We start from the raw sequence: 72,089 nt of genomic DNA, 5'->3' as shown, positions 1-72,089 counted from the left end.
ACAATCATCATCTTCCTGCCCTGTTCCCAAGTCATTTGGGGTCGGCGCAACATGTCTTTTTCTTCCATTCCTCTCTGTCAGACGTCATACTTACATCCACTCCTTTTTGCTTCATGTCTTCCTTCAGGCAATCAATCCATCTTTTCCTCGGTCTACCTCTGCCTCTCCATCCCTCCACATTCATACTTAGCACACTCTTTGTAGCATGCGTTTCACACCGTCTCATCACATGCCCATACCAGGACAAACGCTGACCTCTCATTTTCTCTGTCACTGGCGCTACTTTCAGGCTTCCTCTGATATACTCATTCCTCACTTTGTCCATTCTGGTAACACCACACATCCATCTCAACATTCTCATCTCTGCTACATGCACTCTTTTCTCATCCTTCTTTTTCAATGCCCAACACTCTGATCCATACAGGACGACAGGTCTTATGACGGTTTTGTAGATTTTGCCCTTCAGTTTGAGAGGCATCCGTGGGTCACAGATAGTGCTAGTTACCTGTCGCCACTTCATCCATCCAGAATTGATCCGATGCGTAACGTCCCTCACTCACATCACACACAAGTGAAATAAAATTTCAATGAACCACCATTAAAGCCCAAAAAGTTTTAATTAGCGAGTTCCAAAGCTAGTTTAATCCGAGTTCAACAAAAACCGACAACTATTACGAACTTGTTACGAAATAAATGCGCTAACGACTTTGTTACGTTTTAACTGAAAGGTAACAAAGCCTCGCAAATTAATGAAAAACTTTTGTTTCAATGTTCGTTAAATGTTAGACAAGACAATGAATGGAAGTTGTTATGTACCTATAATCCTATATATTGTGAGACTAACTTTAACATGAAATTGTAGGTTAATTTATTAGCGGTTTCAGCCACATCCAGTGGTGCTACTCCGGGCACCTGGATAAAAAGTAGCCTATATATAGCCTTTTTCAATAAATTGCTTGACTAACACATAAATTGTTATTCAAATAAGTCTATTAATCAGTTTAATTTAGATAAGCGTTCAAACTAACAAACTCTTCAGCTTCATAATATAATTATAGATTTCTTGATAGCTTGAGTCATTTCTTTGGTTACTTTTACAACCGAAATAAATAAAAATAAATAAATATTTCTATACCAAGAATTAAATATTGCACAACTTATAAGAAGCCTAGACTTGAGTCATCCCCTAAAAGATATGACTAATATATTCACAAGAACCACGCTTGCATTACTCATTGTTCAAAGAAACCCTTATATAAGCTAATAAACTTTCACAACCCTGCTATTAGGGGTAACAAATAATGATCCGAATTATTATCAAGATGGCCTTGTATGCCTCCTTCTACACACTATAACATTATGTGTGATTTCAGGCTCTCACGCAATACCGAGTTTTGTATTAATTGTACGTGACACGACTGCCTACTAAATTATTCATCTGTGTATGTATACATATTACGTAAATGAAGACAAAATATAGGTAGCAACTCACTAATTATTGGTTTTGTTCTTCTTACATGGCAACTGTGAAATTTTGTATTACCTAATGTTTTCGTTTACAAGCGATGAAAGTAACTGACAATTTTTAATAGCCAACTGCCCTACTGAACAGATAAAAATATCTGCAACACAGCTATGGTAATTTAGACTCTAATGGACATACTCAGATACATTTAACGGTTGCTTAAGCCGTTCCTTAGTGCAGAATTTCTATGAGAATTTGTCACTAAGGAGTGACTTAAGTAATCATTAGGGTGCGTCCACATCTGGCGAATGCGCCGCGAATGCGCAGCACGCGAGCCGATCGCGAGCTGTCCGCGAGCTGCGCGCGTGCATTTTTGTTCGTGCGCCGCTTCTGCGCCGCCCGCGCGCAGCTCGCGCGCGACCTAAGCGCCGCACGCGAGCGGCGCGCAGGCGGCGCGCGACGTCTGCCATCTTCGATAGTACTAAGCCAATATACGGAACTGTAAGGGCGAGAACTGATTGCGCGCAGATCGCGCGCCGCTCGCGCGCTCTATACGAGCCTTGCGTAAGTTGCGCTAAAGAGGCGCACCGAACTATTGCAGTGACTGCACGCGCGCAGCTCGCGGACACCTCGCGATCGGCTCGCGTGCTGCGCATTCGCGGCGCATTCGCCAGATACGAACGCACCCTTAAATGTCTCTGAGTGCGGGAGTAAGAAATATAGGCTACATTTTATCCGGGTGCAGGCAGAAGTTCCCTCGGTCTACCAGGTGGCACCGGAGAAATAAACTTAATGCATATTTTACATAAATGTTGCTCAAACCGCATATTAACATACCAATGAAAGCATTAGAATCTGAATAAATATTTAGTATAAACGCTATATTCTCCTAAACGAACAGAACTGATTGTTGCTCGGATTCCATGAAAGAATATTCCAGAACTGATCAATACTACCAGAGAATCTTTCTACGAACAATGTAAATATGAGCCGATACCACATTTTTCCTGCTACTATTCCAACGAAGTTATTTCTCACTCGCCCACAAGTACCCATGTGAGAAATAAACATAAAATAAATTCAAGTATTACTTTCAGTGCTGCCTAGTAATTGCTCATAAACATAAGTTTAAAATCCCTGAACAGCTTTTCACGAAAATCCTTTTATAAAGAAAAACTGTTATTCTTGTTAGGGTATGAGGAGAATCTACTCATTCCATTGTATTGTTGACAAAGAATGAGTAGCCTTTCTGAGCCCTTGAAAAATGTCTCATTGTGATAAAGCCTACAATAAAATAAAGTCTGAAATTATTTCAAGCTATGTCAAAAATGTTGTTTCACTGTAGATTTAGAGTACCCATACATTGCAAACTTTTAGTCAGCCGATAGTTTGTTCAGGCTCATATATCAATATAGAGGTGAATGTTAGTACACACCTTACAACGATCGCGGATTTACCCATCATCAGACGGACTGAAAATATGTCTGGATACACGATTTTCCTTGAAAAAAATGTTGCCAACCAACCAACCAACCAACCAACCAACCAACCAACAATCGGGTCAATTGTCGGCCGACTGTCGCCGAACTGAATACAGTTCACCAACTTATATATATCGTGTAAAGTTCTACTCGTATGTATAAAATCCAAATCGATATTCCTTCACAATCAAGCTTGAGTCCTTTGATTAACTTGACTGGCAGAATAAGGGTATCTTATTGACATGGTTTCTTTCAATTACTTTGCCGACTCACGAAAAAATATGTTCCGATCTTTCCACGTTATATTATGTGGATTTCTTTATCTTACGGATAATAATGATTAAGTACACTTTCCAATCTCTTTTTATTCCAACCCTCTTTTTACTTTGAAGACTTTATTTCAATTCTATGGTGGTGTAATACGCGTTACTTCCGCTAACGACATAGTTTATCTTACTCAAGAACTATCAAACACACTTGAAAACTAAACTTTTCTCCTTAGTTCTAGAAATGCGCACTTAGTCTCAACTTTAAAGGAAAATAATAGTTTGAAACTAAAGGTCTGTGTGTAGGGGGAAATCTCAGCCAATCGCAGATACTCCAATCTACTTTTATGTAGGTGTACGAAATACTAGGTATAATATAATAGGTAGTAAAACCGATTCAGACTGGTGGACTAATAAAAAATAACCCCATAGGAATGATATTAATATTAGAATGTCTTAAAATTAATATTAGAGATAAGTGTATATAGAGATAAGTGTATAGTGTTAATACAAAAAATAACTTTTAATATTTTGTTAAATTCTTAATCGCGACTTTAAATTACAATGATTCAACCGCAATTCCACCTGCAATCGTTTCTTCTATTTTACTCGCTTTAGTAAAACTAACAAATTGCGTACAAACATTTCTAAAATACCTCTACAAAATTTATGCTAGCAGTGGACTCGTGCCAACTCATACACACTTTTGGTTCACTAAACAAATGTATACGAACTAATATGCTACAAAGCACAAAGACCACTAATGATTTCCTTTAAAATAAATGACTATCCTGTCTAGAAAAACCAATGCATAAAGGATCCTTCGTCTCTAGAGACCCAGCTTTTACCCATCTTCCAGTTCAAGTGACAAAGCAAAATGTTCTCACATACATCAGCCGGGATGAATATAACTTTACTGAGTTACTCTCAGAGGCTGCGGCGGTCAGTAATTGGCAATTAACTGTAACTGCAACTGCAATTAACTTGAGGCAGTAGTATTAACTACAGGCTTTAGTATATTACTTTAAGTTAAACGTTAATGTCTCGGATTGTGAGATGCGTTTATTCTTGTCACGATTTTGGATCTTTCTTTGTTGAATTTCAGAGTTAAGGTTATGGCACATTATAGCGGCACCGCAACAGCACGGCTCCACACCAGCATTTAAGTTGTCATTCAATTTAGAGCATTAAATCGTGCATATTATAATATATTTCGTAATGTCAATATGAAAAAGCCCACGGCGAGCAGTCAGCGTGCTTGCCGCTTCCACACAACTCGACTCGCCGCCCGCGTGCTGCAAGCGAGCGGTCCTCATGCGTACAGCGCGCCGACGGCGTGCTAATTGCGCGCCGACTCCGAGCCGGCAGCGAAACAACGTCATTACGTCGTGTTCAATCATAACATCAATCATAATCGTCTTATAATAATATTGAGTTTGCTGTGACAGCAAGCTTACACCTCGCGGCCGAGCGGACAGCGAGTGGTTGGCGCGCTGTCCGCTCGCCGTAGTCTTAATTCGAGGCGACGCCGTGCTGCCGCCGTGCTGTTGCGGTGCTGCTATAATGTGCCACAAGCTTTAATGTGTCTGGTCATTTAAAATGGGTATAATCTAGATGGAGTTGTCAAAAGTACATATAGATAAGTGGATATACCCGTAAGTGATACATAAACTTGTGTAACATGAGGAGCAACATAATCTGCCTAGCCTTTGTTAAATTTTAGTATGTTTGTTACTCTGTCTAACAATACATGTATTGGAAGGGATGAAACTAGAGCAAAGAAAAAGCTTACAAGTTGGTAAAATATTAGACTACTTTTTATCGGAATGCAGGAAATTATTAACCATTAGAACTGCGACCATCAGCTGGTCATAATACACAGAGCTACCACGTATTCTTCTTCTTCCCCTGTTCCCAAGTTATTTGGGATCAGTGCTAATGTTTTCCGCTACCATTTTTCTATGCCAGCCATCATACCACTCACTTCTTATTGTTTTAGGCAGTAAACCCATCTTTACCTTGGTCTACCTCTGCCTCTTCATTAAGGTAAGTAAATACATAGTAACGGAATCAAACAAGATAACTGAATGTACTCATCAAATTATTGAACTATTCAATATTATTACATCAGGATAAGAATCAAAGGAAAATTTTGTCAGAATATAATATTAGTATGGCAAGTACAATAATATAGCTTGGTATTTAACCAGCAATCAACTATCAATTAAGTTTTAAATACAGGTGCCCATATCGTCCCACACACAGATTTTACGGCAACCACATATAACGTGGATATAAATTGTATACCAAACCAACAAGCTTTAACAAAATAAAGGTTTCACAATATAACGGCAACCTTTAATTGAATATAACCGCAGTATATTTTTCCATATTCTTCGTATATACGATGCAACTATATGCATTCAAGTTACTACATGACAGGATATGTTTTCAGTGCAATATTTGGTTCGCTCGTTTTATGAAAAATGCTTTGTGTTGTAACTTTTGGACAGCCTTTTGAAGTTACAAAATTTAAAATAGCGTTCCCAAAAAATGTTTCGAAAATATTTTTGCTGGATTTTTCTTGACTAAAAACACAATAATGTTAAGTGTGAAAGACAAAATATTTTAATGATTTTTGATATTTTTATTAGCTTTAAGCTGTATATATAGTGCGGTCACATTTAGACATAATACTAGTGGTAAAATAACATAATTTCCGGAAATGCTTAGGCTTAATATATGATTAAGTTAAGGACTAAAAATGTGTGTTTATTGAGAAATAAAAGTCTCTGGAAATATTCTTAAGCTAAGTAATTATATTTAAAAATGTATATACTTTAGCGAAGGCTTCTAAAGAGGCTTCGAGGTCCCAATTAAATATAGAACCTGTTGAAATTTGTATCACGTCTCTCAGAGTAGCGTTATGTACTCTGCCTGACGGGATCATTGACCCACTTCGCAGCCTCCTGAACTTCATGATCACACCTCTGCTTTTATTGACGGGAATTAATTAGAAGAGAATTATTTTTTTTTTATTTTATAAGGTAGTAGGAAGTTCTGTAAATATAGTTACTAAAACTTTTTATTGTTCTTAATTTTTGGTGCTAAAAATACTTAAAATTATTTTATTTGGATGTCTAAACCTTGTTAAGATATTATTAATTTAAATAACCAAACCTTATTATAAGTAGAAAAGGTGATTAAAGAAAGAATTAATTATTCATACAGCTTAAAAGTTAAACTGCCACAAGAGAAACGACAATCTTATTACCACACAAAACTAAAATAAAACAACCAACTGAATCTAAGAACTAAGTAAAACTTAACTAAAACTTACATGTAAGTTACAAAACTCCCGTAAACTCACTTCCACATTCACAATACAACACTTGTTTATAAAATGTAGTACGTACGTCACGTTCGCAGCGGTGCTACGGCGCTACGGCGCTACGAGCGTAGCTGGCTACGGGCGCGGCGCGACTGGCTCGCTCACGTACAAAGCAGGGCCTACGAAGGCTTCGACGGAATTCCTTGGTGATCGATGAGACGCCTAAGCCTCAAGGGTGTGCTATGTTTGTCTTTTCCATCATTTATACTTATATTCATACTGAGATGTATTTTCTTTGCAAACTTAGATTTTATTAAGGTTCAAAAAGTTTGTAATATAAGTTTATTTTGAAGCTCTTTGAGGTTGAAACTTATTACTCTATGGCAGTCTAAGCCTTTCTGTTTCAATTTATTTTATTAGAAGTTTTTTGTCAGCAACAAATAAATTAATAAAGTTGACGACGTTAAATCAAAAATTTGCAAGCATCCAATAAATCCGATTGAAATAAATATGAAATATATCAAACTATAAACTTATTACTATCTCCGATAAAAAATATAGGTATATAATTTGAAAAAGTAGAAAACTTTGAGACCACGCAAAAGTTGTTATGAATGTATTTTTCCATGAAACATTGTTGACTATTTCAAGGCAAGGGTTCGTAAAAAGTATTTATATTTTTCGGTCTTATTTTATTTTTCATTGAGTGTTGTTTTTTAGAGTATATTATTTGAGATCTCCTTGCTTATAACCCATATTTTTTATAGCTTGTAACATTGGTAAAAAACCCAAGGTTATTTTATTTTTCCGTTTCGTTTTACTGAGTTTTAAAATATGTTTAGATCGATACAGAAAATTATACCTGGTCTTGTTAACTTAGTTTGAAAGTTTTAGAGAGTCACGATTGTAAAGGGTTTGGGAGTTTAGTGAGACATCGACTTTAGATTAGTTTGAGTATTTGGGAGTATCTGATGTCATGAAATAATTAATTTTTATGGTGCATGTTAGTTGTATGTCTACTTGTAAAAACTTTCAAACATAGTAGATTTTATTTTGACTTTAATAACACAAAATATATTTCTTTGAAGTACTAATTACATAGCATACTGCAGATTAAACACTTGACCGACAGTTGACCCGATGTTTGTAATTTTTTGCTTTTTTTTTTCAAAGAAAATTTTGATTTCAGCCAAAGCTTTCAGTCAGTCTGATACTGGCTAAATACCAGATCTTTGTAATATGCGTATCCATTCATCTTCGTACTGATTTCTGTTGTGAGTTTTCAGTGGGCGGGTATTCTTTCCGGGGTATATAGAAAGTATCCGTGGTGCTTTCCCTGTATATGAAACAAACTTTTCTTCTTCCGAAAACTCAAAGTAATAAACAAGAAATCACATAAAAAGTAACGCATCATATATTATCTGTTTTCTACCTGTAAGTATGGCCATTTGAATTCACTTACAAAGTTATTTTCTTTCATAGGTTAACGTAACGGCTGTGTTACCTGTAATAAATATTTATCGTCTACCTATAGTCGTTTTGGGGTTAAGCTTGTGGAATGTATAATTTATGAGGAAAAGTTTAATGTTTCTTGGTAAAAATGATTTTTCGTGGTGTTTTTGTATAAGTTGCCGCGGCCCTGGTACATAAAGGGCTTAAGAAGGAACATAGTGCGTTTTAGTAAGTAAGAGTCTGACACTCCCTCACGCTGCACCTATAGCGGGAGGGTCATATGAGGATTTCTCATCAAAAACAAGGGTGTTTGTTTGTAAATATGGATGTAAAAATACTAGAGTACCACATATTTTGATGGACGGAATGAAAAGTAAAATGGATTTAGTGACTCAGACTTTTGTAGGTAATGTTTTTGAGTCAAACCTACTTTGACTTAAGTAGTTATCTTCATCGCCACTGCTCTATAATTGTAAATGTATTTTATGACTATGCGATACCAGCTGTGCTGGTGAATTCTAGAGGCAGCCTATGATATTTGTAATCTCGCGTCCTTTAATTTAATAACTTCATTTCTTAGCTTCAAAATTCTGCAAAATCTTAATCATACCTCGTTTACAACTCGCATCAAACTGTAGAGCTTTATTTTATTGTCATTAATAAAAAGTGTCATGGCTGCCGTAACCCAATGTATGTATTTCACCTGAGCCGCATCACTCGACAATATGTCCGTGATTTATTGCGTATTTTGTCAAAATTGTGTTTGCGAGACCAAAAAAAAGTAAATTAATGGTAGCCATCTGTTATGGAGTCATGGTTCTTTGCTATCCGAATATTTTTGGTTGTTTGTGTAGGATTTGATGCTGTTTTTCTTATGTTTGGTAACTCATAGATGCTGCTAGTGAAATAACTAAGCATATACATATGTTCTACATGCATTTTGGTTCCTTTAAAAATTATAACAATGACGAAAATCGTTTTTCTATTCTAGCATTCTGTTGAATAAAAAAATACGATCAGAATTTTGAGATAACAAGCTTTTTGTATAAAAATAACTTGTATTGTAACTAATCATTATGGACCAAAGTAATCCGGAATTAATGAATAAATGAAATTAAACTATTCCCTATATTGTTAAAAGGTATTTTGCCACAAAACACTTTTCCCGTATTTAACACTAGTCCTGTACTGAATACCGGCGCGGTTGACCACTAACCTGAAAAGGTTTCAGCTAGGATTTTAATTAATCATACTAATGGCTTGCTATCGCCGATATGGGTCACACATCTATAGGGGTAGCTCTAAATAGGTAAGTGGATATATTGTGCCCTTTCTGGGGAACTTTACAAGATCATTAAAATTTGTTATGGTAACATTGTAAATAAATAAAATAAAAATAAAAATAGCCTTTATTCAACCACAAAAACATGCTCACAACATTACAATTATATTCTAATCAGTATTTATTTAATTAGTTTAATTTCATATATTTATCTATATATATATTTCATTTAATTATTTATTCATTTTAAATATTATCTCTAAAATAGGCAACTAATCTTTTGTGGATGTCGCCTCTTTGGCGTAGGCCTCCCCCAGCTTCCTCCATTCGTCTCTATCTCGTGCTTTCCTTCTCCAGTCTGGACCTCCTCTCTCTCTGAATATATCTTCCCATCGCTTTCTCGGTCTACCTCTTCCTCTTTGTGTTCCCCTCGGTGTCCATTCTGTTAATTTCCTAGTCCATCTGTTGTCTGCCATTCTACATACGTTACCTGCCCATGTCCATTTGATAGTTCTTATCTTTTGAAGTATGTCGGTTACTTGCGTTATTTTCCTTACTGTTTCATTTTTGATTTTGTCTGATATTTTGATACCCAACATACTTCTCTCCATTTTCCTTTGATATATGGCTAATTTATGTTCATCTTTTTTGCGCAGTGACCATGTTTGACAACCGTATGTAAGGCAGGGCAGTATAACTATGTCGTGCAGCTTACTCTTAATTTTTATGTCAATATCTTTGTTTTTCATTATTTCCTTTAACATCCAATATTTTTTCCAAGCTATTGCAATTCGTCTATTTATTTCTTTTTCGGTATGATCACTGAATGAAATAGATTGGCCTAGGTAGATATACTCTGACACGTACTCAATGGCTTCTCCGTGTACCTTAACAACTTCGTTTTTTTTCCATTTGTAATTATTTTTGTTTTGGAAGTATTCAGCGACAACCCAACCTTTTTACTTTCCCTCGCCAGGTAACATTGTAGTTTGTCATAATTTTTTGTAGATAAGAGAGAGTTGAGAGCGTTTGTTTGGTATATTGGATTATGGTCTGAATATATTCATTAGTTATATTTTAGTGTTCACTTGTTTTAATCATTTTAGAATCAATCCTTTAAAAGGCTTTACTTATGTTCTTATTACTAGCCTTGCTGGTATGAAAATAAACAAATGATCAACACATTTTTAAGAAATTTTTGTACGGAGAATTTTCTTATTCAATTTATTTATTAAAACCATTCAGGTTTAATATTCAGTACAATACAGTTGAATTATTTTTCCTACGGGTTCCAGTGTTTTAAGAACTTGTATACAAACTTTTAAATCACAACATATTATCCACTGTGATTAAACCGTTAACTGAAACATAATATAGCTGAACACATTAGTGCACGGTAACTCAACTATATGCCTCGTTGGTCTAGCTGTCGCAAGTGCGGCTGCTAAGCACGAGGTCTCGGGTTCGATTCCCGAGTCGGGCCGAAATCGCCTTGTGGGTTTTAGAAGACTTTCACACAGCAGCCCGGAGCCTGGAAGCTGGTGATTGATACACCCGTGCATCGGAGAGCACGTAAATGTCGGTCCTGCGCCTGATCTCTCTCCGGTCGTGTCGGATTACCGTCCCATCGGGCTATGAGAGTTAAGGAATAGTGAGTGCACCTGTGTCTGCGCAAATGCTCGTGCACTATAATATGTCCTGCGTAGTTGGCTAATCTCCTTACATGAGAACAGCCGCCGTAGCCGATAATCGGCTAGGAGGACATCATCATCATCATCATCATCATCATATTCAGACACACGTTCGTCACCATCGGTGCAAAGTTCCTCCGCATCTGCACCGCTTGTGTACAAATGTTAGCAGTAGTACACAACTGTTGGATAAACTAGACTGCATTCAGTTTGTAGGAAATCTTGGTACGCTGGTTCAGTAAGGAGTATTATATTTGGGATTCTAGGATATCGCAGCATTATGCTGAGCGAGAGCCGTTTTACGTGAATACGCCAGTATTTTATATTAGCCGTTTTCCTGCGGTTTCCCCGCGTCTCATGCCGTGATAAAATGTGCCATAATAACATGTTACTTGGGAAGAATGTTACTTTTTAACTGTGAAAGATTTTTTTAAATCGAGTCCTTAGTTTTGGAGCCTTTAGGGAAATGTTTCGTCCTCATTATATTAGTAAAGATTAGAGCGAGTAGAGAAGAAACGTCATAGTACACACCTCTGAAATCATGCCTGTAAGTTAACCAGAAACCGAAAAAAGGCTTGCAAAGCAAAAGAAAACCCTGCAATATTAAAAACCAAATCATTACCTTACCCCATTATACTAAGCTTCCTACGGATTTATTTAGCAGTGTTTGTCTTCATATATTCACGGTCGTTTCAGAGGTAATCCCGCGAAGAGAACCCAAAGTAGCCATCAATATATTAGCGGTACTCTGGCAAATGAGTTGCTACCTACTGCTCTATTTCAAGATTAGGCTTGAGTAGGCTGAAGACATAGGAATTATAACTTCCTGTCTGTAGCATTCAAGATAAATTAAATTCTCAAAGTGTTTTTTGTTCTGTGCAAAAGCTTGATCTTCCAAATTTAAAACCAAAACCTAAAACTATGGACGGACCAACAAAGGTTCAAACATTTAGCTTGTAGATTAAAAATAGTTTTTGTAATTAACATCAAGTTATATTAAACAGAAACATGAAAACTATTTCTCTTAGTATAAAAGACCAGGTAACTATTTATTTTGCCATATCATCATTAGAAAAGACTATGAACTAATTTTTTATTCTGCCCACTAGCGTAATACTCAATATTTAAGCCAGCCATGGCCTTTGATTCATTCCTTTTGAAAGCATGAAGTAAACTTAATTATCAATCATTAACCAACTTCAAATAAAAGAGTTCTTCAATGTGACCTGTATGTATGTTTGTGCGTGATTATCTCAGAATTGGGTGTACCATCAGGTGATTTTCAGCATAGTATCTACAAGACTGGGAGAAGGTTTTAGATATATTATTGAAGTAGTTTTTATATTTTTTGTAAAACAATTTTTACTTAAGTTATAATATATTTGTTTCTTGTAAGTACTTACAAGGCTTGGCAGATGTCTCAACATAAGAATACTTGGTTATACCACCAGATAAATAGATAAACCTTACAAACAAGTAAAGCAAATGGAGCAAATTAAGTTTGCCTACTCCGTGGAAGTAAACCGAAGAACTTTAGCTTTTGTTTTAGTTTTTACTGATCTTCTTGTTTTTGGTAGGGATTTATTTCTTCGTTAACGGCCTTGCCAAAAAAAGCTTTATTTTGTGAAAACTCCGTTTGAATAATATTGATATGTCTATATATCGGGAGTGTCGTTCACAATCACATTAAATCATATCACATATACTTTATGATATTCTATGACGAATTGTAAAAAAAATAACCTAATCCAATCAGTGGTTTAACCACAGGAGTCATTTTTCGTTTTTATAATTTACAACATCATGTGTAAAGCAGAGATAAAGTTAGGAGTATCGTATGTTTTGATCAGTTGACAGCTGTCAGTTTTCAAGGGAGAATTTCAGTTGTTTGTAATGACTGACTTTTATATGGTGTTCTAATTTTAGCACATTTTTATTCCATTTACTTTGTTTCAAAAAATCATTTTTTTATTTTTACGTATTTTTCTTTTATCTTTGTGTTAATCGACATATATTAACCAGTATATTAACGCATTTCATTTAATGTGATTATGAGCGACACACCCGATATATTAATATTTTCGTGCGTAAGTTGAATCCGATCTGTCCCAAACAACGTTATAATTTGTTATTACAGAGCCTTTAGAATACAAGCAAACTAATATATAAATAAAAAAAAAACAAGAAATGTTTCTTCTATACAATATCAGTGTACACTGAATAGATATACAAATGTTAACTCATCATAAAAACAATTATTTACTAGAGCACTGCTAGAGACAGTAATAACGCTGAGCTTAATTTTGTACGTACCCAACCGTACAATGTTCAAAGGTTCTTAGCAAGGATACAAGAAATACCTCCCTAAGGAATTACGGTCAAACATGTTTTGCTCTCAAACGTCGTATTATGTAGAAGAAAATTATCCCCAAAAGTCGTTTTTCGTAACAAAGAATCCATTGTTTCACCTTTGAACCCGATAAACAACGTTTTGGGTCGGCAACTGGGTTTTTTGTTTGTACGTTGCTTATTACGCACTCTTTTGTGAAGCGATTTGGCTGTCCGCCAGTCTGATAGGCTAGGAGTTTGTTACACAAGTTTACGCTGTTTTTTACGGAATATAGGGTATTTTAGGGGTAAACTATTGCGATTTTTATAAGGTTTAAAACCCTCCTCTGGCTGGTTTTCAAACTGCAGACAAATCTGTGTTTTTTTTTTGGATAAATTTCGAAAATCCGAGCTATAGCCGAATAAAATGAGATACTGTAAAAAAACCCCTAGATTGATATATTACTTAATTATGCTAAGAATTCAATAAGCACATGGAATTTCCACCTAAGTTTCTCAAATAGCGTTGGCTTATCTATACTAATATAATAACGAGGAAACATTTTTTCATTTGTCTACTTGTACTTTAAAGGCTCTGAAGCTACTGAACTACTTTGAACAAAATATTTATCTGTTGGAAAACACACTATCCCCGAGTACCATAGGCTATATCTTATTCCAGTACGGGAAGAAGTTCCCCCGACACGCGGGTAAAACTAAGTGAACACCGTCAGTTACAAAACAAAAAACTATTATGTCGTTATCACTTGTAACTCCTTGACTATAAAAACAAAAAACTTGACTCTCTTCAAAGGTCTTGAGTAATGACACTTTGTGATTATTAACTTGTTTTCTTTATTATATTTCGTTCGGAAGTCATTATACTTCACTCGAACCAACTTCAGATTTGATTGTTTAAGTTTCCAAATAATAGTAAGTTATGGCTTCGGACTTTGTTGTTCAAAATTATTTGTTTTGTTAACAGATAATGCTCAGTACATAAATTCGTGTCTTGACTATTTTTGTAATAACCAAAAATACAGCACTGTATCGATATCTAACTGCCTCGTTGGTCTAGCTGTCATAGTGTGTATAGCGTGGCAGCCGTGCACAAGGTCTCGGTTTCGATTCACGGTTCGGGAAGAAATTGCTTACGGTGACAAAAACTTAATTGAAATGTGGCAAAAATGAGAACAAATGCCAAACATGACATAACGTGTAAAAATCATATTTCTTACTTTCATTTTTTTTAATTTCAAATGCAATTTTAGCAAATTAAGTAGCTATTCAGTGAACCGATTGCTCGATTTCCTAGTTAAATAACATCATTGAATAAAGCTTAGTAAACAGTATGACATTCAATAGCAATACTTCCTCGTGGCGTTCGTTAGAAGTATTATAAACACGTGCTAGTTTCGCTCCTGAAGCGCGTGCAAGTTGTTAAGATAAAAAATAGAAGAAGTATCATAGGGCCCGTCAAAACACATCCATACTTCAATTCTGATGAATGTATAAGATATTTTCTTAAATATCGTAGAAATTTTTAAGAATTATTTAATATTAAACCATCCCTAATCGGCCACAGTTCGATCACCAATTCGTGATAATTAAGCTCTTTACTTAACTTTTATGCAATAAAAAAAAATACAATACCTCTTCAATATAACTCGGAGAAGGAGTTTCAAACCAAACTCACTTTTTGAAGACCTACCTAATTGGTACAATGGTCACTATACCAGACTGCCGAACTGATGGTCCCGGGTTCGTTTCCCTGTACCGTCAACATTTTATGTGATGAACATCTTTGATGATTTTCACGGTTTAGCTGTAAATATGTGCAGTCCGTCACATAAGTAAACACTTATAATCAATAGCTTACTTCCTTGCTTACCCACTTTAGCAAACAAACAATTGAACATCATTTTCTAACCCACCTAATCTTAATAAAAATAGTTCAACAAAACTAAAAAACATGCTTTTTATAATGACGTTCCTTATCTACTTAGTCATGTATTGTCATCAGAACACAGAGCGTGTGCAAAATTTCTTCCTAAACGAAGCCCGGGAAGTGTCCAGCGGGGCCCAACAGGGCCAATTTTCGAAAGAGTTACCGATGCCCTGGTACATAAAAGGTCTACGACGGAACACGACGGTTTTTAGTCAGTAAGAGTCTGACACTCCCTCACCGCTGCTAATCCACAGCGGAAGGGGTCATTTGATGATTTATGATGTCGTTAAAAAAACTGGTACTTAAGTGTGTCTCATTAATATTCCAAGATTTTCTTACATACATACAAAGTTACAAGTGAAGCTAATATAAGCGTGTTAAAAACATGTGGTTCTTAAGTAACCTTTTCCCTATTACTGTAAAAGAGAGCGTATGTGGGATAGAACACGTGGCCATTAGCACACGGCTCACGTGTCCGTGATCTATCGTCAGTAATCCTGGACGTCTGGTCTCGTATTAAGGTCTTATGCTGATGGAAAATAATCAGGATTTTCCTTTTAACCTGATACTTTTTATTGCTACTGGGTAGGGAAAGAAAATTGTATTTTAGTAGGCTTTTTTGAGATGGAATTAGGTTTAGGTTTTATATCTACTGAATATAACTACTTAATTTTATACGATTGATGCCTTTTTCTTATCTTATACTCTACAGTCTGGACTATTCGCGATGCATTTTAATTCGTTCAGTAGTTTTTTTTATGAAAACGCAACAAACAAACAAAGCTACTTACGCATTTATAATGTGAAGTAAAAAAAAACTACATTTTATATAATACTTTAAATTATGATGAAGAAGACTTTAAGAATTTCGGATTTAGTTATATTAGGTAACTAAATAAAATACAAAGAAAAACTAATTTCCAACGCAAGTATTACCTCAAAACATCTACTTCAACTTTTAAACTAGAACCAATCTGAATCCATCACCGTGTGTTTCTTTTTCTACCTTCCCGAGGTCGATCCGAAAGCTGTGATCGAACGAATGTGGCCTAGATTATCCTGAAATTGAGTTTCACACAAATTCCTTTTCAGTTTCAGATGATGGATCGTTTTCAAATGACGCTTTAACGTAAAATGAAACTTTGACGGGGATTGCAATCTCCAGGCGGAGATTTTGTATTTCATACACTTTATTTCTTTTATCTAATACAACTGGAACTTTATGAATGTTTGGACCGTTTCTAATTTAAATAGTTGTTCGCGCCCCACACTAAAACTTACTAAAACCGGCCGGATGTGTGCCCGGCTCTATGGGACGCGAGGGGGTGGAGAGAGGGACGCGGGCGCAAGACGCGCGCGCTGGAGCCACGCGCCGCCATATTGCTAATATTACGCCGCTAGAGCATTGTCGATAAAACATAAAAATTAATATTAAGCGAAGCCAGTGTCGCGTTGTCCTTGTAAACCTGTAATTATTTATCTTAATTAAAATACTTTTCATTACCTATCAAGAAGAAGTATTATTTTGTCTCCGACAATAGTCAAACCGAGGGTTTTCGATACTTTTTCTGCCGCCAGGCGGCGCTTCGTATGCGTCAGGTCCAAACAGCTGTCAAATAGTATGGAATTGTAGGGTCCGAACTTATTGTTTATTGAAATTCTGTTATATTGGAAGTGTTATTGATTTTATTATGGACTACGGTCAGAATAAGGTTTCCGAACTAAAAATTGAGCTAAGAGAGAGGGTGCAAAAGTCACTGGTACTAAGGAAAAGCTTGTTGAAAAATTTGTTAACACAATATGATTTAGTTTTTTTTATTTACTCAACCTCAATAGTAAAACAATAATGCAGTGCTTTAATTATAAAATAAAAAAAACACTAAAATCGTTCACTATTCATAGTAAAGATAAGCACTTTGACAGTTACCTGGACCTGACGACTCGGTGCTGCCACCTGGTGGACGCCATTTTAGAAAACCCTCATTGACTTCCTTGAACATTCAGATTAAGTAGATAGCTGATTCTAGTGATTTTATTCTTACGCTGGAGTATCCAGAAACTACTCAAATAAACAAGGCGTTTTTCGTTTGTAAAGGCATATTTCATTTATTTTTAGTTTAGCGGCTCCGCTCATAACATGTTATATTGCTGATGGCATAATTTATGTAATGTTGGAGACATAGTAAAATGGATATGATAATATTCTACGTTACAATCATAAATCCATTAAGTAGGCACATTGGTATTGATCTATACCTTAATCTTTTAGCCCAAGAGCCAGCGAGAAGAGTTATTTTTAAGATTACATCAATACCGACCACTATTTATATGCTATTTACTATCTCGAAACATTTAGCTGTAAGTTATAAAAGTGTTCTAAATTAACTTCTACTCACAAAATGACAATTGAAATGGTTTTCGGAGTTGTGCGTGGAAAGCGCGGTTGGAATTAATTCGGCGGCTGTCTCCGCGTGACAGCTTGTCAGTCTGTCTATCAACTCTGTGGAGAGTTCGCTAATCTGTCACTGGATTTCAGTGTAGCGTTAACATACATATTACAGCTGTATGTGTACCTAGTGAGGTTATGCAGAGTCTAAAGTAGATTAACTGATGTTAAGATCAAATTAACAGACATAAAAAAGAAAAGCTTGGAAAACATCTTCTAAAACCTTGGCATGGAGGTACTATCAAGAATGCCTGAATGTATCTTTGAAATGAATTTAGTCCAATCTACGCACTGCTATATAAATAAATAATTTATAATCCACACCTAGCTTATAAACTTATATCTCACAGTCAACCAAAACAAGGAAAAGTCAAGAGAAATAATCACAGTTGCCTCAAAAAGATAAGTTTCATATTTCGGAAACCTGATACTTATCGAAATGTCTATTTCCTGCGCAACTTTTTCTAGTTACTCTAGAAAGAAAATTCATCATTGTATGTACACCACAATAATTCTCTCATAAAAAGCTAAAACCGATTTCTGTAAGGAAAATGCAATTTCCCCACCTTTCTTTCAATCAGAAAATTGATTACACAGTTAGAACATCAAGCCATTTCCTTTAGAACTTTCCTATTACAGTAATGAGCTTATTTTCCACAGTCTAAATGGAATTTTCTAGAAGCTTACCTGAAAGTTTTCCATACCTACATATTCCCCGCGTTGCAGTTTTGCAGCTACGACTGGGTATAACAGACAATGCTTGCAACAAGGGCGTATTGTGAGAAAATTGAAACTTTCAACGTTGTTATGCCAGTAAAATGCTAAGGGTTAGGAATCGGTCTAGACGTGGCGAATAACTATAGCACGCTTAGGGTTAGTGGTATAAGATCTCTAAAGATCTCATTAAAACTAAGTATATGCTGCAGGTTATTTTTGCTAATACGTTTTAAAAAAGGAAGTTTTGTACCAGTTACTGTATAATAGTTTCGACAGGTGTACCTAATTGATCAAGTGTGTCACTGTTTTTTTTACTCTAAATATTGTACTTAAATAGATGAAATCTTTCAATTACCCCTCAAATCGTGTAAATAACGTTTACAAACTATCAAAGCGATTGCATCAAATCTAACATTTGCACTTTAAGGCGTCTACACAGTAATGTGGCATCCCTGTTTTTGTTTGCATTGTAATAGCATATTTTGCTAACAATACATTTTACCTACTCTCGCGGTAACGTTGTTAAATACGTAGGTACCTAAGTACATATTGTATTTATATTCTATTTTTAAACCAAACCCTTAATGAATGAATGTATCTCAAATATATCAAAAGATCTGATAAGTGTCATAATCAAAATTAAAATCATAAGTGTGTATTAGGTACTACGGATAAACAAAACCTGTATATTAGTCCAAAAAATCGTAACGATGATAATAGTCCTCGAAATATTTTCCTTTCTCAATACTAAAAAAAGACAGCTAGAAATATCATACGATCGAGTTTCCAAATATAACGAAACATTTTAACCTTTTTTCTATCCTTTATTTATATCGTACAACATTGAAATAAGCTAAAACTCGTTGTGTTAACAGAACAATGTTACCTCAACGGGTTCAACTGAAATGGGATTTCAATTGAAATGTCAGAACCAGTTGGCGGAACTATTTATTTAGATAACCTTTACGCTTGTTCTGAACCTAGACATCACAGTTATATCACGTGGGTAGTTTTAGATTAGTTGCAGTAAAATGCATTTTTCTCGGAATGCAGATATTCTTTGTGTCATTCCATTCTCATCTTATATTCTGATGCCTTTTTATATGTGTTTCTAAAGATGTATGGAAATACGTTTGTTACTGCTTCACGCAAAAACTATTGAACAGATAAAGCTTATATACCCTTATACCATCATGGGCAATAATTAACTCGGGCTGGAAGGGAGATGAAGAATGGCATCCCTCCTTTTCAATATACTTTCTAATCCTGAAAGTTGTTTGAAACTGATAATTTAACCGAAACTTTCCTGTAGGTACTTCACTTGCACTACTGGACCGAACAAACTTTCTTTCTACTTAACTCCCTTTTTACTTCTCTAAGTACTTCGATCCACTTGAAGACAAAAATGATATACAGGTAAATAAACTTTATAATGTAGATTGGTCTATCCGCGAACACGAGACTGGCAGACCGCCCAACTGCGTCGTATCATCTCGATAAAGCTTAACTGAACATCGAGCGAGAATCACTGACGCAATTTACGCAACTGATGACGCGGAAAATATAGCACGAGGATATTTTCATAATTATTGTAACATAAATACATTTTTTGTGTGTAGATGCTATAGGGATAGATTTTTGGACAAAATCATTTCATGTTTTGTACAATATTAGAGGAATTCGAAAAAATCAAATTATTCGCTCTTCACCAAAATATATCACGTGTTTTTTTCGACAGACGGTTACGAAAACGATTAACGAAAAGGCATTTATTTTAACTTATAATTAAACTTAAATATATATATACAACTTAAAACTAATACAGTGCATCAAAAAATTGCTCCTCATCGCTGTCACTGGGTAATGTACCCAAAAGACTGGCAGCATTGCCACGTTGGATGGCAATGCTCAACCTCTGTGCGAAATAAAAGCCAGCCTTTGGGTCCCGGGAAGTGTCAATGTGTTTTTATTTTATTTTATTTTCAATTAATGTTAATTTTCAGTGTAATTATTTTAATTCGAGTGCTTAATATAGTGTGTTATAGAGTCTTGATGTTACTTATAATTGGTACAGTTAACATAGCAATTATAGTTATTTATGTATAATCCAAAATAAAGAGGGATTTTCCTTAATACGGTTACAGTGCACATTTTGCACATAATCCCACGAATAATACATATATCCAAAACACAACTTTCTTAACTGAATATAGAACACAAATTAACAGGATAAGTCAATACAATCAGGATGAAATAAACATGCAGACAGACAAAAGACTACAGTAAGAATTCACGGCAAATAAGAGCTTGACCCGAACGTGTCGTGAATATCTACATCACTGTGATAGAGGTCAACGCACTACACTTGAGGACGCAGAATCTAACGCGGTGTCCTGCGTGAGCGACGAACGCGACGCGACGCGACGCAACACGACGCGACGTAATGCGACGCGATGCTATACGCGACAGATGTCCTACGTGATTTTGGTCATTACTTCTCAAATCATGGAGAAGTTGTGTTACAATTTTGCTTGAAAGTTCATATTTAAAGTACAGACAGCAACAATCTTCCAACTTGTTTGTACTAATAAACGATTTCTTTAATATTTATGTTTTTTTTGTCCCACAACAATCAACGCTTCTGAATAGTTCGCGGTGTCGCGTCTGGTCGCCCTCAAAACAAGTACGCGTTACGTCGCGTCTCGCCGCAGACTGTCACATAGGCCGCATGTAGGGAATTCCTTTGAGTTGATCGCGTTCGTCGCGTTCGCAGCGTCGCGTCGCGTCGCGTTCGTCGCTCACGCAGGACACCGCGTAACTGATCAGAATCTGCCGATTTGCTGATCACTCACACTCAAACTCGAGCTAAAATGTGTCATTCCATGACAAAAGGTACCTTTATGGACTTTGGCGCTTAAGTCATTTGGAGATACAAATTCTACAATCTTGCTTAGACTAAAAAAACATAATGTCGTAAGTGCCAACACCCATATGGTACCTTTTACCGCGAACTGACACAAATATCCATTTGTTTTTAAAGTTTATTATACGTTCTAATCTAACGCATTGACCTGTCCGTGGCGTGTGTACTCCTCTTATGAACTCTCTCACGTACTCTCTTACGAACTCTCTTATGTACTCCTCTTATGTACTCTCTTATGAACTCCCCTTATGTACTCCTCTTATGTACTCTCTTATATACTCTCTTATGTGCTCTCTTATGTACTCTCTTATGTACTCTCTTATGTACTCCTCTGATGTACTCCTCTTATGTACTCTCTTATCTACTCTCTTATGTACTCTCTTATGTACTCTCTTATGTACTCCTCTTATGTACTCTCTTATGTACTCCCCTTATGTACTCTCTTATGTACTCTGTTATATACTGTCTTATGTACTCTCTTATGTACTCCCTTATGTACTCTCTTATATACTCTCTTATGTGCTCTCTTATGTACTCTCTTATGTACTCTCTTATATACTCCTCTGATGTACTCCTCTTATGTACTCTCTTATGTACTCTCTTATGTACTCCTCTGATGTACTCTCTTATGTACTCCCCTTATGTACTCTCTTATGTACTCTGTTATATACTGTCTTATGTACTCTCTTATGTACTTCCTTATGTACTCTCTTATGTACTCTCTTATGTACTCTCTTATGTACTATCTTATGTACTCTCTTATGTACTCTCTTATGTACTCCTCTTATGTACTCTTATATACTCCTCTTATGAACTCTTTTGTACTCCTCTTATGTACTCTCTTATGTACTCCTCTTATGTACTCTCTTATGTACTCTCTTATGTACTCCTCTTATGTACTCTCTTATGTACTCCTCTTATGTACTATCTTATGTACTCTCTTATGTACTCCTCTTATGTACTCCTCTTATATACACTTATGTACTCCTCTTATATACACTTATGTACTCCTCTTATGTACTCTCTTATGTGCTCCTCTTATGTACTATCTTATGTACTCTCTTATGTACTCTTTTGTACTCCTCTTATGTACACATCTCCTCCTCCTGGATTAGATAACAGAGTGCATAAGACAGTTCATAAGAGAATACATAAGAGGTGCTCAATATAAATAAAATGTTTTTGTTGCTGTTTGTATCCTACAGACTCAAAAACAGGCTACAGAACCAATTTGAAAAAGTTCTTCCTCTATAGCAGAGGACGTAGATTAATCCGGATCCGGAAAGTAATTTCACGAGACGCGGGTGAAACCTCTGGAAACAGTTAGTTAATTATAATTGTATGCAATGTTTAAGAAAACATACACATAAGAATAAAATAGATATTTCAGCTTTATTTATCTACCACATCATGCCAGTAATATATTTTCCGAACTGTCCCGAATTCATTGTCTTTAAGTGTACAATAAATCATACTAGACATAGGTTTTAGGACATTTCCCTGTTCACATTTGACTTGGCAAAAGAAATGGGACCACAAAATAAATGTATGAAAGTATTTACTGTGATTCGGGCGAATCTTGTTCTTTCGAGCTTTTTCTGCAGTTTTCTTTTTCCAGTTGAGATAAGCGTGTGAGATTTTCAACAATTTCTAGTAAGTATACCCTTGATAACTGTCTATCTCATGTACCGATCAATCATGTCATGCTTGGTCCTTTAATGCTTAAGTATAGCTTTTCCTTACATCTCTTTTTGAAGCTTCCCCACTGGTAGTGCCATCTATATTTTTTATAACGGACTAAATCCACGCATCAATAATAAATAGTACTGCGTTTGACCACATTCAAACGATTGATGCTACCCCCACCCCCAACTTCCCACTCCTGTTCTTTCGCACGCCTCGCGCGAGTGGCACGCGCTCAGGCCGTATACAGAAAGAAAGCTGGAAGACGCTGGAAATACATTTTCCTGCGTGGGTTACCAGTGCTAACAAGCACCGATAAGCGCTTATAAGTTTCCAGCTTCTTCCAGCTTTCTGTATACGGCCTTACGCTCCATTGCTAAACCGCTGGATGTAAACGCATCGCCTAGAGGAAGTGCTCGTGCTTCTCCAGTGACGCAACCTCGCCCCTGCTGTAGGATAGCGAACTGTTGTGATAATCCGCCCGGGGGTGTGAACGTGACTATTGTGTTGTGATCGGGAAGACCGCTGCCAGCCGTCATCTTGTGAAGCCCAACGCTGGAGAGCTAGTTACGTGTGCTTTTCCCTGATTGCCTACACATCGCTCGTTCGCTTCTTGGCGATAACCAGCCATCCTCCAACTAAATACAGTCCACTTAAAATACTTATCTACCTTTTTTGCGTTTATTTCCAAATCACCTTGCTTACAAAAATAGTGGTTATAATCAAATGGATGTGGAAATCATCAAATGACCCCTTCTGCTGTCGGTTAGCGTGAAGAAATGTCAGACTCTTATTTTGTTTTATTACATAACCAATACATTCGTTTCTAGTCATGATTCTATGTTCGATTTTATCAGTTCCATTCTGATGAAAGATATCCTATATTTCAATTTGCGGATTAATATTTACACAACACGACAAGACTATTTATTCTAAGACCTTGTCCAGAAGAAGCGAATTCGTCGCGAAACGTTTCGCGCGAATTCACTCGCGCGCTATTGAGATACTAGGCACGAATACATCGCGTCCACAAGCATCGCGCGAATTCAAAATACGCGCGTAAATCGCGTGCATAACGCCAGACCCTCGACTCGCGCGTGATTCGCGCGTATTGCGCCCTTTCTGGACAAGCCCTAAATATTTATTTGCGACAAATTCCATGAATTCATATAATTTCTTAATATTTTTTGTCTAAGTAGGTAATCTACTGCGACCTTAATTTTGGTCTAGATTTATTCTAAACTCCAGTATAGGCATCAACTATCATTGCTCAAACGCTAGCATACATGAATAAATAAAAATATTATTCCAATTAAAATTCAATCACGCAAGTAATTGAATTTATTTCCATTGAACAAGAACAGAGGGCTTGTAAACTAGCTGTAAGGAAATTAATTCGAACTTAGTCTACCTTTGTGTAAGATCCGATCCCTTTTCTGTAGTACTCATATTAAAGTTTGAAGGTCTCACAATGTACAAGAGCCTCCCACTAATTTGCATTATGGTCCAAAAAGTTTAAACAGGATTGTTAATGAGTAATGGATAAAATATAATTGGTGGTGCTGTAACCCGACTTCAGTCCAATTTTCTTTTAATGTATAGTGACGGTAATATGGATTTTGGGTTGTACTTATTCTTTGAGAGTAAGTACTGTTAAATTAAAGTTAGTTAAAACCTTCACAATAACTTTTCACAATGACCAAGATGGTACTCAAGTATGAGGCCGCGGGTTTGATCCCAGGTCAGGCATGTACCAATGCAACTTTTCTAAAGAGCAATGTCAGGTTTCGGCCCACCCAATCAACTTTTAAAACTAAATTCTCACGGACACAAAGTTCTTTACTACAAAAATTTAAATATAAAATACTAACTTCTTATAAAATATTTAATTGTTATCTAGAACTTTTCCAAAAAAAAAATCATATTATTTTGTTTATCGAGTTCAGGTTTTTCGTTTTAATAATTTGGAATAATTTGGTTTTGAGAAGTTCAATGCAAAAGTGGAAAACATAGAAAAGCTTCTGACATTAAACTACACAAAAACCTGTAAGAATTTTCACTGTACATGAAATATTTTTATTGAGCCTAAGTTACTATGGACGTCTGACATTGTTCTTTTATGTACTTTCTAAGTACATACTATATTTTAGACACCATTGGCTGTGTTTCGGATGGCACGTTAAACTATAGGTCCCGGCTGTCATTAAACATCCTTGGCAGTCATTACAGGTAATCAGAAGCCGGTAAGTCTGACACCAGTCTAACCAAGGGGTTGCCCGGGTAACTGGGTTGAGGAGGTCAGATAGGCAGTCGTCAGACTGGAAGCCGACCTCAACATAGTTGGGAAAAGGCTCAGAGGATGATGAATTACCAAGATGGTATATATTCACTTAGGTTCTAAACTTTACGCATGTTTTTCTTCTCACGACCCACTTCCAAATTTTTCCTTAGTTTTATTTTGTGCATACTTTGTTATCTGGGCCCTACAATGATAGAACATCAAACAACAGAAATAAATGTCGCTATTTCACTGTACGGAACCCTTTGAACAGACACGGCAGTGTATAGTGCTCACAAACAACGCCTAAGGCATGAATCCCAAAATATTAAGCACCAATACCTGAACAAAAGGATTTTGTGTGGTTACAAGTTACTACCTGTTCTCTCTCAAAAAACTCTGGATATACATATGTGAAGGTAGCAACTAAAACAAGGCCGATGCTAATATATTAAATCTACTTGAGGAATTTTAATGAAATCCTACGTCTTCATCATCATCATCATCTCAGCCATAGGACGTCCACTGCTGAACACCCTTTGATCTACGTCTTAATTAGGAAAAAATACAGTCTATCAATCTACCTAGACTTAGTCCAAGAAACCTTTGAGCATATTTTAATAGAACCTCAAATAAATAATGTAAGATCTTCATGAATATCTCAAGACAAAATTAGGCCCTGAAAAGCAAATTAGTAGGTAGCTATGTACTTAATTATTACTAAGCTTGGTTTTCGTTTCTACCCCAAAATCGTAGTAAAGTTTTGCTTCGGTTAGAGGAAAAGGTTTTCTTACTGGAAACAACAACAAAGTAAGTGTGAGTGTGGTCTGAACATGAAGAACAAAATTACTAGTGGAGGTGATATAACGGAAAATCGCCTAATTGCGTGCCAAAATGCGGGTGAGCGGAGGCGAGGAAAGTTACTGTTTTCGCCCTTAATCGCCTTCTTTGGACCCGAAAATTTGTCGTAATACCAAAAATCGTTCACATATGTCTCAAAGAACCCGAACGCTTCGTTAATTCACTCGTAACTGATAGTTTTGGTCATACCCACAGAACGAATTTGACTTAGAGGAACCCTGCATTATGGCATCTCCGCTCATATTTCCTTACTCCGTGGGTCTGAGTAATATAATTTCTGAGAGCGCGCCCTTTCAAAGTCAACAAGAAGTTTTCTATTCAGTTATCGTCATGAACCGTGTGCCAAATACACGCGATTCTCGGAAAATAATTACTGTGGAGTCGTGTAACACATTGGTTATGAGAACAATGTAATAATACGCTTGGTAGCCCCTTAGAATATTTTTTGTACTTACGTACGAAATAAAAATATTTTATGTATGACACACTTTTAAAAAAAATATAAAAATCCTTTTCCCACATGCCCTTGCATTCAGCCATTATCATCATTAATTAAAAGAAAAGCATTTCCCTCAAAATAAGTAATATAAGAAAATGATGGCCCGAGTCGGCGTTCAGGTTAGGCAAAACCATAATTGGGTATTTACTTTAACCTCATTCATAGTACCTACTACAGTAACTGTCTAATATAGAAAATGCTGATTATACTAACAAAAACTGTACAATAATCATCTCAGCCTTCAAACAAACCGCTAAAGAGGCTAACACTATCAAACTCAATTATATTAGTGTCGTATAATAAACAAAACATCGAAACTTTGTTATCCTAACTAATATTATAAATGTGAAAGTAACTCTATCTGTCTGTCTGTCTGTCTGTCTGTCTTTTCTTCACGCCTAAACTACTGAACCGATTTGTGTGAAATTTGGTACAGACATAGTTTGGAACTTGAGAAAGGACATAGGATAGTTTTTATTAAAAAAAATATATATAAAAATAAAAAATAAAATTTATTCCGGACATATAGCGCCATCTATTGGTCAAACCAAAAATATGCAGGAAGTCATTATTCCATGCGAACGAAGTCGCGGGCAAAAGCTAGTCGTTTTATATTCCAATTTAAACTACGCTCCGTCTAGTCAGACCGGCGACGTTGCTCTACTCTTACCGCTTTGTTATATAATAATCCACAATTATATTAGAAATGTTTTTATTTTAAGTATATAGTTAGTCCAAATTGTTGAAAGATGGTTTGAGTATGTTATTATTTCGAGAAATGCTCGAAAAGACTGGAGATTGAACATCTATTGATATAGTAGAGAGCCAAGATAGATGTATCTACACTGACAACTATGATAGCAGGTAAGGTATAAAAATATGTGACCTACAAAATTACCTTAGCTAGGTAGTTAAATACGAAACACGACGCCGTTAAAGAGACCTGAGGTTTCAGGCAATTCTTTACCTACAACATTGTTCGTTAAAAAATCTTTTGCCTTTATCTTTAATATTTAGCTTTCTCGGTATATATTCTAAAATGTATCGAGAAGTGTTTCCCCACAAGGTCTAGACGCAATAAATAAACAAGTAGTCATAAAGATAATTTCACACCAAACAGCGACAGCTACTGCATTTCTATTAGCAATATATTTCACCCATGATCTCACATCAATAAGCTTATTATATGGTATTCAGTGAGTGCTCTCCCGACGTACAGAGTGACTACGTGACGCGCATTCCGATGCTTATTATTATATTGCCTACTAACTACCCATAGTCTCGCGAGTTTGTCTGCTTTGTGAGTCTGGAGTATGATGGTAGTTATTGAATATTTTGTAGACAAACTAATAAGTCTCAAAGAACTGGCTTTTATACTAGGTATAGCAGTGCTGATAGGCGTGTTACGGCGAAGGCCGGGCCGACCCGCAGCGCCACTTTTTCTTCCGCTATCGGTTCGGCTACTAGCCTGCTAATGCTTTACATGAAGCGACAGCTTACCTGACCCTATCAATCTAAGTTACCTGAACAATTAAATACCTTTGATGAGATTGAATCAGACTTTTTGACCTCTTACTACCCACCAACAGCAAGTACCATCATTAATTTCACAAATTCTATTAACGTTTAGATTCACAGAATTCTACGTTCGACGAAAATACTCCAACATCGCTAACTCCAACCAACATGTTGACTAAACAATAAAAATGTCTACCAAAATCATAAAGCTTTATCTAAAATATCCTCGGGTAGTCTGTGATGTTTACAAATTCGTCCCCGATCAATTCAATGCTCAGGCTCACTGCTTAGGTATTTTTGTTTACCCACGTTCAACAAATAGTATGCCTAGCTGTACCTATACCAGCCTCATTAAAATGCATGAGCCTTGTTATCATAACTCGGCGAGATTATCCGAATAAACAACTCAAAATTGTATTCCATGTCAAAGAAACGATAAATTATTTATCGTTCATTCGAAGATGTTTATTTTGATTTGCAAATATTTTGTTATTTTAGAGATGTATCGTATGTTTAAATCGTTAAGAAAATATTTCGAATAGAAGATTAAATTACCTGGGTAATGGTAACAAGAGATTTTTTTTTATAATCGAGAAAGCAAATATTTCAAATACTGTACTTAAACTACTCGTAATGAAATAACACATCGTTTATTTACATTCATAGAATTATTTGTCTGGCTTTTATTCTTAAGTGCTACGTGAATTTCAAAAATGCTTATTAATTTTATGTACTCATTCCATTACTTATCTACCTATTATTTTCAATTTATTTTTTCATTATATTCTTCTATCGTCTCTCAAAAGCTAGATGAAAGCAATCCCAAAGGGCAAACCCTTTCTGCTGACTGGCTGCGCTTTCTTTTTCAAGAAACCACTATGACCATTATAAAGGTAAGAGTAATTTATGAGTAAAACAAGTAATCAATATCCGACAGTCTTTATTGTTATTTTAAGTAATTATCTTAATAACAATGTACAGCGTCTTATATAAACATTTTACATAGTTAAACATTTAGGATAAGAAATAACTAAGGCGTAAAGTATTACAAATCACAAGAACAATAATCTCCTACAATTTAACATGAATCGGTGAGTTATTGAGATAAGAAGCCTCTTGAAATAATAATTTAACTTATACAGTATGCGAATTTAATTGGAGTAGATAATAATAATAATGAATTTCACTTGAAATGGAAATGAATGTTACTGGTGAAATTTTTTGATGAAAATTGCTGAAAGCAAGCGCACATTGTCGACATCCTACGATATTTGTGAAAATTAGTAAAAACTAAGAAAGTCACTATCTAAGTCCGCGAATTAATTATTTAGATACGGAATTTATCACAAACTAGCATAGTTGAAAAAGCCATAATATGGGTAAGTCGCACCATTTAACTATAATGATAGCCAAACCATAACCAGCCGTGTAGGTACTTGACACCCATTGGTGAAACCGGCAATTTGGCCGCCCGAAATTGGCGATTCGACAAATGAAAATGATTCAGTTATCGTTAAAGTTCAATGGTGCAATCCACCGTTAACGTCAAATAATTATTTTTCGTGCGAAAAGGGATGTAAATTATATTGTACCTGTATAATTTTCTTCTAAAAGTCTTACAGACTTATTCTTTCGCAAATATAACGTAGAAAGTCTAACAATGTCCGCCAATAAGTTTGAACGATAGTGTAATATAAGTGCGGACGGTCCGAGCGAAATGGCATCGTTTACGAAGGCCCTAAGTGAAACCCATTGTATTACCATCAGCCCACGTACTATGGCGTTAATGGGGAACTAGCACCAATACCCTACCCTTTGTAATATGGACCTATTTGCAAAGATATACTGTTTTAGGATGGAGTTTAATTTGGGAGTCTTTACTGGTTTTGACTGTAAGTATTAGGAATGAAATAGGTTACCCAAATACTCTTCACTGGTCTTGAATAGTGTTGCGAATGAAATGGTTCAAATGTTTGAAGTATTTTGTGTACAATATGATAAGATTTAAAAAAATCGCTACTTAACCGAAATGACGTCACTGATAGTCTAGAATCTCCTTTTTACGTGAGCGATTTTCTTACGTGAGCGTTACATTTTCAAACCTATGTAAAACACAAAAACCAGTAAAAAAACTAATATAAACAAGGCCCTCATTGTGACGGAAATTTTCACTTAACCCAGTATTCCCTAATGATATCTTCATTGGCACGAATCGATAGACAATACAGCAAGGCTGTCTACTGCCAAACAAAGGGCTACGTCATAAAACATTAGAGTAGCATCAGACTTGCTGACCTTCAGAACCTATCCATCATGCGACACATAGCTAATGTTATGTGGAAATGTTTCAAGTGCGAAAGTGAACGTGGGAGGGCTATAAGCAATGAGTTTGATAGATATTGTAAGAGTTTTTTTTGAATATAGCTTTGGGTTTGAGTGTTCACATTTTTCAAGTGATGTTCTAAAATAATTGAATGTTATTTTAAGGCAAATAAATCCACATAGGGTAAAATATTGTTACAAATATTTTTAATACCCCTATTTTGTTTAATTCCTCTGGAAATTATGTTATTTTGTAATTGAAATGAATTTTGAAAAAAGATAGCAACTCACATATAACAAAATAAAAAATCCGCATACCTACCCTACACCCTCAGTGAGACCAATTGATATAGCCAGTTTCGCATTTCATTCATGATATCAACAAAAAAAATGTTTTGGTACCATTCTCATACAAAATTAATAGGAAAATAAGCTCAAAACACACTTCATAAACTTATATTAAGCTTTGTTTACACTTTTATTAGAGCCATTTGTAAAAAATAATCCGCTTAGCCAAGTATTCATATTTTTGTGTTTGCTGGTCCTAATGAAAGTGTAAACTTGCCTCATTTATAACTTACACAATAAAATACAAAAGTATAAAAATTCACATACAAACCCACACTTTTCTCTATATTTGACTCAACATGAGCCGTTCAAAATGTCGAAATTCATTCAACAACCTTTACATATGTATTTACGTACAATTTTCTACATAAAATATAATAATAATTATATTATGTAAATAACCATCTATTTCAATATTGTAAATATGTATCTGTATTTTTTTAATATATATTTATTGTATGTGAAGGCACCTCTCTTTGTACTGCTTAATATAAAATATATTTCTTAATTTTGATAACTACATTTTTATTTACACGTTTACATAATATTAAAATACGTTACTTATTTACATGGCACATACTTTTTTGAAACAAACTCTTTTTAAATTAAAAACTAAAATACACAGGGATTAGGTCATTTTTACATGTTTTAGTAGAATGGCACTGGATTCGTTTTCTACGACTAATCACAATACTTATTTATTAAAAACTAATATTTTACAAAAGAAAACTAAGACAGACATTGTTGATATGTCGTGTTTTACTGCAAACTAAGCATTTAGATTTTCGAGTTATTTAAAATCAAGCCATTGATCGCAGTTAATTATATTCTGCGACATTATGTTGGTCCCGTAGCAAATTTTGTTTCTTAGAAAAGATACCACCTCACTCATCTCACTTTTTATAGCAAACTTCATTCACAGTTTGTTGTATAAAAAAAGAAAATAGAAAAATTCAATAAAATATAGAAACAATAATAGTTAACATAGCCATAATTAAAAAAAAATAATAATCATTCCGACAACATTATTTCACCAACAGAAATGATATAATGATAGCAAAAACATACCAGGCACATTTAAATTTCATTTACGTCTAACATACCTTTTTCATCGTATAAAATAAATTGGAGGGATATTCTTGACGGTACAGAAACATCATTACTGAAATGCTAGAAATAAACAATGCTATCTAGAGTTCTAACATTGCAACAATGATGTACACAGGAATAAATTTTAAACCAACTAGGGAAATCATTCAACTATTCTTTAGAGATTCCATACTAACTGCCAGGAACTATTTGTAAGGCAAAATGTAACATAGTTACGTACAAATGTACTTTGTCAAGGCAAGGTTTACGTCACAGTTGTATGTATAAATATTGTCATTATTACATATAGAAATACGTATATATTTGAGGCCCCAGTACACCGCCAAATTAAACGTAAGTACCAACTTTTTCTCTTTGAAACTTGTGCGGTAAAATTTGTGATAAACTGTGATTTTGAGGAAACTAACTTTTATGTTGTCAGTGAACTTGGGCCTTAGTTCAATAAATGCACAAAAAATATTAACCTTGAAACATTCATACTGCGACATTGTCAAAATAAAAACACAAAAATTAACAGTAGCAACACTGTTTCGTCTATCTAAATAGAATCCATCTCTTACTATCACAGGCTTTACTCGTTATCGACTTTAACCTCATTACTATAATGTCCACTTTTCTTTGTCACTTTGTCTCTGAACTTCTCTTACAGTCTGTACTTTTGTGCCGAAGAAAAGACGATCATCAAAGTAGGCATTTGTTAATGAAAACCACTGTTATTATACTGTCATTCCGTACAAAAAATGGTATCATCCTCAAGAATTTTGGAGTGGGGATGGTCCCATATGTATACCTTGCAAACTGACCGCTGTCAACTGCTCAAAAGACGCGGTGGCACTGAAAAATAGGTAAGACATACCTTTAAATTCTTCAATAAAACTTATCTTCCTCAATATCCAGATTATTCTTATTATTCGGCTGGTTAGAATGTCTTCGTAACGTTCCAAGTGAGTCGTACTCATTGGCTATGGCCTTAGGGTACAACTTGGGGGTAGTCGTGGCATTGTTATGATTATTCGCGTTGGAAATGTTGTTGCTTTTGGAGAGAAGGATCCCGCTGGTGCCGCCGATGCCAGTGAAAGAGGGCTGGCGTTTCGCTTTGCGTGGCTGTTGAAAAATATGGTGATGTTAAAAAACTTTTTACAAAAAAATAAAACCGACTCCCAAAAACACTGAAAAGCAAAAAAAAACTATTCTTAGGTGCATCGGCCTAGAAGTCGGTGTCTAATTGATGTAACTAAGTTTATAACGCCACCGACTTCTAGGCCGATGCACCTAAGAATAGTTTTTTTTTGCTTTTCAGTGTTTTTGGGAGTCGGTTTTATTTTTTTGTAAAAAGTTTTTTATTTTTAGCTTTTCAGTGACAAGCATAGTTGTCACTATCCGCATGTCATATCCGCAGTGGAAAGTTCTCATCAATACGAACAATATAAGCCCAAGCACGAGGTAGTTTACATATTCAATTGTCAAGTTCCCTCGACCTTCTCTGGTCTTCATCATCAGGTCAGCTCCAAGCCTTCACCATTGCATAGTGTTATCAGACATGCGCCTTAGTGTCAAGTTTTTACCCTACGTATGCCTACGATTTTCGAAAGTTGCCCTCGATTTCTCAGGGTTTCCATCATCAGATCCTGACCTGGTGACTATGGGACCACCTGGGAGGTAAACCCTATCAAACAAAAAAAAAATTTTGCAAATCGGTCGAGGCGTCTCTGAGTAATCGGTGAACATACATAAAAAATAAAAAAAAAAAAAAAGATCCCGACGAATTGAGAACCTCCTCCTTTTTGGGAAGTCGGTTAAAAAAAATGAGGAATATGAAAAGGGTGGTTAGGTTTGAACTACACATTGCAGATAAGCATAGTTGTATAATATTGTCTTCAATGAAGATATGAAAATATTCTGACCTCAAACTTATTTAGAGACTACTAGCTTCCGCCAGCGGCTTCGCCCGCGTGGTGTGTTGATAAAAGTAGCCTATATGTTAATCCAGAGTATCACCTATCTACATACCAAATTTCAATCAAATCGGTCCAGCCGTTTTTGCGTGATTGAATAACAAACATACATCCATACATTCTCACAAACTTTCACATTTATAATATAAGTAGGATTAATTCCTCAAACAATACATGCCTTTTTTAATTAAGTGTTGATTTTATCCCATCGTAGTCTTATGAAAGTTAATTTTTTAACCGACTTTACAAAAACGAAGTGATTTATTTTTTGCTTAATAATGCTTGTGCAAAAACACATATTTAATGATAAACTTTGAACTTGTTCCAACCCAAAACTTCAGTACATTGCTTCGACGAATAAAAGCCCTATGACATAAACCAAATTTAGGTGCATGTAGTATGTACTTACGACTTCCTTCAACGGCACAGTGACGTAGCTATTCTGTTTAGCTGTGATATAATGCGGGCTGGAAGGCACTCTGTTCTGTTTGTTCCACGGCATGCGGGTCCCTCGACGCTGGCAGAATATTACACCAGCAAGACAGACTAGACAGCCTGGAGATAAAAATGTTTGGTTAAAATAGGTTGATTTTTTTTGAAGTAGGAGACATGATGGCGCAGAGGGACTTAAATATTGTTTGAATTTGTCGTAAAAAAACTAAATTTGATCACAAATTAGAAAATAAATATTTAGTAAAGCAGAACCAAATGTAAAAAATCTATACTCCATATAGGTATGCACAGGCACTTAACTAAAGGTGAATAATTATTTTACAAAGATACATTTTAAACAAATAAACTGCTGCTTACAATAAACATTTAAAGATACATTTTAAACAAATAAACTGCTGCTTACAATAAACATTTAAAGATACATTTTAAACAAATAAACTGCTGCTTACAATAAACATTTAAAGATACATTTTAAACAAATAAACTGCTGCTTACAATAAACATTTAAAGATACATTTTAAACAAATAAACTGCTGCTTACAATAAACATTTAAAGATACATTTTAAACAAATAAACTGCTGCTTACAATAAACATTTAAAGATACATTTTAAACAAATAAACTGCTGCTTACAATAAACATTTAAAGATACATTTTAAACAAATAAACTGCTGCTTACAATAAACATTTAAAGTAATTTTAGGATTTTATAATTATTTTTATATTATATATTTTATTTTTTTAAATAAGTTTTTGAAATAAAAAGTCGTATCAAGAGTGTTTACCTTTAGATAACTGCCTTATCAAATGCAGTATTTAGAAGGTAAATATTTATAAAACGAAAAATTTTCAAACAAATCTATATAGTATACAAAAAAAATGTGGTCAAGTTGTGCCTTAACCAGTTTTTATGTGTTCCATCCTTGTCAAGGGGAGTGCTAACCGTCTCTCCTTTCAATAGACACGAACGCCCTTTTCGATTTTTTTTTATGAACAAACTGGCATGAAAATTTTACTTGCGCGATCTAGCATTTTGTACTATAATTCAACTAATTTAATTTTAATTATAAAAAAGTTCACTTATTAATAACTATAAACTGTATTTCTACCAATTGAAAACACTAACTTGCTAAATATCCAAAAATTAAACCACAAAAATCGCAAAACAAAATTAGAAATTCATATTGCTGCTTACAACGCCATCTAGTTTCGCGACACTGAACTACTTAAAACAGCGCCATCTATTATCTCGCAACGCAACTACGTAGTGTGTTAAAAACTTACCCATGACAAAGGCAGCTACCACACAGCCTATGATGCTGCCTAAGCTGAGAGTTTCATTTCCAGCCATAGTTACAAATGATGCCATTTCCACATTTTGGCTGTAAGCCGGCATCGCGTAGAGTTCTGTTGAAAAAAAAAGATTATATTCAAATTGTTTAATGAAATACCTACGTCATGAACCTTTTAAGTACCACATAATTTATAACTTCTACTATCTTGCACTTTTAATTATATGATGTGTTGATTTCCTTCGTCAACTATAATACAATTTTGATTGAACATGCAATGCACTGATGCACATCATTTCAGCCATCTTGAACCAAAATTGGAACTTGTTCTTCATCAAACTACAAACATTTATTTTTAACTTTATGTGTCATCTTAAACTATTCTTATGTTACATTTTATCTTACATATAATTTTTAAAGTGTTCTCGTAATATTTTACATAATTCCCTCACCATTATCAAGATCCTGTTGGTCTCCTCCGCAGCGGGCGACCTGTAGTTGGGCCCCCAGACAGGCACCCGAGAGGCAGGCTCGCTTACGTACTCGCTCGCCGCCCGCGCACGGGCTCCATGCGCCCCACTCACCCCACCCTGCTTCCGAGTCTGGAAGAAACGAGTTTTGGTTAGTTTATGTGTTTCTGGCTGCACAGTTATACTTTAGGATGACAGAGCACTATGAAATAGGGTTGTTTCCTAGTATTCATTTAGTTAAAATTAAATAAATGCAACGAAAGTTCACAAAACTAGAAACACGATAAGCTATATTATATTATTTATAACTGACCATATATTTTTTAATTAATTTATGAAATTTTAATTTTGAGCCTGTGACGTCACGCTATTAAAAACGACGAGAAGAGACCGATGACGTCATCCTTTCTATATTTGACAATGACAAGTATTTGACAGTGACAGATATATCGAAATAACCTCAGAATTAATGTTTTGTTTATTTGCTTCTGTGAAGTTCTGTGTATTAATTGCATTTAAGTGATACAACTGCTAAAGAATTATGGAGAAAGGATTTATGAAAGCTGATAGTTCCAATCTGCCAAGAATAGCTCTTTTATGGTCGCTCAATTCTTTGCCAATAACCAAGATTTTTATTCAGCGGTACGTGGATGAACAGTTTATTTAGAGCACTAATGGTCGTATTTCCACAGTCTCGCACAACACAAACCTTGTAGACATTCATTTAATTTAAGTTTTTTGAAAAAGCATCAAATCTTTTCGAACGCGGACATAACCTCAATATAAATAAACAAACTTTACGTTTCTTTGCACCATTTCATTTTTCCGCGTACACAACTCAAAACATTTGAGGTATTTTATTTTTGTGCAAATGTATAAAAATAATCTATATGTATAAAATATTATAGTTTTTGTAGCTATTTTATAAAAATACATTATTAAAATTAAGAAATCCATTAGTTGGTATGTTAGTTTTATCTCGTTAGATGTGCTTTAAAATGTAAAGGAATGAACAGAGAACGTTGACGTCACAGTCACGTGATCTAGCGTTTTCTGAGCAATATTTTAAGACAAATAGAAAAACATGTAATACATAAAAAATAGCAGCGTTTTACCTGAAATAAAACGCATATTAAATACTTACCTTATTTGAAGCTTACTAGTTTGAGATAGGCACCTACGTGTTTTCCGCTTTTATCTCTGTCCTTTTCTACCCCATATCTTGCATCTCTCTCGCACACCGACCAGTTTCACTCCCCACCAGGCAGGAGGCGACGAGTGTTCTCGGCGGCCACAGTTCGTCATTGAGTCGAAAACACCAGGCAGAAATTAAAATGTAAGCTTCAAATAAGGTAAGTATTTAATATGCGTTTTATTTCAGGTAAAACGCTGCTATTAAATTCTTGACCGTTATTTGAAGCTTACTAGTTTGAGACGTGTTTGTTATCGCCTGGTGGAAGTGGACGCCAATGTGAGCAAAAGCACAATGAAATTGTGTATGTAAATAGGTACTTAGGTACACGAGTAATCACATGTAAGTATGTGTATTGCGTCCTGGAATACTAATGTAATCAAAGTTAACTGGTACTGGTACTCAGCTACATCCTGTTAGACTGGAAGCCGACCTCAACATAGTTGGGAAAGGAGCTCGAAGGATGAGTAATAAAAATTAAAAGAGAGATGCAAGAACAAAAGCAAAAATTGATTTCATTTTCTAATAGTAATTAACAAAAACATTGCGATACTTCTTAATGACAATAGTAACAAAAATATAGACATTAATCAGCTGGATTATTAAATAATCGAGATAACTTGCTACTTCTATTTAGTGGGTATCTTTCCCTTCTGTAAAAATGGGCAAATGTATTGCCTGATCGCCAATTACCCTTTGCTAATATATCGTCCAAAGGTATATTGTCAACACAGATTTTGACGCTACCGCCGAGTGGAAGCTTCCTGGGGTTGTAGTTATTCCTGCCTCTTTTAACAATGTCTTAATCCACCCGCATCATCGTTCGGGTGCCTGCCTTTGGTTGGCCTCTAACGGATATAAATAAATTTAAGGAATTAGCCGATGTCCGTCTATCTTCTAACAAGGCTTTAGTCTTTCTGACCCAATACACTGGACTTAGATTTATATTTTCCTGATTATCCATCAAACAACAACCCGACTGCCTATGACTAGAACTGTCGGTCTTAGAGCCAAAGACTGGCCATAAGATTAAATTATCTTTGTTGTTTTTGAAATGTTCTGGGTCTATTGCAAGCAAGGAAAGATCATGGACTCGCCTTTCCGAAACAAGCTAGCAAAAGAAAGAGCAGCAGTGTGCCTGGAAGTTGCAAATGGATTATTCTCGTCTACGTTTACTGCACTTAAGTAGGTTACCAATTGGTCAATATTCCAGATGGACGGCTTCCCGGGGAACAGGTTTGCTCAGCGCTATTGATTTTAAAATGTGTCCGACTAGAACGTGTGAACCTAGCTCTAGAGTGGTTTCTGCATTGCATAGTGTAGCTATAACTGACTTGTGTAATAAAATAGTATTGTATGCTAGTTTATTTACTATGTCCGCTAAAAATTGGGTAAGTAAGTATAGGTCCAAATAGGGATTCAAGGATTCATAGGATCCAATTTCATACTTTTCGCCCCAATTTAACCATCGACTCCAAGATGATTGATAAGTGTTGCGTGTGGATTGAAGAAGACTTCAGTCGGAGAGACTCCTTGTCCCTCCCCCCCCCATTTCCTTGACCTTGGCAGGGGGTATCCCCGTTGCTGTGTCTATCGGTTTCTGCTCGAGGTTCATCAGTGTGTAGGGTACTGCTAATGATCGGGACTTCAAATCTGCTCGCCAAAATACCTGGTGCCACCGAAGGAACTACTATGAGATTAACTCCCGTTCCTGAATTGAGATGACTGAGGACCTACGGTATAAGGTAAGGTGGCGGTAATACCCATGCTAGCGGGTAAGTCAAAACTTGAGAAAAATGCATCGTGGAACCCCGCTTTCGGGTCCTTCAGATCTAGGGGCACGTAGTACACAACTATGTGTCCCTGGGCTCGCTTCGAGGCAAATAGGTCCACTGCTGATACAAGATGCCACTCCGGTGGAGGTTTGTGTCGGGAGAGATGGTCTGCCTGACTGTTGAATAGGGCTGGTATATGATTCACGACGTGATAGATTTGATACAGCTCAAGATAACTGAATACTCTGTACGTCAAGTTCGGTAGGCTCCTTGATCGGGTGCCACCTTGATTTCTTAGATATGACACCACAGTCCCATTTCTGCATTGAAAAATGGCTGTTGATCTCTTTAGCAACTTGCCGTGATTTTCCAGTTAATACTGCAAGCATCTCTTTCAGATCGCAGTGAAAGCCTTTTTCTCTCTCGTTCCATGAACCCATTACGGGAGTTCCGTTCAGTTGTGCCCCCATCCTACATCGGAGGCGTCCGTGGTTATAAGGTGACAGGGAAGTGGCGAATGAATATCCAAGGTTTGGTGGCAGCTGACCAGCCACCACTTTAGATCTGCTAAGGTATCTGCTGGTAGGTTCAACATTGCTATACTCCATTCACCGAGTCGTGAGCCCACAATGTAACCAAAGAATGACACTTTTTCAAAATGGTGGGTATAACCCGACCGATGACAAAAACGTCACATTTTTATGTAAAATGTTCTTAGTATCTGTGGTCTTCAATTAAGTAGGGTTCTATGTATGACAGTCAAGACTTCTAGGTTCATTTTACATGTAAACGATTTACTACATATTTCATTAAAATTAAGAAAATAATTTACGGCATTTATTATACATATTTGATTTCAATTAAGTTTGAAAAGATTGCATAAGTTCCACAGACATCGTTCTAAAATATCATTTCTAATGTTGTCAGTATATTACTTTCGTAGTTATTTTTATAAAATATGATCATTACTTCAATCGTGACTTATAAGAACCCTTTTTATGGTTTGTTCACCGTTTGGCTCACGGTTCCATGAATAGGGTAGGTATAGATTGCTGTTCAACACTGCATTGAGGATAGTGAGGAGAGCCCGGTAATGCAGTCTGCCGTATGCAACAACGAAAACTTGCGAAGTTTAAAAGTCCTATCAAGCTATGCAGGTCTTCTAAGTTTGTCGTGCTGTTTGTCACGTAGTGCGTTTTGTCATTATCTTGTTGATAATGCTTGCGATTTATTCACTTGCCATCCAAAACATGGTGCAAATGATCCCAAAGTAGGCAAATATATCTTGGTGAGCCACCAGAAAATCGAGATACACAATTATAAGTAACCCTTGGGTTTTCAAAGTTTGAGCCACCCAAATTGGTCACTGTGGCGAAGGTCTTGGGTGCCGTGCTTAAGCCAAATGGTAGGCACGTAATCTGAAGCAGTCTTCTTCTGTATACTAGTCGAAGAACATATCTGTGACCTTCGGCTACCGGAAGGTAGAAGTAAGCCTGGGCGAGATCCACTTGCACAGCCATTCGTCTTTCTGAAGAAACTCTAGCACCCGAAAAACATTTATTAAACTGAAGGGTTCCGTAATTATGAACTTGTTGAGAACCTTGAGATTGAGTATTGGACGGTTCTTTCCGTCGCCTTTTGGGCACAAGAAACATATTGGAAAGAAAGCTGGCAGAATTTGCAGCTATCAATAGAACTTTTTGTTTTATCATTTGGGATATGACGACATCCATCTCTTTGGACTCTCTGGTCAAATCTGGCATTATCTATCAAAGGTGGCTTTTGGCCAATGGTATGCGATACCCAGTTATTATTTTTAACAAGAAAGGCGGAGCTCCCATTTCTTTCCATTGGTCTTGATATAATGTTAGGCAACCCGCCTGGAAAGTCATAACTTACGTGCCTTGTTGGACGCATCAAAGTCCGCCTGCGGTCCTGGACGCTTTCTGTTTCCTCTGTTGGACATGGTTCCTATTGTAATTTACTCGTGATACGCCAAGGGAGCTTTTAGAGTTTTGCGTCACACGCCATTCAGCGTGAGTGTGATTACCATTTCCCTTCGAGGGAAGGTTATAATGGCGACTCTTCGAAAGTCGATCCAAAAAGCCACCCTGCGAGGGTAGATTGCAATGATGGTACGACCCGCAACATGCATGATTGGTACCCTGCGAGGGTCCGTGATAATGAGCCGACCCCTGCGGGGGATGGCTAGTATACTTACTGGTCCCTGCTTTGTAATGATACTGCTACTCGCAACATGCAAGATTGGTACCCTGCGCGGGTCCGTGATAATGAACCGACCCCTGCGGGGGGTGGCTAGTATACTTACTGGTCCCTGCTTTGTAATGATGCTGCGACTCGCAAAATGCAAGATTGGTACCCTGCGCGGGTCCGTGATAATGAACCGACCCCTGCGGGGGGTGGCTAGTATACTTACTGGCAGTCCTAGGCGGAGCGTACCAAGTCTTTCAAGGCCGAAAACCATCACACGCCGTGATAATGAGCCGACCCCTACGGGGGGTGGCTAACAGACTTACTGGCAGTCCGAGGGGAGCGTACCAAGTCTTTCAAGGCCGAAAACCATCACACGCCGTGATAATGAGCCGACCCCCATGGGGGGTGGCTAACAGACTTACTGGCAGTCCGAGGGGAGCGTACCAAGTCTTTCAAGGCCGAAAACCATCACACGCCGTGATAATGAGCCGACCCCCATGGGGGGTGGCTAACAGACTTACTGGCAGTCCGAGGGGAGCGTACCAAGTCTTTCAAGGCCGAAAAGCTTTCTTGACACCACCAGCCCTCTTCAAGTGCGGTAGTGACCAGTCCGAACTAAGGAGATGCTGGTTGGACCGCACCTCACACCATTCTTTTTTGTCAAAAAGTTGAACGCCTTGCAGGATTGAACTAGGGCCACAGGTGCCTTAGGAACTTCGGGCTTGCTTTCTTTTCCATAGTCACGTGCACGGGCTGTGGTAGCTTTATTATTTACCGCATCCGTATTTGCTTTATAAGTCACTCATTCTGAAAACAAATTACTGAAAAAAAAGTACACGGAAGAAACTCGTGACAAAAAAGGGGTAGATGTACAAAATATTAACACTTGATTTCGCAAAATCGAATATCGAACGATAAAACCGTTAACAAATTGTATAAAATATTATAAACTCACCTGTGTTCTGCGAGAGCACTGAGTTTATTTTTCAACGAAATACTACAGCGGTTGGTTAGACCAACCTTCTCGGGCGGAAAACAAGACGCCAATGACGAACTGTGGCCGCCGAGAACACTCGTCGCCTCCTGCCTGGTGGGGAGTGAAACTGGTCGGTGTGCGAGAGAGATGCAAGATATGGGGTAGAAAAGGACAGAGATAAAAGCGGAAAACACGTAGGTGCCTATCTCAAACTAGTAAGCTTCAAATAACGGTCAAGAATTTAATAAAAAGTTTGAGACGAAAAATGAAAGAGAGGGTGATCTTAAAATTATTTAGAAGCTATCTAAATAGATTTCCGAAAATTGGAAACAACCCTATTATGTGTTCAAACCGCTTGTGAATTAAAGCTGTGTAAAATACAAATAAAACAGCTTAAAACTCTCACACTGAAAATAGATGCTCTCAGTAATTTTCAAAGCTAGTCCAGAATATAGAAAAGAATCCTTATATTATAAATGTAAAAGTTTGTGAGAATGTATGGATGTATGTTTGTTATTCAATCACGCAAAAACGGCTGGACCGATTTGATTGAAACTTGGTATGTAGATAGGTGATACCCTGGTTTAACACATAGGCTACTTTTTATCAACCTACCTTGCGAGCGAAGCCGCTGGCGGAAGCTAGTATCACATAATTTTCTTTGTGACCGTGGATGAATCAATTTACATGTTATTTTGGCATTTTACTTAACAAATATTAGGTACAATTTCGACACACAAAAAACTATATAGTCACCTAACATTTTACAAATAACATTCGGATACAAGACCGAATTTTTCACACTCCAACTACACAAATTCCTTACCAGCACAATTATTAACACAGACGCGTCGTTCTAACGCGGCGCCGGCGTCGGCGCAGCCCTCCGGCGACACGCACAGGCGCGTGCGAGTGCGGTGCCCGGCCGCCGACACTGAGCCGTCACTGCACTCGCCGCTGCATTCGCTCCACTCGCTCCAGCATGACCATTCGCCTGAGAAGAAATAAATAGTGAGTGACAAAACATGAAATAGTCATCTACTAGAAAAAAAATTGGCAGATTTTCTGGCTTCTGACTTGTCGAACAAATGAAAGCTGAGACCCAGTACGGACATCACAAGTTGGTCACCTATCCACGGACCGACAGCGCCAAGCGTTGCTTAACCGTTATTGTATGCCCAAACGGGCTGATTGTTGTACTATAACTATGTACCTAACACCTGTAACCTACACAGTCAATACAATAAAGATTACTTTACTTTTTACTTTACTTTTTTTAACCTTATGATCGATCGATCCGCCCGGTTTTTACTTAGCCACGAGTTCTTCACAATATATGAATAGTACGGTAAATGATTAAAATATTTCGTGTGTCTGTCCTCTGATAACACACGCAAAATTAGTCTAGTAAGAGCGGATATTTTGGTGACTGTGTTTTTGGAAAGTTGACGGGCCCCGGGGCTGGGCACGGAGCACAGCTCCCAGAAGCCCCACGCCTCCAGCCCGCCTCGTGCTATACACTCACCAGTACAAGCATGCGTGTTACAGGCCCGCAGCATCTCGCTGGGCCCCCGGCACGGGTGCCGCACGCAGCGCCGCCGCCGCGCCTGCTGCCCCGCCCCGCACGGCACCGAGCACGGCTGCCACGGGCCCCACGCCTCCCAGCCTGCTTCGTCTTCCGGGGCCCGCTCGCTGCTGCAGCGGCCCCGGGCTGTACAGTAGCGCTCGTCCTCGCGTACCAATGATAACTGTTCAAGAGACATACAATATTAACATAAGTTCGTACGTACATAACACGTTTCTGCGCGGATAGCAAGTCAGTGGCTACATACCTTTAACTGCTCAGGTGATGGAGCTCTGCATTGGAACTTGAATCTCTTTTCAGTGTAACTGCCATCCGACCCATTTCCTACACAACAAAAACAAAATTTTATCAACTAACAAAACAAAACAAAAATATCTTCAATTATTTAATTTAAAAATTATATTTCTACATACCAGGTATTTGCACCCAAGGCGTCCACGCCGTAGCTTTCCGGACCTCACAAGGGGCCATATCACAGGGGGTCTTCTCAACACTTGACCCCTCGCACTCGGCGCCCCCGTTCTTAGGCGCGGGGTTGTTGCACTCACGCCGTCGCTCCTTCCAGCCGCCCGAGGGGCCGCAGCCGGGCCCGCCGGCGCTGGTGCATGGCGACCACGGGCCCCAGTCTGACCAGCCCCCGTCGACTGCCGCGAGGGTTGGGTCTGGGTAGATAAGATTCGATGAAATGACAGAAAAAAATATGTACATTTGTATTGTTGGAAATGAAATTTTTGTTAGGTAAAAATGTTTGCTGTTTCTTGTTAGAACAGTGGTGATTGCTCAATTCTTTGTAACATGGTTAAATCTAAAGATCCAATTTTCAAATGTTGGATCCTGATCTTGACATTACCATCACTATTAAAATAATATTATATTATTCAAATTGTTACGGTATGGAAGGTTATGGGGGAGGCCTTTGCCCAGCAGTGGGACAGCATAGGCTAATAAAAAAAGGTACCGCATTATTTTTATAAATATTACATCCTACACATAATTTCAAAATTATACATGACTGGAATTCCATAAGTAAATACTAACCAGGGCAAGGCGGCAGGTTACAGTAGACATCATCAATATCCAGCCCCACACACACTCGGCCCCCGAACTTGGGCTCGGGGGCGGAACACGTGCGGCGCCGGGACTTGATGGCGATGCCGCACGATGCTGAGCACTTCGACCAGCCCGACCAACTTGACCAGCCACCGTGGACCGTGCAGTTCGTTACTGATATGCTAGCTCCTTTTAAGTTGTTTTTATAAAATATGTATTAGTATATGATTTAATGTTTATAACATTTATGTATAGTATTTTGGGCCTTAGATGATTTAAATAAATAAAAAAATGCGGTGTTTGGTATCTTGACTTCGTAATGTTTTAATATCTTAGAATTTCTAAAGTCGGTGCTGGATTTACCATATAGCAAGAGTAGCAATTGCTAGAGGGATTTTTAAGCTCTTGGCCATAGAACTAACATCTTTTTAGCAGAAAGGTAATGACATTTTGTGAATTAAGGGGTCCGCGTTAACTTTGCTAGGGGCCCCGATCTAACTTAATCCGGCACTGGCTGAAGTTAGTTAGACGTTTAACTGTGTAAAATACTACTCTAAGCAAATACTTTTCAAATCCGTACACAAAATAACCTAAGATGACATCAAACATGCCTGCGTGCATATGCAAAGCTCTCAAGTGTCTACCCTTACCTTCACAATTCTGTCCGCCATAAGCCGGTCTTGGGTTGTCACATCGTCGTGTACGACACACACACATATCAGGCTTGTTGTCGGCATATAGAGATTGTGAAGTTCCATCCTGCATGCATGGCTCCCATTCCGACCAGTGTGACCAGCCGCCGTCAACTGGGGGAAAAGGTTTTATGTAGAAAAATTGTATATGGTACATACGTGGTACATCGATATGGTAGCATGTACAAATTAGCAGCAAAAAATAATGTAACAAGTAATTTGCGAGAAGAGTCTATCAAGTTCACCGAGAAAATACACGTCATTCTTTTTAACACACTGTTTAGCATGATTTCGTGCTTTACATTTTCTAAGTAATGAGCTGTTTAAGAACAACGGGCATTTATTTCGTCGACAAAAATGTGCTGTAGTCACACACGATATCACGCATTGCTGCGGAAGGAATTTACTCTAAAGAGCATTTCAAAATTAATGAATTAAATAAAAGGGTTTTATGCTCCTCCTATGTACAAAATCTGTAGATAGATAAGTTACTCCTTACCTGGAGAATCAACAGCAGCACAAGCCCCTGTAGACTGCTTAAACTGCGGGTCCCCTAATCTTCCGGTCGCAGACACGCATTGCTCCCTGGCATCGTCCCACCCGCAGTGCGGGTCCCCGGCTAGCACGCAGCCTGAGCGGCCTGTGTAGCGGGAGCAGCGGGCCCCCGATATACGGAACACGCCGGCCCTGCCGCCTATGTATACTGACATCTGGGAAAATATAAAAACATGGTGGTGAAGTGGTAAATAAAAATAATGCGATGTCAGTTTGACTTCAAATTAAAGAATTAGAAGGGGCAACTCCAATAGAATAGATTTGTTTTACTGATCAAGGTTGGTGTTGAAAACATTTAGGACCAGAAGTAAGCCGACTGAATTTGACAATTATTATTTTCTTGGACCTCAAGGCATTTTAACCGACTTCCCAAAAAGGAGAAGATTTTTAATCTGGTTTGTATTTTTAGCAGCAAACTGGATGATGGTAATTTTCAACAGTAGGTACCAGATTATTTTTAAACAAGACAGGATTTTAATTCAGAATACAAATAGCCCAACATAGAATCACCTATAGTTACAAAATACTCACAGTATCCTTCACAAACTGCATAGTCAAGACATCAAAGCTGCTATTCCTATTATTAAGTTTCCACCTCTCCACCAAACAGGCGCCATCTAACTTCGGCAGTACTGCCAACTTCAAAACATTTCCCTCCTGTGTTGCCACGTACAGAACGAGTTGTTTGTCAATGTTTTTAGCGCTGGTAACATCGACAGTGACGTGGGTGAACCGTTCTGAGGTCACTTTGTAGGCGGGCTCGCCAGAGACGGGTTGTACAGATTCGTACATTAAATGGTACCGGTGGTACTCTATTGCTTCGTTCAGTCTGTGGAAGATAATATACTGATTTCAGAAAGAGAACTCGGTTAGTACAGAGTATCTGTTGTTATTCTTACCTACTATAGATAGGAAGTAGATATATAGACATTGTTCTTATGGGGCTAATTTCAAAATTATTTCTCCAGTAAGCAAATTAACTAACAGAATATTAGGGACGACCATTACTGCATCAATAGTTAATCTCAGAAAACTAAATAACTCAGTAATTTGTCATCTCAAAATTGCTTTTTTGACAACTAACCTGGAGTCAGGAACACATTTGAAGTGGTCTCTAGCTTGCTTAGACGGCGACCGTGGTTCCCAAGTGGATGAGGGCCTGTCTTGCACCTTGTAGGGCCCTTCGAAAGCCGCGTGGATATCTGACATGCTATAGATACATACTGCACTTCCTACTATACTGTTCCTGTGGGAAAAAGTATATTTGTGAGATTTCTGTTACACATTGGACTTTATACATTGTTCATAATCTATACTAATATTATAAAGCTGAAGAGTTTGTTTGTTTGAAAGCGCTAATCTCAGGAACTACTGGTCCGATTTGAAAATTTCTTTCAGTGTTAGATAGCCCATTTATCGAGGAAGGCTATAGGCTACTTTTTATCCCGGTACGGGAAGTAGTTCCCGTGAATGGATGGGATGCGGGTGAAACCGCTGGCAGAAGCTAGTTGTTCTTAATGTGGCCTGTACTAAGATCATCTTTCTCTCTTTAGACAGTAGGTAGAAAACAACTGTCAGAACATAGAGTGGTGATGTGCTTCGTAAACGTCTCGTTATAGCAGGAATACATGATATGTAGTTGTTCGATAACAATTTAATATAATAAATCTTCATATACCACATTATGTTACTTTATAAACAGGAAATGACCATATCGAAATTATTCTTTAATCATCTAACGTAAAGAAAAAAATTAAAAAACCACTGCTAAACTAAAAAATTGCGAAAATATTAGACCACACAGTACAAACTAATCAACTCCTATTTAGTCATATTAAATAAGATCTACTTACACGGGTGTAGTAAACGTAGCAACCAGTATCTTCTCCTGAGGCAGATACTCCACGCTCTGAACCTCGTCATAGTGGAAGGGCACATCTCCTGGCACCGAGCACTTGAGCCTAGCTTTGAGGAATGTACTCCAACTCTCCTTCATTACTAAGTAGCCGCCGGGATCGTTCTTGCAGACTCGAGCAATGCGGGAGTAGATTATCTGAAGGGTTAAAAAAGCTGGAGTTTAGTGGTGATTTAGAAGGTATTTTATATAATAAATGTATACCCTATAAATTGAATGAAGTTTTAGCCAAATCTGTCAAGCAAGTTATGGCCCATAAAGTTATACGAATATGTAGGTACCCATCGCCAACGTTTAAAATCTCTATGGGATAACTCCAGATAGATTCATTACTCACATTAGAGTTTCTCTAAGCCAGGTTTAAGGCCTAATACAGGTTATGAAGTTAATTACATGTTGTGGGTGAACCTAATAATAATAAATAAATAACCTAACCACCGGTACCTTGGACCCTGTGCCCGATATCGGTGGCCATCTATTTTTTATTTTTATAATCGAATATTTAAAAATATAAATAATATGTTGTAAGATAAATAAATGACCATAAATAAATAATAAATAAATTACGTTACACAAGCTACAGAGACTTATATTCGCCTATAAATATGTACAAGAAGACACCCCGCAATGCGAACCAACGACATAATTCAATTTTAAAATCAATAACAATCTAATACATCAAACAAATTATTACGAAGATAATTGGCAAATTGTCAGTGGCGACATGATAGGGTCAGAAGTCAACATGTTCCGGCGTAAGATGTATGGCACTATCATTAGAACACTTTTCTCGTTAAAGGACCCCTTGTATAAGGAACCAAGGAACGAATTAACCTACTATCTTCGATAAGATACTTTGGACCTCCGCGTAGGGAGTTCAGATATAGATAAATTATATAAGTACTTAGTAACCCTCGACGACAAACAAAGTGGCTGATTTCAAAAGAGGAAACTGTCTCTGAAGTGGTCAATTACTATACTTGGAGGCTAGAAACCCGGGCCAGTTACTAAACGTCAATAACATACCATTATCAGTGAAGTCTAAACTAATATTCTTAAGGCGACGAATTGGTCAACAATAATTCCATAACCGGCACGCGCATCTAAGGCGCCAAAAGGGGTCGGAGCGGCTGAGCGGGGCGAGGATAACAATACGCGCGCTAGCTTATAACTAAAAGTCGTAAGCGACAAAATGGTTTTGTAATTTTATTATTTAGAAATGATAATTTGATAAAAATTCCTTCTACAATTTTAAAGAGTATGTATATACTCAACAACTAAAAAAGTTAAGAGGCTTAAATCGGTCCCGTTTGCCCATAATATGTAAATCTCTTTTTAAAAAGAGGTATATTTGATATATTTTTCTCTGTTATAAAAGTTACCTAATCATGTTTCTACGTCTAACAAAATAAGGTTTATATCATGAACTTTCAGGTAACCAAGTTGTATTTTGATTCGTTTTGTATTTACTGAGAAAAATTGAGATCCTTGGCGCCAAAATTCCAATTCGTCCTCTTAAGAGGATTTGTTTGCTTATATGTAACCTTTTGGCTTTGTGACTGAAGCATGCCTATGTCATTGCATATTTTATCCGGAAAGATGATGAAAACGCGAGCAACAGCTAATATTACAAAATCTATCAAGCACTGTTTGCATGAAGAAACCTTCCTCTTACATTTAAATACGAAGATACATTCGCTTAACGCGAGATGACGTCACAAACGTACTCTCTGTTATGTAAACACCATGTACATGTAACAAGTACGCCCTGTATATGTTAACAAGCGTGGCCAAATACAATGCTTGTACGAAATGAGTCATTGCACTCAATGGCTTGTTTGAATAGAAGATAGATACGTAGTTGGTGAATGCGAAACAAGAAATGTTATATGCTAAGATGCGTTGTTCGGTAATCGAGCTTAGATACTAAATAATGGTATATTTAACATCCTGTCTATAAGCCCTGTCTCCTATAGTCAATGCATTCATGAGTTATGCAGTTTTACTACGTACTTCCTATAGGAGATAACGTTAACTATAAGAGATAAAGTCCACAAAAGTTGCATAATATTACTATCTCGAAAAGAAGTAGCAGTACAATAATATGCCAACAAGATACTTTTAAGTAAAACTTCGGTTCCCCTTGATATCTTTCTTCTCCAAGAAAGTATTTCCCAACATTATTTAACTATCTTCATGCCACTTCAAGAGTTCTTTATTATTTTACTTACCGAAAGATTCTAGCAAGCCAACTCACGTATTTTACACGTAAGTCATGATTATCTCATTTACCTTCCCGCAATTCATGAACTCCACAGCCACCTCTCTGAAGACGAAATACACGAAGCTATCATCTTCGAAGCTGCCCACAAACTGGGGCTCGTTCAACCAGTTCAGGTCATATTGTGTGGTACGCAGCATACCGGAGTCGTGGGCCGCTGCGCCTTGGCTCCTGTGGAGAAAGTTGGTTTTATAGAAGACTGAGAGGTAATTTATGTTTTATGTAAGTCATGGGAAGTACAAATCTTGTTAAGTAAGATGCAAAGAACTCCGGGGCTGCGGAATTGTTCGAAAGAGTTACCGGGGCGCTGGTACATAAAAGGCCTACGACGGTACACGACGGTTTTTAGTCAGTAAGAGTCTGACACTCCCTCACCGCTGCTAACCCACAGCGGGAGGGGTCATTTGATGATTTTTGACGTCGTTAAAAAAGATGCAAAGAACTTATTAGACACATGGGCATTCCATACCATGGCATAGTTTGATTGCTTTATCGAGTTGTAGGTCGAGATCTTTGCTTGAGTACCTGGTGGTCTTCGGTAAGTTGATTATTATCCAAATAACATGTAATTTGACTGATTTTCAAGTGGAGTTTCTATTGAAGTGTGACATATAGGCGCCACTCGCCACTCATGTTGGAGTGTTTTTGAGATAAGTCCTCTCTGACCCTAATATTCTGAGACCTTCCGGAACTCAATGGCAAAAAAGGTCTAAAAAGACCTTCTTAACTCCAAACGTAGACTACAAACGATTTAGGTGACGTAATTATTTTGTTAGTGTTATGTATGATTGACTTATCGATACAATACATAAAGGAACAATATAAATATTTTCAATAATATGTGTGTATTTCTCTGAATAGAGGAAAATAAAATTGGACTGGATTTAGTAAGTGCAAGTGAATAACATCGCCAAAAATAAAATTAATCTAATCAAAGCTACTACATAGCGAAAATAGATAAATGCATGACACTCCAAGGTACACAAGGGCGAATATCGATAACAACTAATAATTTACTGACCTGTAATCGATATCAAATTAGAGCGGTGACACTAGAGTAGTTAAATAACATAACCTCTTGTAGTAATAGGTAAAATGTAGTATTTGATTTTATTTGTTGTTAAACTCACTTGGCAACTGATAGCTATATAAAATAGCCTTAGTAAATAAGTAGTTACGGGAAAGTTGGAAAAGCAAGAAATACCCACAATGGCATATGTTTAATTTAATATTGGTATTTGTAAGTTTTATGTTTGTCATGGATAGTTTTTATTTACATTATGTTAGTAATAGCCGCACGCCACAGCATGAAATCTTACTTGAATGAAAGACACTTTTTGTTTAATTTCTAATTCTATAAACCATTGCACTTTCTCTGAATTGATTTACAATAAAGACACTTTTCTTTGCACCTTCATTTCATTTGTAGTAAATAAATTTCAGTCATCATCATCATCAGCCTTTATATCGTCCCACTGTTGGACACAGGCCTCCTCTCACACAGAGAAGAATTGAGCGTTAATCACCACGCTTGCTCAATGCCGGTTGGTGATTTCAGACTTAATCCTTATCAATATTAAACTTCGTATCGTAGTTATCTTAATCAATATTAGACTTTAATTAATGGATATTTTACCTGCATATAGCCGTGTCGGAGCTAGCGAAGTCTGTGGGGGTACCAGCATAGTATTCTCCGTTGCTGGCCAGAATAGCAGTCACGTTGGAGTGAGGGTTGTAAGGGCAGTTCGCTACGCCCGTCACCCATTCCGTTACTGTTCTTATTGACTCGATCTGGAGGCAAAATTATAGATTGAATTTTTCATATAAGTACCGAAGTAAATTGAAGAGTTATAAAAAGAGAATTGCACTATTGTAATAAATCTTAAATTGTCTGAAGATTGCAAAATTCTCCATTCTCTAAAACAAAGGGTCATTAAAAACCTGGCATGGACGTCTATAGTTCATCAATTTCATTAACTTCACAGCAACAATCTAGAGAGGGTGGGGTCATTTGATAACTTCCGTTAATAAAAACTCACAATATGTTTTCTTAAACATTCTACACTTAAAATATTCCAAAATTGGTTACTCGTTAAGTACCTAGAAGTTTCAAATAGCAAAAACAATAATATAAAATTGCATGCGTCTTTAGTTTCAGAGTTCACTTACTAGAAACCAGACAAACTAGATTGAATACCGAAAGTGTTGTATAAACATTTTATGTGTGCCTACATACAAATTCGATTTCAATATTCAAATATTCTGTGCACACACACTTAACGGCAGCTAGGCAGTAAAAACAACAAACAAGATTTTAGCGCACTGGCTTCCAGTTAACTAACTTATTTTCTACAATACCGGTTGCTGATTCGAAGAAAATAATTTGTGAAGAGGATTGACTTACGGTAATAATCGAAATTAATGTTTCAAGTGCCTAGTAACAGCGCTGTCACACTAGCGGATATTCCGCTCGGTTTTTCCGAGCGACAACATTGAGTACATACAAAATTGACGCGCGACACCCATGCGGAAAATCTGCCAGTGTGAAAGAGTCCGTTGTGAGTCCTAGCTGTAAATGCACCATGTTTTATTAAACGGTTTTATTTAGCTCACCCTGTTTGTTTTATTCTTTCTTGGGTCAAATTTAGTAATTCAAATTTAAGTATCTTCCTGTTGTCAGATTGATCTGAAATTTGGTACACACCTTGAATTCCGATGACAATACAATATAGTAATATCAATAACATTGTAAATCCAAGATGGCCGCCGGTACAAAATGGCGGATTACATATTTTTTCCACAACCCCCTCAATATGGGTACCAAATGAAAGGGCTAGTCAAGTAGAATACTGTCAGCAACCCCAGCGGGGCCCAACAAGGCCAAGGCCTGCCTGGGCTGGGGGATTGTTCGAAAGAGTTACCGTGGTCTTGGTATATAAAAGGCCTACGACGAAACACAACGGTTTTTTAGTCAGTAAGAGTTTGGCACTCCCTCACCGTTGCTGACCCATATATAGAATGAGGAATATTCGGTATTTTCATTAAATACTAAAAACTAGGAAATAAAAAATCGGTAAAAAAACTTTTAAGTTAAACGGTTTTATCTTATGTGCACTGAAAACTAGAAAAAAAAAAACTGTTACTTACCTTAAACCTACGTAGGTGGTCCCGGTCATATTAGACTAAAATAAAAACGTGGGGCCCTCTGAAATCCTACCTGAAAGCATATCTTTATACTTTGGTAGATCGTGAGCTCGGCGTTCGCTGGTGAAGCCGCTACGGCTGATTATTGATTGTCAAAATCTCCAGTTACGATTATAGTAAGTCGATGCAATCCACACCTATTATACCTCTAGAAGAAAGTGTTACAGCAATAGTTAGGTAATAGTCCTAGCTGTAAATGCACCATGTTTTATCAATATAAGTATCCCACATATTTACGAGTACCTAGATCGTTTTCACCGGGCTTCGGGTTACCAATGAAATCCAAATGGAAAAAAAAACTAAACACTACTTAAAAAATCAAAAACAAAAAAAAAATTAAATCCACATACCTCTCTCCAACTGCAAACAGGACTAAAAGCATGCGTTCCACAAGCGAACAGCTTATGTCCATGCAGCAGTAGCACTTTGATATAATTCCTACAGTCGTCTTCCGTCTGTCCCTTAACTTGACACAACTTCACCTTCTCTGAGGATGCTAGCCAGTCGGCGCGTTCGAGAACACCGAGGCCTCGCAGTGATAGTCGGTAGAGAGCGTCCCTGGGAACAAAGAATAAAATCGTTGTTAAAACGTTAGCGAAAAGCAAATGAAGGAATGACTGTGTGACTGTATGTTCGAAAAACTCTTCTACTTAAATAAAATCCAAGATATATTTTATCTGTGTCCTCATAAAGTGACCTTATAAAGCTACACCGCCAAAGTTGAAATTCGATCTTCCAAATTCTAATTTGAGTTTGTATTTAATACAGTAGCAGCTTTGGATTACGAGACAAACCGCAAACAAGATTGCGGTGGTTCGACCATCCTATGCAAAACAATAAAGTGAAACGTAGTAATAAAAACCGGTCTATCCTTGAATCAAATATCTGATAAGCAAAAAAGGAAGAAACAAATCCCTTAACAATGATGACATCACGTATAGAGTACTATGTAATGTAACAATCCTTGCTAGTTAGGAGACCAATGCAAATACTTGGTTAAGAGTCACTTGCTTTAAAAATTACATAATGCAGCACTTTCGTGACAACAATGCAGATATAAATCTCTTTAATCCAATAATGATGTCAAGCTGATAACAATATGCTTTTGCGTACGTTTTATCCTTGGGAAGTAGAGAGCAATAAAGTATACTAAACCATTCAAATATTCACCAGATATCGAAATATCACGACATTGAACATTTTTATCAACAGCACGTAGACAGCGGGGCGTCGCATAATGAGTAGATAAAAATGCAACTTCGCATGCATTTTTCAATGTTATTGAATTCAAGTCGTAATCTAATCACCTAGATCCAATTTTAAAGATCTAGGAAATAAATCATTACACAAGCAGTAGTTGGAATAAATCAGAACACATGTATGTAACTGTATACGAGTCGATTGCCGCAGGATCGAATATCAATGCTACGCCGTTGTAATCGATATGGTTACCGATAGGAACGGTATCGAAATTATTTATGTATCGATATCGAGTGTGGTCGCGTGTATTTAATTTACAACATTGTAGACTTACTTAGTGAATTAGAAACTGCCAAATTAATTACTTAGCCGCGCCTTTGTCACTCTGACTTTTGTTTTAGTCTAATTAGCTAAATGCGTTACTATCAGAATCACCCAAATTGGAACTTGTGTTGGTTTACATACTTTAAACGCACTCACATACAATGTGATACCTACAACATACCTGGAAGAAATTATCCCGCCAAAATATAACGTCAAATTAATACCCAGCCAGTACCATAAACTTATGTTTACATAATAAACTTCACACATACCAGCCGGTACCTATGGCTGAACGCGTGCCTTGATACGTTCAAAAAGCACATGAACAAACAAAAAGGTTTAATAGCTGAGCCAAATGTTCACGGCACACATATTGACACACTGTGGCAAACACTGACACTTCCTGGCGTTTCATCTATGCCGCTCTGTTAATGTTACCTTTAGGGTTACGGAAAACTAGGAATCGTCTGTAAAATATCGAAATATGTACCTACGACGATTTACAGAAGAATCTAAAAACTAAGATTTCGGTTTGCACAGTTTTGAGGGTAACCGATTGGTATCACAACTTTTGGAATCAAAATCCTAGATTTGCTTTTTAACCAAAAACTTTCTTTGTAGACGTATACCCAGGTGTGCTGCAAAAATAGTAGACTGTGTTCTGCCATTAAGGGCTATTACGCACTGTCGACTAGTCGCCGGTGACTCAGTCCGGCGACCAAAACATAGGCAACAACCGGCGACCAAGTGCGTAACACCTTATTTAAACTAATGAAAGTCACAGTCGCTGGTGACCGAGTCGCCAGCGACTAGTCGACAGTGCGTACAGGCCCTAACCATCATCTATCATCTACCAATCGGATTTTCATTATTTTCATGAGTTGACAACCCTGCCCGTTAACCGAATCCATAGATTATAACTGTACTGTTAATAGACAATCGTAATAACACTTAACTGACGTTAGTCTCAATATTGACGAAATTCCAACATCTGAACTTTCATTTCTCACCACGCGTTGAAGTAATTAGGAGTATTGGGTCACGACGATACGCGAAAGCATTCCTTCTGTTTTTATTCGTACTTACTTTAAAACTTAACCAATCAATTATTGATAGCGACGAACACTGTTTCTAAGTAAAGAAAGTTAGTCATAAAACGTTGAAGTAGAAATCTACCTTTATGATTGAGAAAATTATTTTTGCGTCTATTTTTATTATTTTATTTTTCTAATTTAATCATACCTACTTTCTCATGATCTAACAATGTATGTAATGCCGGCTAGCAAGAATTCTCTTTACCAGAAATATTTCACATGCAGTTAAGGTATTAGAGACCAACTACATAGTAACAGCCAATAAGCCAAGGCTATATTAAGAGGTTCTCATTTCTAGAATATCAAAGAAGGCCTAGAATCTCCCTTTCCCTATATGGAAAACGAGTTACTATGTTCACTATAACTTTGCAATGTAAAATAAGTACTTATGCTATTGCAATTTTAAGATCAAGCTATAGATAATAACTGTACACGAGTTGAGCAGGATCAATGAATCTCTGGTCGACCTTGATTCGGTTTAACGCGGGCGGATTTACTGTTCAGGAGTTAGGTGAACTGGAACCTGATTTAGGCTTAGCTGAGGATTATTAACACCCTGGAATAGAACCGTTTCTTAGGACGCTATAAGCTGCCTTGGACAGTCTTCCGGGCATATTAATTTAGTATGTTGCGGGAAGTTCTAAACTGAATGGCATTTTGTTTTCGGCAATTTATTTCTGGTCACAGGCCAAACCTAAAGTTTCTTTTTTATGATTATATAATGTCCAAATCTGAGATCAATGTGATATTCTATGAAAGAAAAGTAACAAAGTGGAAAAATTTTCATGGTGAAAACCTTTGTTGATTTAATAAAAACTTTCATAGACATAAAAACATGGAGTAGACCTTGGAATTGAATAAAAAAAACCTTTCTAATTAAGAATATTAAAACGCAAATAAAATTATACATTTTATATTTAATGATGAGTACTTATTAATTCAACTAATTAGCTCCGAGGTTAACGTAAATATAGCAATAATAATAATATATTATAGTGTTTATTAGTCAGTATCGTTACAGTATTGAGCATTAATGATGCAGCCAGCTAATGGTGCTTTAATTACTGTTTACCACATTTCATTGCATAAAACTGACACTTTTAAACCACACATTACTGACGTGTTTTACACCTTTCTTCTACGTTTTATGAATACATATTTATAAAATTGTGCGAAGCAAGCGTTTCCAATTTGATATTTATAGAAAATATTTACAACTTAATAATTAACGTAAATGATTCGGATATTCCAAAAAAATTGCGTTACATATAAACTGCGATTATATAGCACCTCACAAGCCAATAAAGGCATTAAGATATGTGTTAAATTAACCAGTTCCCAATAATTTATTGAGCCATTCGCGGCTAAAAAGCCTTTTAAACCCGCGTACTCATTGCCGATGGGATATTGAAAAGCTCTCACGGTAAATTGAACACTTTTTAAAGTAAAAAATAAACGGTAATTGATAATTAAATCGACTGGTTGAAGCTAACAAGCTGTCTTACTGATAACGATATCTTATATCATAAGTTGAGCAGGTGAATGACTCGATGTTTGAACAACTTGTTAGAACGACTGATACCACATTAAAATGCTGTTATATCTAACGATGATATACATAGTTTTTTAATCGTTTTATATGTAGCTTTTTAATTTAATGTTCGCAGTGATTTTATTATCTTGTGAATTATAATCGTGGTTCGTTTAATTTAGATTCAATTATGATAAGCTGGGCATTATTCAATTTTTGTTTTAAGATTGTCTTAATTACTACATCGCTTATATTATTTACTTACCACATTAATAAACCGAAGATTAAAAAATACTTAAACCTCATGTTTTTTTTAAGTTGATTTCTTTATTAGTGTCTGAGAATCGCTTAAGAATAAATGGTAAGTATACCTACTTCATACCGATTAAATTACAATGTTTTGTGGGTAAAATTAGTTACGTCTTCCTCAGCAGCTAATGATATTTCATTGATATTCAATGAAACTATCTACGGTGTGTATAACTTATAACTTCAGCATAAACTAAGCTTACTGTATAATAAATTCTACATTATTCGTTCAACTCGTCTGTACCGAGATAGCTTTATCAATCGATTTAAGATTATGACGCCCCCTCAGTTTATTAACCGTCTAAGTCGTATCGTTTGAGAACTGCATCTATTTCCATGATAAAAATATGTATTCTTATATCTTTATGGTGGTATCAAATTATCGATAAATTTTTTATAGTGTTAACTATGAGAACTGCTGTAACTTAGGTGGTTTACCAATAAATCGTCGCCCGGCTAACTGGTTGACTGGAAGCCGACCCCAACATAATTGGGAAAATGCTAGGCAGTTGAGACCACTGTATATTTAGGAAAGTAAGTTATAATAATGTCATAAGCATCAGGTTAATTTTTGCCAAGCAAGGAAGTGGTATTTTTGATATTGTTTACCCAATAGAAGAATAACTAACTAGGGAACGTTACTGTCTTAGGTCAATTTTAAAAATACACTATTACTTATAATGATATTGAATTAAACAATGTAGGTAACTTTCATTAACTTGCCAATTAGTTTACGATAGCTACGTATATCAACATTTTATAGAGTTCGTGCCGTGCTTAAATCAAGAAGTTATAAAACCCCATCAACATTCTATAAAATTTACACCGTAAGCCATTATATGATAATTATTAGACTATTAAATATTTATTAAAGTAGCATTAATTAAAGCAGAATGTTTGTGAAAGTTTAATTTCTTTCTAGAACTGGGTAGACCTACAACAACTTTGAACTAGAAATCCTTTCTATGATACTTAACGAAGCCATTTCTTATTAACTGCACATTTAAAGACTGAAAAAACAGAGTACTTCAAAATGAGGAAACCTAGAACGAAATCACAATAAAATTACAAGAATAATGGGAAACTAATAGAACTATAAAGTTCACAAGGCTAGCAAGAAGTAAGAACAGGTAAGTTTTAGAATTATGGCCGCTGTAAAATACTGCTAGGCTATGACGAGTCTGAAGATAGTTCGAATAGCTGAGCAGTTAACAATGTTCCTAACAGAGTTACTAAAGGTCTATTGCGCAGACAAACAGCTGACTTCAAGTTTGTAAAGATATACTACGGACGAAATGTAGTACGTATGTACACTATGTGCACTATGTATGGACAGTCATGACAAAAATATATTGTCTCAATTTCTAAAATATCTTCCAGTATGCAAAAAGTTCTTAAACAAATGTTTTGTTGAATGTTCTAGCAGTGATAAAACTCAGAGCAAGCACTGAATTTTAAGTGAGTTTCTATTATATTGCTCTTAGCTGTTCATGGTCGACGAAACACAATTAGCCAGGATGCGTTTTAGAGAAAAAAAGCCCACATAGAAGTATCTCAAATCATAAGAAAGAGAAACCGATTCCTTTCTTGCTTAATTTCTAAAATAATCGACGATCGATTTAACTTTTACTTAAAATACCATAATCAAGTCACCGAAACTATATTCAGGCTCTAAATCAAGTATTTTAGAACAGGTTGGATTGCTAGTCTAGACATTAATAGATTTAGGCAGTCACCTTGCGCCCACGATAACCTGGTCCCTTGCTACATCGAACAGCAGTTGCGAAAACGAGCCGGTGGTACTGTCCTCGAATGAGTCGCTGTGTTCCGAAGTCAGCAAATCTGGAAAAATATACACAAGTTTTAGGAAGAATTTTAGGGGATCGTTGGAGTACCTTAACCTTAATTGTGGATCTTGGCTGCCTCATATCATACCGTATCATGTCATAGGTAGTCAGAAGTCAGTAAATCTGACAAGCATCAATCACTTCTGATCAGTCATTTCTACAGTAGTATGAAAGTGCACGTAAATGTCGGTCCTGCGCCTGATCTCTCTCCGGTCATGTCGGATTGCCGTCCCATCGGGCTATGAGAGTGAAGGAATAGCGAATGCTCCTGTCTATCTGCGCAAATGCGTGTGCACTATTATATGTCCAGCGCAGTTGGCTATCTTCTACATGAGAACAAGCCGCCGTAGTCGATAATCAGCTATGAGGACATCATCATCACTATTAAAATTCCAGGCTGAGAGCAACTATAACATTACTGTAGTTTTGCATAAACTACAGGACGCTTTGCCATCTAGAACAAACTCATGCTATAAGCTTAAGTCCTCATCAAGTTAATGAAATCTGAGCCTTTTAAACAGCAACTGTCAACGCAACACAATAAATTGGTCAAAGCCATTCTATATGCGACTGTTTTATGCAACTAGGCAAGCAAATATTATCTTTCCATGGAAAGCTGTTAACTAACCAGACTCAGTATAAATTAAAAAGATAACTATCGCAGTAGAACGGCAGGTTTCTTTCATATCTTTATATAGAATACTGATTGATTAGGAGCCATGTTTGAATAACAAATTAGATGATTATAATACTGACCTTATGTAATGACTACCCACGCAAATTCTGAAGAGACAATCTAAATTCATTGCTTAAAGTAGTCGAGGCCAGGCGGGTTTAGAAGAGTTGTATTTATTAAAAGTGCAGTTAAGGTAACTATCTTTTAAGACTCTTAGTAAAAAGTCCGGTTATTAGTACCATGATAAATATATCATTGACCGTAATTAAATAATTCCTATGATTAAATCTAGAGTGCTCCTAAAATTCGCGAATTAGTGTCATCAGCAGCGTATCTAGTTTTATCCTTCACCACCATATTATATTCTCTCCCATATTTCCTTGGCCAATTAAAGGCCCCTTAAACAATAGCCCCTTAAATATCATGGCATTACAGACCATACCTTTAGATTACAGTTAAGTGAACTAATTAGCTTTCTACTTTACATTTAGGCTAGCCTGTTTGACTTGTAAATCGAACAAGTAAAGAACACATTGTTACAAGCTCCAGAATATCTTGACACCAAACACCAGGTTTGTATGTTGGTGAAAGAGTATTACACTGCAGGTCAAAATAACCTGGGCGATCACTTACAAAGTAATTGTCGTGTATCTGTCATCACTTCAAATGTTTATAGTAAGCGATTAAGCGATTACCATGCGTTGATTATTTTCACACTGACTGTACAAACAAATTCACGGTAAGGCAATAAACATCTTAGAGTTATCGTAAATATTGAACCATATGGATGGCTTTATTTCAATATTGGTTTGTGGTGTTAATGGCTTAATGTAAACTGTAACAAAGATTTTTTTGATATAGCTATACAATCATCTTATATTCCATACAGATGTGAATTCTTCACATTCTTGTGATGGTAATAAAAGAACAGTATCCAGAACTTTGCCCTCAAGTTTAGTCAGGAAATTATTGGATTGTTTGGTGTTAGCAAAACATACTAGGTTATGAAATTAGTAAAGTAAGAAAAACTGAAGTTACCTTGTCTATTTATTATCCTGAAGTCATCCTCTGGGAGTTCTCCTTTGCTGAGCGCACTGAGCAGTATTAACGCAGCTACTTTGTATACCGTCCACGTCATTCTTGAAGATTATTGTTACCTGTAACAAAGGAAATTAACGTTAGACATATTGTTAATGTTATCATCAATAGAATATTACCCTGAAATAACTACTGTGATACTGCATTTCATCCGTCTTCAGTACCATCAAAACATTGTCTTTCCATTTCGCGTTTATTAATTCTAATAGCGTAGATGCAAAGTCTGTGTTTTCTGTGACTAAATCTACTTCGGTAGAACGGTCTACCGCTCATTAGCAAACACGATATGGATGTCGTTTCCAAATATTTCAAACTTAAATGTTCTTGACATCCGAAATCCATATATCATGCAAATATTTGCCATAATCTCAGACCAGAATACCATTTGCTAAAAGGATGCTAACTGTTCACACAAATTCCACAAAATACGTGTGTTTTTTATATTATATCGTGTCCTGCAATTATTAAAAAAAGTATTGGAATCGCATTAAAATCAATTTGCTTAATTGCCTGTACGGCTTAGCAGTTAAGTTAGGCTTAGAAGCTCTAAACTGGTTTGAAGTATAGCTCAGTACATAGTCTTCAAACATTATCGATTCTTGCTGTCAATTCACGTCCATTTGTCTATCTGTCTGTCAGGCCTATATCTAGTTTTAGTTCGTGAAGCTCAACGTCCCACTTAGGCATAATAAGGCTGGGTGAGCACTGAAGATATGGTGTCATTGCCTCCATTAGGCTTACGCACATGATGGGTTTTAGTTGATAAGCTGAGTGTTAGTTTTAGTCACGCATTGCTTAGGTTACTAGACGATGAAGTTTTATATGAACCCATGGGTTTCACTCGCTGTAACGCCAATTGTAAAATAATTACAATATTTCTTGCTGACACAAGTTCAAAGACAACTTCAATTTATCGATTGCTGATAATGGATATGATGTGTACAAACAATTGTAAACAAAAGAAATTGTCAATCGATATCTCGTCATTTTTATTGTCAATTTGTTCTTTATTGATCAATCATCACGGCCGAATATAGTCTAGACTGCTTTTATGTAAGAAACGTGCATAGTTCCACAGTTCCACTCAAGGCAGTACTGAATATTTATTTAGAAAACTTCCGTAATTTGTAGCTGTAATCTTTGTTTTGTTAATACGTTCCGTCTACGTGCTCACCAATAGCAAATGCAGTTTAATTATTTTAAAAACTACTGCGGTCTTGAACAATTTTATATAACGTTAACTAGGTACATAATTTGACCATATTTTACGACAAATAGCAGTGCAATCATTAACCTGTTTAAAATTAACTTATGAGGCATATAAGCCATAATAGGCTTATTTAACTTAATTTTTAAGACTTATCTAGAAATCATTTTAAATTCAAGCAAGTGATGTGTTATTAATTACTTACACATAATGTATTTTGCAATGTTTGTCGGCAAATAGCTTTTGACCAATCAATTATTAGATCCGTAACATTTAGTTATAAATAATAACACATTATGTAATAACAAAACGTGATTACTGAATCATGACTAAGCATCAACAAATCGATCTTATTACAATGATCTAACGAGGCAATTTTGTAAATTATATTATTAGAAATACGATAGTAGCCCTGTCCGTCAGTTTGTAATAACCACTGCAATGATTGTGATAAAATTGGCATAGATATGTGAAATGGTTGGAATTTTAGGGAAACATAATGACGTACTTAGGTCTACTTTGATGCCAAGATCTTCTAGAAAATTAATAAATCGTAAACAACTGCTTGAGGACATCGTCAAAGATTAATAATTGATTAAAAATATCTTTTAACTTTTAAAGTGAAAAATTACTTTGCAACTGCGTTATAGAAGAAGTATTATAATAATACACTCAAACGTTTAACGTCAGAGAGGTAAAAAAATAATTCAGCCGCATGCCGGCAAATTTTAATGGGCTTTTTATACACTGTAATTTAAGGGAATTAAGTAACAAAGAACTGAGTAATAACAAGAATATAAAATTGCGTACGCGCCAATACCAATTCTAATAGAACGATTTGACAGTCCAATGACCGATAGATATTAGGAAGGTACTACACAACTTTCAACTAAGCATTTTTTGTTACATCAAACTTGTAATAGGCACTCGACAACGTAATATCTGTTTCGTTCGGAATTCCAAGCGAAAGCATTTGAAGCGAAAACAAGCCTGAAGACATAGATAATAGAAAGTATGTAATAGAAACGTTCTAGACATTAAAGTAAAAGTAGACAATAAAATGTGAAGTGGTAACGTAACGAGATGAGGTGAAACACATCAGCATTCCAAGTAGCTAGTAACTCGAAATATTATGCATAGAAAATCAACAGATAATTTGAGAACTGATGATATTGCATTTGTAACCACGGTAGTTAAACTATAAGACCGAGATGTAACTTCGGAGCCCTTTTAAGTCGTTTTTTTTATAATAAATAATTAATAATTAAATAAAAAATAATTCGTTTAAGTCCCACATTATACCAGGACGAGCTTATTACAAAGCCTAATACTCGGAAATTCAAGATGGAAAAACCCAATAGCGTTTTATCCAGCCGCGAGATCAAATCAGTGACTCCATTTTTTAGCAGACGCCTTTACATGGCAGGCAATTATAGTAAAAATATAGCTGCTCCAAAAACTAAGTACGCTTCTAACTCAGTCATGCGTTAAAGAATAATAATTCAAACTGAAGTAATAAAACCAGTGAGTTCAATTAAAATAATAGGAATCTTAACACCAACGACATTGTTGAAGTCCCCCATATAAGCTTGGTTTAAACGAGACGCGTGCGCAATTACCTAATTGATTTATTAGAGCTACACAGACCATCCAGTAAAACATTTTTAAACATCAACATCAAACTGTTTGAGATAACGTAACATTTTAAATAGTCGTATCTCAAGAAGGTTCAACTGTTTCGACCTAAATATTGAGTGCTCATTTATTCCGTATCTAAGATATGTGTTTATTTTAATATCAGCTTCCGTATTTTAATTTTAATTCGGCCGATGGGAGCGGCCTTTACAAATATTAGCGACAAATGCGCAAATATTAGGCGATATGGCGATTTCATATCTTGATGGTGCTAAATAAATACAGTAGCTTTGCCTTGCGATAGACTATCTAGGTTCTTTGATAGTAAAGACATTTTTGGCTAGAATTATCTTTAATTGGGTTGGTTATAATGGAGTTCTATTAGATGTCCTAATGTTTATATACTACAATTTATTTTACTGTACATTTGTTGTTTCGATGTTTTTAAATCGCAATGCTTACAGTTAAATCAAACATAGAACGGTTGAAAATAGTTTTGTGTATGCAATAGGGATGCAGGTCAACCAGATGACGTCATATACGCAACAGTTCTGAAGCTTCTACAAATATTTTAGGTTTCTAACGATCTTCAATTTAGTGCAGTCACAATAAATTTTAATTATCAATACAAAACCGGTCACACAATTGCAGCATTCATCAAAATTCCATGTACAATACAAGTTCTCTTTGTGCTATCTAATCAACAGTGCTGCATGTTTATAGGTCTACAAACAATGAAATAACAAAGCCACCGCACAATAATATACTACAATACCGCCATATTTAAAACGGACGGGTTCTAATAATCGTTTCGAAGTAGTTCGTGCTATTAATGCTTTCCAACTTTCTAGTACTGATTACTGTGAATTATTTTTTGTCCTACGTGTGGACAAAGGCTTGTAGGGAAAACAAAGCACCCAGGATTCATCACTATGCTTTCGTCATTTGTCAACTATAGCAGGTTGATGGATGGAACTTAGAGGCAGACCAAGGAACCTCTGGCGAGAAGACCTGGACAGGCACAGTGGACGGCAAGGCTTAAAAAAATGCTTGTTTAGAACCTATTCTCCATGGTAAGAATACTATAAGTAAGGTGTGCGTCACAATCGTATCTGCGTTAGTGTAATAAAAACACAAAAATGTCCACATCCAATCGTAAATGTAGTATGTAATTTAACTGCCATAGAGGTTGTATTAAAATGAGGTTTCACATTAAATATTAATGTATTTTTGACCGGTTATTTATTTTAATGTGTTGTTTGACAACAAGCAAACGAATTAAATATCATAATGTATTCAAGAATAATTTTATGTGGTCCGGTCACATTTTGTTCTAGACAGTTTTTTCCACGAGTTTTGGCCTGATGACTAATATTTATAGAAATGCCCAAAATACTGTTACTTCACTGATATGAGACGACCTAGCATACTATCATCTTCAACGGGGTATAAGAAAGAAAAAATGAAGACAAAATAAAGATCGTGTCTTGGCACCTTTTAAAGAAGACCTACATTCAATATGAGCCTGTTATAAATACACTGACAAAGGATACGATTATCACTATAGGTGGAAAACCTTAGTCATTTTTTTATAAAGTTTTTGAAAACAGAATCCTTGTTGTATCATTCTACGGAAAAACCGTGCGGTAGGAATGTAGCCTGGATATCGACACCCATGTAAGTATCGGCAATTATAATAAAAAGGTATCTACAGAACCCACATACTTATACATGGTGAACTTTGTTATCCACTTGTTTTTATGGAACATCCTATCAAACTAAGTGTAAGTTGTTGACTCAACAAATATTAATAAATTTTAAAACGTTTAAGATTAATATGATAAAAAATTGTGTACCGAAATCGACCTAGATTGATACGTCAAGTGCTCAGTTTATTTATATAGTAGGCGTAAAACTCCTTAACAGATAAGGGTACCGTGTTATCTAAATAAGCAACGTACGTACCTACTGTTAAGGAAAGTTTAGATAGTGAGTTAAATAATAACAAAAAACTTCTACAGGTTGATTGAACTGTATTCTCTTATAGACGAGCGACAAAATTTTATTTTGTAGCGTGTTCGGTCATGATGTTAGGATCAAATTACACAGTATGGACGAAATATGACTTCTCTGTTACCCTTAAAAACTCTTATGATTATTTCCAGGACTAGATATTTCTTTAAGTTTGACGAGAAGCACTTTTATTTATAGCTGTCCCACAAAAAGACTGCTATAATTTCCAAGAAAAATGGATTACTGAGCATCGATTGCACGCGCATCGTCTATCTATCATCTACAACTTTCATTATCAACAGCGAATTTCATTCAAAATCTTATCTCCATTTGCGTAAAACATTGAGATTTAGCATTATCTCACTGCCTACACCATCGTAAAAGCTTTATCGATAACATTTTTAATACGTATAAGTATCGATATTGTTTAAACAATAGATAAACTCTGAAGAACGTGCTACGTGCTGGCCAGCATGTTAGCAGTGGCCGTATCACACAAACATATGTAACTTGACGCTTAAGTACATAAGTGTGGAGGAACAATGGTTCCTCTGAGGGTAGCGTTGTGTTGCCACTGTTGCCAGCACAAACAAGAAAGCTACTGTTTCTCAGAATACGTACGCACAACCGTTGAACCCGCTAGAGATGTGAGTTGAGGCTTAACTAAGACTTAAGTAAGATTTATTGGCGTTTACACGCTGCGGTGATTAATTATAAGCAGATGCAAATATGTACCTACTTATAAAATTAATTAAGAATTAAATACGACAAGAGAAAAGGTGCGATAATTAATTACTGTAAACTCAACCAATTAGCGTCTGTGCGTAATTACATTTTAGATAGCTTAGTTACGTGTCAATGTTTGTAGCTCTTATATTAAGATGTTCCACATGGAAAACTTGTACCGGCACTCCTTATTACCATTTCTATACGGCGTTAAAGAAATAATAGTCCTTAGAAAGTACCTAATTCACGGTTTGAGGTCAATAAACAGCCCATAAATTCCTTTGTGTCGATCCTGTATAACCCGTCCCGTATAATCGGAACTGGCACTTAGTTCAGCTTAACGTTTTAATGAAGTACTCGACTAAAAATAAAAGCACGTCCCATCACTACCCACCATATCAGTGCTGGAGTGGAAATCACGCGCACACGCACGGGCAATAAAAAAAATAATTATGTAAGGCAAAGGACCCTACTTATACGGCCTTAACTGCTGTTTGTTGGCGGAAATTGGTTATGTGTAACTCGATTTTTAAACGCGCAATTATAAGACTTTTGTTGTTGATATGGTTTGAAATTGTTTTCTTGGAAGCTAAGGTAACCTTCCAATTTTAAGGTCACCGAAACTTTAGTGCAGGTTACTTAGCTCGTGTTTTTTTTTAGGGTTAATAAGGAAGTTGCAATTCATCGTTTTTCTTACATATCATCACAACAATACCCGTAGATTATAATTTGACGGATGTAACAGTATCTCGGTTAGATATTTCAAGGAAGGTCAGTCTTTGTTTCGACTGGATGTAGGATCATTTGGTTACTTCTGAGCAAGTTCCATCATCAGATATGGAATTTCTGGTTTTACGCGGTAGGTAGTGGCATTCTGACCTTTACAGCCCATAAACAAACCTGGTTTTCGCACTATGATTTTATCAGACAACATTGCACAACAGGTGGATGGGACTTCTATCGTTTTCATCTTAATAACAACACAAATGAATACCAATTACTTGTAAAAAGGTAATGTCTAATTCATCATTTTTTTAATGAAAGAAATCTAAATAAATGTTTATTGTTGGTTTCTTAGTTTTCTGTCACCAATATTTTATTGAATTAAATCAATATTTTTCTTTATCAAACTAGAGTAAAATTGTTAGATGTTATATTTTTAAAACCCTTACATCTTCTCTTGTGTATGAACGCGCGTCTGAACTCATCATAATGAAGACCGTTTCCCTTTAAGACCGCTCATTACCAGTTGTTGACAAAAACATTACAAACAGAATAACCCTGTCGTCTGTGCATACAAAATAATAAATCACAACTCACGCAATGACAATGCACACGTGTTTTAGAGAGTTTCCAGTTAAATATGCACAAAACACGCTGTGTTATTGCATGGTAATTAACTCAGTGACAAACCTAACAAAGGTATGTCTGTATGTGGTCTTAGCTTTAACTGACAGCGCATTTTATATGCTCAATGTTTGACTTGTTAAAACAGATTCTTTTTCAAGCGAAAATACAGTTCAGTGACTACATATGTACATAGTACACCTTCATGCATCACTTTTTCTCAGCTACGTATTTTCTGTATCTTCTTCTTCCTGCTCCATTCCCAAGTTATTTGGGGCAGGTGCAATATATTTTCAGCTTCCATTCCATTTCCATCGTAACTTTGATTTCCGTCTTATTCATATCCTTTAGATTAATTCTTAACACGTTCTTTGTCGCATGGGTTCTCCATGGCCTCTCATTTTCTCAACAGCGTATGTGTCCTAAAAACCCCTTGTTAGACCGATTAAAAGTTTTTTTTCTATTAACTATCGCAAATAGTTCTTATGTGGTCATCTGTTTATGCCACTGACCACCAAGATAAAAAGAAAAAACTAAATTGAAAACTGCAGCAACTCTTGTAATCAAAAAAGAAGTCATACCTACTTAAAATTCAGTCGCAACTGGTTAGACTGGATGTAGAACTGTGGAACCTAACAATAATGTTGGTTGGGAACTTTAAACTTGGGTTTATCGAGTTTCTCTTCTGTAGATTGTCTTTTCCTATAATAAGGTAGGTTATTTTGTAAGTCGTAAAAATTAAATCATCATAGAATAATAATAGCTACAATCATCATTACGGAATTCCGATGGGTTTTTTTTCTGTGATAACAAAAAAATCGTTTGTTATTTAGTAGGTATTCCGTCCTTGAGTCACTACTCGTTTAGTTGTACACATTTTAACGACGACCACCCGACATTACCCCTGAATTCTAACCTTATGTTATCAACGCGTCTCACTGGCCTCTGACATCGAGCTAGACATCTTTAATTACAAGCCCACATATTCTTCAAACTAACGGTTTGATGGTTTCCTTCCTACACGCAGCTAGACAATAGCTGTACGTTAATTGATTACAATCAAAGCATGGTATCAATATGTTTGGCCTACATTGTATTTGTATTGCAACACAGTGGTAATGATTCAGCGTCATCGCAGACAATTTGCATTTATTGGTGCTATCTCTTAAATTAATGGTACTTTATGATTTTGGACACTCTTCGACTGCGTGCTCAAGAAACGTGTCAAGGCGATATTGAAGACCGTTTGGTTTTTTTCACGATTCTCCCGTCTGCTGAGATCTATGATAGATATGGATCAATGCTTTGTCAAGCAAGGATGACTTATAACGCGTTTTGAAAAAGATTTCTGGAATTCAACAGCATCTATCATTCTTATGATTTCGGTGCTTTTAATTACATATTTTGTACGGCATACGCTTGACAAGCATGGGACAATTGACACCAAAATTACGCGCTCAAAAATTACATCCTTGTCACCTATTGGTGTGATTATTTTTCTCGGCTATGCCCATTTTGATCGTAGTATAGTAGATACATTTATCTACTTATGGACAGACACGGAACTTTTATCATAATAGGCTCTTTAATCCATATGGTCGACGAAGATTTGCATTTTCGTGACATAACTAGTTGATTGTGGCGCCAACACTTGATAAAGCCAGTTTTTGAGAGGTGAATCAGTCTAGTATCGTCTTGGTTTCTTGTCTCGTAAATATTTTAATTCACTTGAAGGTCATTGAAGAAAGATTTCTCAAAAGAAGAAGCTTAAGTTTCACGGGTGATTTTTTTCTTTGGTGGTAAGAAATGAAACCACTGTGCGTCTTTGTATTTCTAATGTTTGGGGGTACACAAATAGCTACCCGTAGTATAGCTAGTCTATGTTATTATAGCCTTAGGTCAGTACCTATAATAAATTAAAAGCTTCTCTAATCAACTTTTACCGCCATAATAGCTTTCTAACCGGCAATTTAGTTCTGGTCACAAAATATGAGGAAAATAAGTAACTTAATCAATTTTTTGCTCATCAACTTTTGACCCAGAAATTGACAGCCGCTAAAATATAGCCTTAGGTAATCTTTTAAGCTTTATTTATTACTGCGATAAATAAATCGTGTTTAGAAGGTAGGTAGGTGCTGGTAGTCAATATATACGTAATTATCGACTATGAGAGGAACATCTCTATTACGTTTCTGTTTAATGGCTTCTTAATTCTAGGAGAAGATGCAGACCTGGGCCATTGTAGCTGAACCTAATAAAGTTTTCGTGGGTACTTCAACGTTCTCTACTTCAAGCTTCGGTAGGTCGAAATCTATTTACTTAGGTGGGTTGGGTAGTTAAGTTTTAGGAAAACCAGAGGCAGGATGGATACCTTGGCCTTTTCACCAAAGAAGGTTATAAGTATCGAATATTAATGAGTTAATTCAATAATTCTGCAGATAAGTTACTCATAACATGTTGAAGAAGTACAGACACTTAATAAAATAAAAAAAACACCAGTCACTAAATTCCTAGTACCTACCTAATATTTACAATTATCACTATGAACTAAGCAGGTACGTTAAGCAATCACGAAACGGCATTATTACATAAATTTGCGTAGGCTAAACACCATAAACGAAACTTCTTGCACGTAGGCATAATACCGCCAATTTCGCAACCCAACACGCACCACCTTTGCACGGAGCAAAACGCGATAAAAAAAAATACTTGTCCAACTTTCTTCGCAATATACAAGCATAAATAAAAAAAAGCGCATCACATCATCACCAAAACTGACTCGGCGACCGAAAAAATAAAGTTGCAAGTTACGAAACAAGAAGTAAAACTTTTTTCTTACCATAAATGTTATGTAGGTGAGGTCGTAACAATATTCACGTTCCAATACAAGCGAACGAAACCCATTCTCGTCCAGGCTTTCCAGTTTAGAACATCTTTTAATTCATCACTTTTTGTTCGGAACGCACAGTGTTAGTTGTCCCGATCACTGTTTATTATTATTTGTTGACACAAAACGAGGTTATTGCCGCTTGCTCTAACATCTGGATCTCACTCGACAAAGATTTCACTAGACGCTAAAACTAACAAGTTTTCTTCTACTTCAAACGTATATTTTGTAGTTTAACAAATAAGATCACAGTTTAAAACCAAAATTATAACTCTTGCAGGTAAACGGTGGGCAAAGAAACAAGTGGTCGTCCGTATACGAAAAAAAAAAACAAAAGTTTACAACATCGCACACAACTTCCACGTTCAGCGCGGCGTCACAGTGTGAGTGAATGGAGATACAAACAATATGCAACGCACGCGTGCGCGCGCTCTGTCTCAGGTGAGTATTGCCAGCATAAGAATTATAATTATCCCGGCTTTTCCATATGTCTGTCATTATTCGCTGGAATAACATAGAATATTTGTATTAATAATTAATGTTGAATGTTTGTTTATGTATCTGATATAACGAACTTTGTTTTATAAAAGTAAATACCTATGTAGGTATTGTAATAGTTTTAATTCATGATAAAAAT

At 36.4% G+C, this 72,089-nt stretch overlaps 1 protein-coding gene and 1 non-coding gene across 2 annotated transcripts; both read right to left on the bottom strand.

Moving 5' to 3' along the window:
- Nucleotides 1-29,092: 29,092 nt before the first annotated feature.
- LOC124640712 (semaphorin-5A) lies at nucleotides 29,093-71,863 on the bottom strand. The gene is made up of 20 exons (XM_047178610.1): nucleotides 71,405-71,863; nucleotides 61,578-61,696; nucleotides 59,753-59,858; nucleotides 53,909-54,116; nucleotides 51,991-52,145; nucleotides 50,366-50,525; nucleotides 48,012-48,211; nucleotides 47,243-47,404; nucleotides 46,690-46,987; nucleotides 46,103-46,313; nucleotides 45,562-45,717; nucleotides 44,900-45,100; nucleotides 44,275-44,523; nucleotides 44,109-44,185; nucleotides 43,802-44,024; nucleotides 43,103-43,270; nucleotides 36,102-36,251; nucleotides 35,642-35,764; nucleotides 34,314-34,459; nucleotides 29,093-33,053 (listed from the first exon to the last, which is right to left on the bottom strand). Exons 2-20 carry the CDS (start codon nucleotides 61,675-61,677, stop codon nucleotides 32,817-32,819), a joined length of 3,330 nt encoding a protein of 1,109 aa, XP_047034566.1. The 5' UTR covers nucleotides 61,678-61,696; nucleotides 71,405-71,863; the 3' UTR covers nucleotides 29,093-32,816.
- LOC124641076 lies at nucleotides 35,230-35,322 on the bottom strand. Its single transcript, XR_006985632.1, has one exon. It is a non-coding gene; the product is annotated as a U6atac minor spliceosomal RNA (small nuclear RNA).
- Nucleotides 71,864-72,089: the final 226 nt, after the last annotated feature.

This window comes from Helicoverpa zea, chromosome 21 (genome assembly GCF_022581195.2).
Source record: "Helicoverpa zea isolate HzStark_Cry1AcR chromosome 21, ilHelZeax1.1, whole genome shotgun sequence".
Classification (NCBI taxonomy): Eukaryota; Metazoa; Arthropoda; class Insecta; order Lepidoptera; family Noctuidae; genus Helicoverpa; species Helicoverpa zea.
Note: the sequence above shows the minus strand (reverse complement) of the source record. Positions and strands in the feature narration are given on the sequence as shown.

Coding starts and splice junctions, on each gene's coding strand:
- LOC124640712 (XM_047178610.1), bottom strand. CDS start 61,677: ATGACGTGGACGGTATACAAAGTAGCTGCGTTAATACTGCTCAGTGCG. Junction 59,859..61,577: donor CAGGATAATAAATAGACAAG/GTAACTTCAGTT, acceptor ATATTTTTCCAG/ATTTGCTGACTTCGGAACAC. Junction 45,718..46,102: donor TGCTGCTGTTGATTCTCCAG/GTAAGGAGTAAC, acceptor CTTTTCCCCCAG/TTGACGGCGGCTGGTCACAC.